This window comes from Cetorhinus maximus, chromosome 1 (assembly GCF_964194155.1).
Source record: "Cetorhinus maximus chromosome 1, sCetMax3.hap1.1, whole genome shotgun sequence".
Lineage (NCBI taxonomy): Eukaryota > Metazoa > Chordata > Chondrichthyes > Lamniformes > Cetorhinidae > Cetorhinus > Cetorhinus maximus.
Window position 1 is genome coordinate 21,641,499 of NC_135879.1, and position 72,089 is coordinate 21,713,587.

A 72,089-nucleotide genomic window follows, 5' to 3' on the forward strand; every position below is an offset into this window, starting at 1 on the left:
GGTGAGTTTGGTGGCAGGAGAGCATTTAATCAGGTGGGAAGTGGTGGCTAGGGATACCTGCTACCTTTCTGCATCCATCCCAATTAAGTCCATAGCAGGAGGACCCGTGGACAGCCTTCCAACCCCGACACCAATTAAGACCTTTAAGTGAGCAATTAATGCCCATTTAAAGGCTTCATCCCATCACTGATGGTTTAACTGGGGTTGATTGATGGCTCTTGGCAGGGTTGGGCCCCGCATTGAAAGGGACTCACGGCGGGCATCAGAAGGGAGCCCACCCTCCTGCCCTTGCTGCAGACTCGCTTTCCCGCAAAACCCCCCTCCAGCTATCACTCACCTGTGGCCTGGAATCCAACGATGACACTAGGCCTTGGGTGGGCATTATACTGGCAGCAGCCTCTGTCTCCCCGGTGGTGCTGCTATTCAATAGAGCTGTTGGCCTCTGATTGGCCCAGCAGCACTCGATGGGCTGGACTTCCTAAAAGAGGTGATGTGGGGCTATTCCCAGCTCTCCTGCCAGTGGCCAAGACTCCTTATTGCCTTCACAAGATCCTGTCCTAGAAAGCACCATAAGCACTGGAAGTCAGGAAGCATTTTGCCAGCGGTTCAGTCTTTAGCTCGTGCAACAAGGTTCACTGTAGTTCTTCTTGCAGGCCTTGAGATGAATTGCTTTTCAAAATGAAGTGCGTGATCATGTTCCTTAGCAGAAATAGAACACAGTTGCTGTCAGAATTATAGGCGCTAACAGAATTTAATATCACCGCTGTGCTCAGTGTCCCACATTGGGTCCCAGCTTGATTACACCTCAATTTTAACTTCTCATCATGTTTTTCAATCCAGATGACACAAAACACGGAAATGTAATAAACGGTGAAGAGCATAGTACAGGGATATGGACTGATAGGACCATCTCTTTGTATCACTCTGCGCTCATACTACCCTTTCATCATCCAAACCTACTTACCTCTGTGTTTTTCTTTGTTGGTTCATGGGATGTACGCATCACTGGCTAGGCCAACATTTATTGTCCATCCCTAATTGCCTTGGAGAAGGTGGTGGTGCTGCCTTCTTGAACTGTTGCAGTCCCTATGGTGTACAAACACCCAGTGCTGTTAGGAAGGCAGTTCCAGGATTTTGACCCAGTGACAGTGAAGGAACAGTGATATATTTCCAAGTCAGGATGCAGTGTGACTTGAACGGAAACTTGCAATTGGTGGTGTTGCCATGCATCTGCTGCCCTTGTCCTTCTAGATGTAGAGGTCACGGGTTTGGAAGTTGCTGTTGAAGGGGCCTTGGTGAGGTGCTGCACAGCATCTTGTAAATGGTACACACTGCTGCCACTGTGTGTTGGTGTTGGAGGAAGTGAATGTTGAAGGTGGTGGATAGGGTGCCAATCAAACGGGTTGCTTCATCCTGGATGGTATTGAGCTTCTGGAGTGTAGTTGGAGCTGCACTCATCCAGGCAAGTGGAGAGTATTCCATCACACTCCTGACTTATGCCTTATAGATGGTGGACAGGCTTTGGGGAGTCAGGAGGTGAGTTACTCTCCATAGAATTCCTAGCCTCTGACCTGCTCTTGGGGTCATAGTATTTATGACTGGTCCAGTAAAGTTTCTGGTTAATGGTAACTCTGAGGGGATGTTGATAGGGGGGATTCAGCGATGGTAATGCCATTGATTATCAAGGGGAAATGGTTAGACTTTCTTTCGTTGGAGGTGGTCATTGCCTGGCACTTGTGTGGCTTGAACGTTATTCACCACTTAGCAGCCCAAACCTGAACATTGTCCAGGTCTTGCTGCATATGGACATAGACTGCTTCAGTATCTGAGGAGTCATGAATGGAGTTGAACATTAAGCAATCATCTGTACACATTCCCACTTCTAACCTTATGATGTAGGGAAGGTCATTGATGAAGCGACTGAAGACGGTTGGGCTGAAGACACTACCATGAGGAACTCCTGCAGTGAAGTCCCGGGATTGAGATGATTGACCTCCAACAACCACAGCCACCTTCCTTTGTGCTAGGTATGACTCCAACCAGTGGAAAGTTTTCTCCCTGAATCCCATTTTCTCGGGCTCCTTCCTTGATGCCACATTTGGTTAAATGCTGCCTTGATGTCAAGGGCAGTCGCTCTCACCTCACCTCATGAGTTCAGCTCTATTGTTCACATTTGAACAAAGGCTGCAATGTTATCATGAGCTGAGTGGTCCTGGCGGAACCCAAAGTGAGCCTCAGTGAGCAGGTTATTGCTGAGTGAGTGCCGCTTGATAGCACTGTTGATGACACTTTGCTGATGATCGAGGTCAGACTGTCACAAAAGTTTAATAATTCTCATAATATTATTGTGATTTATTGTAAAGGTAGGCTAAGAGCAGGGTTTGGATAGTTTCTGTGTGTGTGTGTTATGTGTTTGTTTGTGTGTGTGTGTGAGATTTTATTGAAGTGCAGACAGCTAGTCTGGAGGCTTTGAGTATTAAAAGAAGCTAGGTTTGAAATGCTAAATACATAAACATGGCTGAAGTTTTGGAATGTGAAGTGAGGAGAATTTGCATTTTCAAATAAATCAGAGTAGTTTGAATTTCAAAGAGATAGTAGAATGTTACACTGAGCCAGAGAAACTAGGCCAAGCAGTGTGTTTATTTTTCCCAACGGCTACTGATAATAATAGCACCATGAGAAAGTTTATATTATGAGAAAGGTAAAGTCCCAAAGACACATGGGGCAGGTTTTTCCGGTCAGCGAGTGGGGGCGGGGCCCGCTCGCTGAAGCGTAAAATGATGTGGGTATACGTCCCAATGTCACCCCGCGTCATTTAGATTTTCAGTTTGGTGGGTGCGCAGCTGACTCGACTATGCACCCACCAAATGTCAACGGCCTATTAAGGCCATTAAAAAACTAATTAACCTCATTGATGGACCTGAAGGTTGGCGGGCAGGCTGGGAGCCCAGGCGGGCCTCGGAAAAAGCTTGAAACCTCATCCACAGGCGGGATGAGGTTTCATGAGGGTCTTTAAATTTTCACGAAAGGTTTCAATAAAAGTTATGGACATGTCCCAACTCGTGTGACAGTGTCACATGAAGGGACATGGCAGGGAAAATTTTTAAACCTCTTAAAAGAGCACAGTTCTGGCTGAGGGAATCGCCCCCTCCCCCATTCCGCCCACACAGGGAGCACATTGCGCTTCTTGGCGGACGTCACGCTGGGCGGGCTTTAATTGGCCCACCCACATAAAATGGCAGTGCGCCCCCAATAGGGGGCGCCAATTGGAGGCCCGTCTGCCCACATCCGCTCCTGCTCTCCCCCCGCCCCCAACCCCGACTGGGGGAAAATGTTGGCCATGGGAACAATGGAATTTACATTAAAAGGGAGAAACATGTACAAAGGAGAAGAGGCTATGTGTCAGGAAGGCATTGTAAGATCTAACACAAGTGTGAAAAGCCTCCACTATTTGCACATTAAGCTCTTGTCTACAGAAAACGAAGCTGGGAAAAGCTATTTTGAATTCTGCTGTCCAGGATATTGTGGTAACTTGCTGGCATCTGTTCAAAATCTTTTTTTTTTAGCCTTTGCCTTAATGGGGGTGTAACTGGAAGCCAGATTAATTAGGGGTTTTAGGAGTTAGTATAGCAGTGATTTTAGACCTCTGTGTGTGATTGAAATCTTTTCTTTTGCTAATAAATGTTTAATTTAGTTTTCTAAAAAAAAAGCTCTGAAGTCTGGGTGGACTTACTACCACTGAATTCAGGGCACGCATCTTGAAATAAATACAAATTGCAAAGCTAATGATAGCGGGATCAAGTTTCCTTCATGAATTCGACCCGCCTGGCACACGTTACCTACCACGTCATAACATAGACTGATGGGGCAGTAATTGGCTGGGTTGGACTTGCCCTGCTTTTTGTAGACAGGGCATACCTGGGCAATTTTCCACATTGCCGGGTAGATGTCAATGTTGTAGCTGTACTGGAACAGTTTGGCTAGGGGTGCAGCTAGTTCCAGAGCACAAGTCTTCAGAATTGCCAGAATAACGTCAGGGCTCATAGCCTTTCCAGTATCCAGTGCCTTCAGATGTTTCTTGATATCACATGGCGTGATTCAATTTGGCTGAAGACTGGCATCTGTGGTGCTGGGGACCTCCAGAGGAGGCTGAGTTGGATCATCCACTTGGCAATTTTGGCTAAAGGCGGCTGCAAATGCTTCAGCCTTGTCTTTTGCAGTGATGTGCTAGATTCCCCCATCATTGAGGATGGGGATATTTATGGAGCCTCTTCCTACAGTTACCACCATTCCTCCACCACCCTTCACAACTGGGTGTGGCAGGACTGCAGAACTTAGACCTGATCCTTTGGTTGTGGGTTCGCTTAGCTCTGTTTATCGCTGGATGTTTCCATTGTTTAACATGCAAATAATCTTGTGTTATAGCTTCACCAGGTTGACACCTCATTTTTAGGTATGCCTGGTGCTGATCTTGGCAAGCCCTCCTGCACACCTCCACCTGATGTGGCAGGTGGTATGTGCCAGACAGATCAAATCCACAAGGGAAACTTAGCCATGGTATTGCAACAGTTTTTTAATTTGTATTTATTACGAGAAGATTTGTGCACTGAATTCAGAAGTAATGAGTCCCCTATCACCTTTAGAGATTTTAAAAATTAAATTAAACTATTTATTAACAAAAGAAAATAATTCAACACATACCTAAGGTACTTGATATTATAACAAATCCCAAAATTCCTAATTAACCTGACTCCTAACTACACGCCCCCTTTAAGGCAACAGTCCAAAATAAATTTTAAATTTAAATAGGCAATCCAGCAAGGTTACCACAACACCCACTCAACAGTGGAATTCCAAAGGCTTTTTCCAACTTTGGTTACTGGACACAGCAGACTTCTGCAAAAGCAGCTATAGGCTCTTCCCAAGTCTGGTTCACATGGTGTACCTTTCAAGATTTTACATGGTCACACCCCACATCGCCTTCCATCCTTCTTAATATATGTTTCTCTCTAATGTATAAAATCCCATTGTTCTACATGTCTTTGGAAATTTACTATTACCAAAATATAAAAATCTTTCATGCCATCATTATGGTCTTTTTCCTTTTGCCCTATTTATCTTATTAGCTGTAAACATCCTACCATCCTTTTGAAAATCAAAATCATTAGCATTTCAAATACCCTTTTTACACCTAACGCTTTTGATAATTTCCACCTTGTAGTCTGACTCTAATTCAATTAAATCAGCCAACCACATAAGCCTACCTTACAATATCCTACAACACTATGATGAAAAATGATAGTTTTGTGACATCTTCATTAAACAAAAGTTGACTTCCCTGACTTAATGGTAATGGTAGAGTGGGGGATATGCCGGGCCATGCAGTTACAGATTGTGGTTGTAAACACTTTTGCTGCTGCTGATGGCTTACATTGCCTCTTGGATGCCCAGTTTTAAGTTGCTAGGTCTGTTCAAAATCCATCCCATTTAGCATGGTGGTGATGGTACACAACACGATGGAGGGTATCCTCAATGTGAAAACAGAACTTTGTCTCCACAAGGGTTGTGTAGTTGTCATTCCTACCAATACTGTCATGGGCAGATGCATCAGGAACAGATAGATTTTTGAGGACAAGGTCAAGTAGGTTTTTTCCTCTTTGTTCCCTCGCCACCTGCCACAGACCCAGTCTAGCAGCAATGTCCTTTAGGACTCAATTAGTAGTGGTACTACTGAGCCACTCTTGGTGATGGACATTGAAGTCCCCCACCCAGAATACATTCTGTGCCCTTGCCGCCCTCAGTGCTTCTTCCAAGTGGTGTTGAACAAAGAAGAGTAACGATTCATCAGCTGAGGGGGAGATGGTAGGTGGTAATCAGCACAAGACTTACTTGTCCATGTTTGACGTAATGCCGTGGGATTCCCAGAATCAATGTTGAGGATGCCCAGAGCAACTCCCTCCTGTCTGTACACTACTGTGCCACCACAAATGGTGGATCTGTCCAGTTGTTGGGACAGGGACAGTGATGATGATGGTTTCTGTAAGGTATGATTCTGTGAGCATGACTATATCAGACTGTCGCTTAATACGTCTCTGGGACAGCTCTCTCAATTTTGGCACAGGTCCCCAGATGTTAATAAGGAGGACTTTGCAGGGTTGACAGGGCTGAGTGTGCATTTGTTGTTTCTGGTGCTTAAATTGATACCGGGTCGTCTGTCCAGTTTCATTGCATTTAGACTCGTAGCAGTTTGATACAACTGAGTGGCATGCTCAGCCATTTAAGGACCAGCCACATTGCTGTGGGTCTGGAGTGACATATAGGCAAGACCAGGTAAGGTCAGTAGATTTCCTCCCCAAAAGAACATTAGTGATGGGTTTTTAACAACAATCGTTTTATTACTGAGATTGGCTTTTAATTCCAGATTTATTAATTGAATTCAAATTCAACCAGCCATGGTGGGATTTGAACACATACCCTTAGAGCATTAGCCTGGGCCTCTGGATTTCTAGCCCAGTGACATTACCACTGCACCACCACCTCCCTCTAATTCACTAACGACTGTGCTGTCAAAGCCCCAGATTTTTCATTTTTCAGGGAAATCCTAGAGCCGTTGGCTCTCCATTCACCACAACATTTCTGTAGCCACTGATTTGATTAATGGCACCCTTAGCTTCATCTGTGATGCCGCAGTCTCCATTAAAACCAATATTGTCTCTTGCCATGGTTTCTTCATTCACCACCAGATCCTGCTGGATTACATAAAGCACTATTGGGTCCTGCTCTTGTCTGCTAAAACTGCTGCATATTCCAGAATCATCCTGGAATACAAAGCCAACTCCTGTCCTAATCCTGAATCTTTCTCTTAATTTCTCTCCTATCTCCCTTCATGCCCTCCCTGAGCTTATATGTTTCATGAGATTCATTTCCTGCTCCCTCGACCCTATTCCCACCAAACTGCTGGCCACAGTGCTTCCCTTCCCTGGTCCCAATGTTAGCTGTTACTGTTAATGGTTCTCTATTTTCAGGTACTGTCCCTCCCTCCTTCAAAGTTGCCATCGTCACCCCACTCCTCAACAAACAACACTTGACCCTTCTGTCCTTGCAAATTACTGCCCCCTCTTCAACCTCCATTTCCCCCCCAAAGTCCTTCAATGTGTTGTCACCTCCCAAATCCGTTCCCATCTTTCCCAGAATTCCACGTTTGAATCCCTCCAATCAGGTTTCCACCCCTGCCATTGTACTGAAATGGATTTTAACAAAGTCACAAATGACAAATGAATCTGAAGAAGAGTCATACGGACTTGAAACGTTAACTCTGTTTCTCTCTCCACAGGTGCTGTCAAACCTGCTGAGATTTTCCCAGCATTTTCTATTTTATTATCACAAATGACACTCTCTGTAACAAAGGTAACCTATCGCTCCTCATCATTCACTACCTGCCTGCTGCTTTTGATACTGTTGACCACACCATCCTCCTCCAAAAGCTCTCCACCATCCTGTGGCTGGGTGGGACTGCTTTTGCCTGGCTCCATTCTTATCTACCTAATCATACCCAGAGTATGACCTGCGATGGTTTCTCTTTCTGCTTCTGCACCGTTAGCTCCTTCTCTCCCAAGAATCTATCCTTGGCCCTCTTCTACTTCTCATCCAAATACTGCCACTCGCCAACATCATATGAAAATAAAGCATTAGTTTACACATGTACGTATGCTGACCACACTCAGCTCTACCTCACCACCACCTCTCTTGACTCTTGCACTACTACTGAATTATCGGAATGCTTAAACAACAGCCAGAAAATAACATTCAAAGCAAGGAAGCTTTGCCAACCCTTTATACAACACTGGTTAGAGTCCCAGCTAAAGTACTGCTGTGCATCCAATTCTGGGCACCACGCTTTAAGAAGGATATCAAGACCTTAGAGAGGGTGAAAAGAAGATTTATCAGAGTAGGATAGGGGAGGAAAGACTTTGGATACATGGAGTGACTGAGAGAAACTGTGGTTGTTCTCCTTCGAGTAGAGAAAGTTAAGGGGAGATTTGATAGAGGTGTTCAACAACATGAAGACTTTTGATGAAATAAATAGGGAGAAACTGTTTCCAGTAGCAGAAGGATCAGTAACCAGAGGACACAGGTTTAAGACAATTGGCAAAAGAACCAGAAATGAGGAAAGCCTTTTAGTCAGAGTAGGCTGGATTTTACACTGGCCCACCAGCAGGTTTGCAGGCAGAAGGGCATGTAAAATCAAATGGGTTGTTTCCCACTGTCTACCTGCCCTCCTGCCCCTGACCTTTCTGATATTTTATGGGGGAGGGGTGGGAGGGTGGCAGTGGATGAGTAATTGGGTGGCCCACCCTCCTTCGGCCTATTGTGGCTCTTAAGTGGCCAATTAATGGTGGCCTAAGGGTCTCATCCTGTCACTGCCAGTATTTTGCACACGGTGGGGAAGGTCCAGGCCATGTGGGAGGCCTGATAACTTTAGCTATGTGGGCTCGGGTTGGGCCAGGGAGGAGCCATCCTTTGCAGGCCCCTCAGGCCTTTCAGAGACACCGCCTTCCCCAAGGTCATCACTCTCTTTAAGCCTCCCCTGGCCTCTTGAACTGAGCCCCCACCTCCCTCACCCACCTTGCTGAGACACCTGACCCCGAATTTGCCTGGGCCCCTTGGCATGGAGGGGCTGCCTGTAGTCCCAGCAGCAGCCACTGCTCCCAGCTGGGACTACAGATGCTAACCATCCGATTGGCCAGCAGCTCTCAAAGGCAGGACTCCCTCCCGAGAAAGGGGCGGAGGTCTCACCTTAAAGCAATTAAATCTGCTCGCAGCATTAAATTGCTATGCGGCAGCTGTCAGGATCGTGGGCAGGCTCTCCCTCAACGTCTTAACTGGGGGGTGCGGGAACCACAGCATCCTATAAAATCCCAGCCCAGTGAATTGTTATCATCAAATTGCATTAACTGGAAGGACATTGGAAGCAGAATTAATAATAACTTTCAAAAAGAAATGTAATGAATACTTGCAGTAGAATTATTTGCAGGACTATGGGGAAAGCTAGGGGATTGGGACTAATTGAATAACACTTTCAAAGTGCTGACACTGGTGTGATGGGCTGAATGGGCTCATGCTGTGCTGCATCATTCTATGTTTCAACAATAATCCTCACAGCCTCCATACCTCTCTCTCTCTTTCTTTCAGATGCTCCTTAAAATCTACATCTTTAATGAAACTTTTGGTTACCTGTCCTAATATTTCCTTACGTGATTCGGTGTCAAATTTTGATTGAAAATCATTCCTTGAAGCGTTTGGGGTCATTTTGCTATGTTTAAAGCTGCAATATAAATGCAAGTTGTTGTTAGGCAACTGTGCTACTCAATATACACATTTGTTGCTTATTTATAATATAACTGGAAATCATGGACATGCTTTGAAAATCAGCCTGCCAAACAGAAGTGATCAGCTGAACAACACTATTCATACTTCCAACCTTGAAATACAAAGTCATTTTGGTGAATATGGACTTGTGCATTTGACTCAATTCACCCCTTAATAAAATTTGTGAACATTCAGTTCGCATTTGGTTCCAAGCACCTTTACCTAAATTAATTTCTAATCAAAGTTCCCATACTGAGACAATGTCACATGTCAATCTGAAACCTCGAGAAGCAATTGATATGAGTTTGGAAAATTTGGGTTGCTATTATTCTTAAAGCAATGGGTAAAATTCAGAACAAAATATCATTTTTTTTTTATCAACAGCAGTGCAGATCATCTAAAAATAAAAAGATGAACCAATACTTAATGCTGGCAGCTTCAGTTTAGTTACAAACTGCTGCTGACGTATTATCACTTGATCGACTGAGTCACCATAGCTTGACGTTCCTGCATTCACTAATCACAACCAAAATGAAGATGTGAGTAAGGAAGAAGGGAATGTTAGGAGATAATGCCAATCAATGATTCATCTATGTTAAGTTCTGCTTTGTGCATTCCTCGCCATCAAGTAAAGAGTAGAAAAGGCAATCCAAAAGGGAAATAAAAAGTTATATCAAAAATGAATTTTATTCTAGGTCAGTCCTTGTGTATGTTTAATGTGCATTGCTGCCAGATTTGACCTGGCATTTCATGAGCTTTTCTGTTTTGATTGTTAATGTGCCTGTTTTGTTGCATGTTTTTGTAATTTAGGGGTAGCAGTAGTGGACTTGCATATAAATTGGTGAGCTGCACCAGTATCTGTAGTCATGGACAGCATGTATTTTCTGTCTTACTGCCCTTAATCAGTATGTTTTGTATGAAAAGCATTGTGTCTGTTCTTACCATCGGAGTGTGTATTCCAATTAAGTTATTCAGCAGCAAGCTTTCATGAGTTTTTTTTAAAAAAGCTTATTTATTCTCACACACTTACCCCAAATTAACACAACGCCATACATCCGGTGTCACACTCAAACACACACACACACACACACACAGACAGATTGGATACTGATAAAGATATTGAACCTATAAAGATTGCAATTAATTCAGTCTTTGATTTATGATTTCCGATCTCTCAAGTGGCAGGCTTGTGCTTTCTTGAAGAATGGATTTGATGATTTAAAGTTGAAGTGAGGATCTTGTGAAGCAAAGGGTTCGCAGCAGGTTGTGAGGTTTCTTGTAGTCAAATATCTAGGCGGTTGGTTGTCAGATGAACTTTGAAACTGGAACAGGTTAAGTACTTTGGCTGCTTAGTGATTTGCATCAAGTTTCAGAACCTCAGACTGGCTTACGACAGATGATTCTTAAAAGGCCAAGATGGCACAGCCTTTCTCTGCAGCTGTTGTCATGTCAGCGTTCTTCTGCAGTCTGCCCTGGCCTCTCTGAGTCTTTAGATAAAACTTGTTATTTCAAGCCAGTTTCAATCGCATGACTAATACTGACACTCGTCCAACCAGGATAGCTTGGAAATCCAAAGCCATCACTACACAATAGGAGATAGATGGTGGTCTTTAACCTTGTGGACAACTAGTCTCGACATTTTTATTTTGTAAAATCACAAACCTGAAGACATAGATTCTAGGAGTCCATTGACTCTGTAGTTTGGGTAAGCATCGATCAGTGGCAGTTGTGAATTCTACAGAGAACATTTCTCTTGGCATGCCCATTCCGTGGGTGGCCCCAACCCATGGTTATTCAATTTGGAACTTTCTAGAAGCTTGATAGTCTGTGCTGAATAAGCTAAAGTCACCTGAGCCCTTGGTAGCCATCTCAATGGCTCATCGGTGTCCATTTTAAACAAATAAAAGAATGTGCCAGAAGCTTCCATGACACTGTAATCTTGTTGCTCTAATTATTGTGCACTCAAGTCTTTAAGAAAGGGTCACTTCTGTCAATTGTTCGGGCCTATACGATAGCACAAAACTGTCACTGTGATAAAGATCAGATGCACCTGTGCTTCCCTATGTGTGGAGAGCATCTCATCATGATCTTCACTGATTTGAGTCACCATGGAACAACGGGCATCTACAAGGTTCCAATGTTCCTTAGTTTTGGTCGTCTCCAAGCAGTTCTTGGGTTATGGATCCCAAAGCCTCCATAGCAGTGAGGTCATTCATGACAGAAAATCCTACTTTGTTTTTGAGCTGTTTAATTGAGCTCTTCATTGCAAATGACACTGATGTTGCTATGTTTTTCATGGCAAACTAGACCTCCATGACCTAATTCATATAAAGGATCATAGTATATATTTAAATGATAAACTCCTCTAAACCACTCAGAAGACTTTCCAATATTTTGTGCAATCCGTTATAGGATGTGTTAAAAATAATGCTGCTGTACTGGCTTCCAGTTCACAGCAGACTCCCGATCACATTTTAAGTCAATATATTAACTCAGCATTCAGTGCCTTTGTACTGTAGCAACTGGCCTCACCCCTGGCAACCTGTAGAAAAATCACAACCCTATGGCATCATTGACATTATAATATTTAAATTTCTGGATCCATGAGCCTTGCGTGAGACCAAACCTGACAACACATTCATGGCAGGAGTCAGGAAGTGGCCAGAAGAGGGCAAGATAATTTAGAAAAATCACTTACCTGTGGAATCCTTGTGAGCCACGAGAAGCAGGCGTGCTTCGGGACACCACAAGGAGTCCTTGGGCCTCCCTGCACTTGCCTCTCCCTCTAAGCACTGTCACCTGCTTCCAATGCTAATTTCATGCCAGGGAACGATCCTTTAAACCCTCTGCATCCTTATATCTCTAACCATTGGGGAGGTGATGGTGTAATGCTATTGTCGCTGGACTAGTAATCCAGAGATCTAGGGTAATACTCTGGGGACCTGGGTTTGAATTCTGTCAAGGTAGATGGTGGAAATTGAATTCAATATTTAAAAAAAAAAATCTGGAATTAGAAGTCTAATGATGACCATTGTTGATTGTTGTAAAAACCCATATGGTTCACTAATGTCATTTAGGGAAGGAAATCTGCTGTCCAGATTTCAGACTCCAGACCCACAGTAATGTGGTTAACTGTTAAAAGCCCCCTGAACTAGGGATGGAAATAAATGTTGGCCTGGCCAGTGACACCCACATCCCATGAATAAAAAAATAACCCTTTTTTTTTTCTACCCACCCTGCTGACACTGATGTCACTCTAACAAGTTTTGAGCAGGAGATGAGTATCCTCCAATTACTTGAATAAGGTCTGGGATTTAAAATGGCCTACACCCCATACTGAGTCCCCAATTAAATTCATCCCTTAGAATCTTAGCAATTACAGCACATATGGGGGTTCTTCAAACCATCATGCCTGTGCTGGACACGGCTTCTTCAACCAAGCCTATCCATCCATTTTGATTTTCCTGCTTTTTCTTTGTACCTGCTTATCTTCCTTCTCAATATTTACTTGATTCCCTTTTAAATGGTGTTCCTGCTTGTTTCAATCATTCTAATGATGATAGACCTGAGTCAGTATATCCTTTTAACAACTTGTGGAAATGTTCTTCTGCGTTTTACCCTTTTCAGGTTTTGAAAACCTCTATTAGTAAACACTTCTTTAAGCTTTTCTGAAGAACTATGACTGCTCACGGCTCACAATAAGGTACTTGGTATGTTCAATGCCGCGATGTATAAGAGGCCATTTTATATCCTTCTCTACCTCTTCACCTACATTTATAGATTTACACCCCAGGTTCATTCTGTTCCTCCAGTATGTGACGTATTTTGCTGCTTAGGCTGTATCCCTTTACATTGTTCCACCACCCTCCCTCCGCACCCCCCCCAATATTCTATTTCAACATCACAGTTTGGGACTCTATGGTCATTCGTTCACAGAAAAGCTATGTTAACATGTGTCTTTTTGAATAAAAGGTTTGCCCAAAATTGTTTATCTTGCCAGGATGTTGGTGCTGTGCTGAGCTGTGGGTCAGTAGGCAGCTGAATGTACTTACAATATAAGGTGTGAAGATGTTCCTCCAAGGTCAAAGCAATGGACAATTCAGCACCGTGTCTAGTTAGTCAGATGGGGATGTCGCATCTGGATTAAACATCAGTGGGGCTATGAGAGAGGCTTTTTAAAAATCCAAACATAGATAACAAATGGGAGTTTGACAGCGGAAGGCTGCATACAAACATGAACATACGAATTAGGAGCAGGAGTAGGCCACTCGGCACCTCGAGCATGCTCCACCATTCAATAAGATCATGGCTGATCTAATTGTAACCTCAACTTCACATTCCTGCCTACTCCAATAACCTTTAACCTCCTTGCTTATCAAGAGTCTATCTACTTCTGCCTTAAAGATATTTAAAGACTCTACTTCAACTGCCTTTTGAGGAAGAGAATTCCAAGTCTCACAACCCTCTCAGAGAAATAATTTTTCCTTTTGTAAATGGGTCACCCCTTAATTTTAGATAGTGACCCCCAGTTCTAGGTTCTCCCACAAGAAGAAACATCTTTTCCACATCCATCCTGTTAAGTCCCCTCAGGTTTTTATACATTTCAATCAAGCCTCGTCTTACTCTTCTAAACACCAGCAGATGCAAGCCTAGCCTGTCCAGCCTTCCCTCATAAGAGAATGTGCCCATTCCAGGTATTAATCTACTAAACCTTCCCTGAACTGCTTCCAATACATTTCCATCTTTCCTTAAATAAAGAGAACACTGCTGTACACAGTACTCCAGATGTGGCCTCACCAATGACCTGTATAACTGAAGCATAACCTTCCTACTCTTGAATTCAATTCCCCTTGCAATAAATGATAACATTCTATTAGCTTTGCTAATTACTTGCTGCACCTGCATACTAACCCTTTGCAATTCATGCACTAGGATGCCCTTATCCCCCTGCATCTCAGAACTCTGGAATCTCTCATCATTTAAACAATATGCTTCTTTTTTATTCGCCCTGACAAAATAGACAACCTCACATTTCTTCACATTATACTCCATTTTCCAGCATCTCGATTACAATGAAAGTTCATCTTCTGAAAGCCCTTGTGTGGCTGGTGACAATGTATGGCATTGAAAGCTGGTCCATGAAGAAGAGTGATGAAGTCTTGAATAAGAGCATTTGAAATGAAAGGACTCAGACAGATATTCCGTATGTCATAGACGGCCAAGTGGACAAACGAGTGGGTGCTTGAGAAAGCTGGTGTTAAGAGGAACTTGTTTGAGGCAGTGATATCGAGGAAGCTCACATATTTTGGACACATGAAGTGAACAAGAGGGGAATGTTTGGAAAAAGAGGTAATGCAAGGGAAAACATCTGGAAAACGTGAACAAGGAAGACCCAGGATAGCATGGATGGATACTATCAGAATGTGGACTGGCCTCTCTATGGGACAAATAGTGAGGGCAGTGGAGAATAGAAATCAGTGGAGAAAGATTGTTCATAGTGCGGCCAACCCTCGGAACAAGGATGGATGAAAGACAAAATATTTATACACATCAACCAGTTTTTATGTCAGCACAGTCTGTGATTTCTCCTGGAGATTCAGTTAGTTGAGCACCAACTGTCCATTATAAAACCATGCTGACTTTTCCTGAATTGTGCAAGCCTTTTAAAAAAAAATTTCCCTCATTCCATCATGCGTCATGAACCTACCCACAATGGCTGCAAAACTAGCCTCTTTAGAATTTTCCTGAATAATGGTGTCCTTTTGCTATCCTTCAGTCTCTTGGTACAATTTCAATTTCCAAAAATGTTTGAATAATATGTATAGTGTCTCTGATATCTCCTTATTCTGAAATGTGTAGCCTCTGGGCCTTGTGCCAATAACTGCTGTTCCACATCTTACTCAAATAATCGATCTTTCACCTTTCTCTGTAAAAACTGAGGTGAATCCTTCATTAAACATCTCTGTTGTTCCCAGGTTCTCAGGTACAAGATGGCTCCCTTCATCTCTAAGTGGTCCTATCCTTCTTTGATCATCCTATATGTTATTTCATTTTATGTTGATCATCTTCTTAAATATCATTTTTTGCTTTGATACTTTTTAAAGCTCTCTTATGTTTCTCCAAACTATGACCATGGACTGAGCCCTAGTTAGTGATAATGTTCTTGCCCCTAAGTGTAAGATGTAGGGTTCAACCTCTGTTCTAGACAGTCCTGTCAGTGGTTAGAGCTTGGACAAAGGACATATGGCACAGAAGCAGCAGTAGACTATAAGGCCCCTTGAACCTGCTCCAGCATTCAATACGGTCATGGCTGATCTTCTGCCTTAACTCTAATTTATTAGAGTTTTATGAGAAAGTAACAAGCCAGGTGGATAAAGAGGAACCTGTAGATGTGGTGTATTTGGGTTTCCAGAAGGCATTTGATAACGTGACACATCACAGGAAAGATTACATGGTGGAGGGAATAGGTGATCTTATTAAAACATATAAGATCCTGAGGAGATTTGATAATGTAGATATCGGGAGGATATTTCCACTTGTGGGAGAGATTAGAACCAGGGGACACAATTTAAGAATAAGAGGTCTACCTTTCAGATGGAGATGAGGAGTATTTTTTTCTCTCAAAGGGTCATTCGGATATGGAATTCTCATCCCCAAAAAGCAGTAGAGGCTGGGTCATGGAATGTATTCAAGGCAGAGTTATATTTTTGATAGACAAGAGAGTCAAGGGTTATGGGGGGCAGATGAGAAAGTGGTGTTGAGACCACAACCAAATCAGTCATTATCTTGTTGAATGGCAGAGCAGGCTCGAAGGGCTGATTGGCTAGTCCTGCTCCCACATCTCATGTTCTTATGTTCCTAATTTCGTTTTCCTGCCCACTCCCCATATTCCTTGATTCCCCAAGTGACCAAAACATCTCAGTCTTAAATATATTCATTGATGGAGCATCCACAACCTTCAGGAGTAGAGAGTTCCAAAAAGTCACAACATTTTGAGTGAAAAAAAAATCTCCTCATCTCAGTCCTAAATGATCAGCCCCTTATCCTGAGACTGTGCCTCCATATTCTAGATTTCCTAGCCAGGGGAAGCACCTCTCAGTGTCTACCCCTGGCAAGCCCCTTCAGAATCTTGTATGTTTCAATAGATCACCTCTTATTCTTCTAAACTCCAGAGAATATAGGCCCAATTTAGTCAGCCTTTCATCATAGGACAACCCTCTCAGCATGGCCTGTCAGACTGTTAATCAGACTACAAAGTCTCCCATTAGCTCACACTATTTAATAAAAAAGAGAGAACAATATGCTTAGGTGCGAATGTAAAGTGCAATATTTAAATACCAATGATTAAATTAAGAACAATTGGAAGTAGTGCCAAAAAGCTTTAGCTACTCTATATGATAAATTAAGAAGTAATAGCTTAACTCCAATGGTTTGGTGAGTAAATGCACTTGCAATGTAGTTCTGAGTCAAACAGAACAAAAGGTTTTAGGCTGGATGCTTGGTCTGTGTTGACTTAGTTTGATTTCAATAAGGATGCTAATGAGGAAACCACAATTGACATCTGACACCAAAGGCTAGGAAATGGATAATAATTGAGATGCAGCTCCTGCTTCTGATTGCTGTTTGGCTGCTCTTGTTGGAAAATGCATTTGAATGGGTGTCAGATGATGATAAGATCCTGCTTGCCACTAATGCACTTTTGAAATATAATGCATCCCAGCATGACTCACTGTCTTCAGGAGAATAGTCAAATAAACTGAGAAGAAATCAAATACTTTGATTTGATGAGAATTATAAGGCAGATTCAAGTAAGAATAAGGACCTGCCCAGCTGCTCACAGTTCCAGTTTATACTAAACTGTAAGAGATTGCGGCTGGTTATTTTCACGTAGGTTCAAAGTCACCTAAAGGTTACTCATTATCAACATAGTGAACAACACAGTAAAGTTCAGTTGAATGTTCCATGCCAGGATACTGGACTATTAACCAACAATAAATGATGCTGTATGGTATTATAGCTATCTGAACAACCATTCTAAATTGCTGCCTTGAATTCTATTCCAGAGAAGTATGTACACTTCAACAGTTGTGGTATTGCTGTCAGAATACTGTTGACCATAGCATGAAGGTGATTGCTATTGTTTACAATTTCTCCACAGTACCAAAGTAGATACAGCAACCTGGTACACAAAATAAAGCCATGTAACAATCCTTGAAAAGTCAGTTAGAAAAATACTACAAGAACTCAAGGGCACATCAGTTTGGTTGTGTTTATTCCAGGGACGAAGTGGCCGACTAAGCCCAATACAGTGGGCAGTATGTGCACCACCTGCCAAATTGGCAAAGGAGGTTGTGCTACTGGCAGCAGCACATGCCAGCAACATTCTGTTTTAAGTTAGAGACTTGTTCTTCTTGCAGGATCTGATTTCCATTTTCAAATGACCCAGCACTTAATTTCTTGAATGCTGACCTTGCATAGCGCAACACAGTGCTAACCAGAAAATCCCTTCACTGGTGCTAATAAAGGGATCATGCAGTAATTACAGGCTTGCTGCTGGTTTATTATTCCAGGCTGCTGCTTAACTTCTCGTCATTTTTTTGGCATGTTATATCACTCTGGAAAGTTCACTTTGTCTGCACAGAGAGAGGCTTTACTATGCTTACACTGTTGTTACTCTTGGCCTGAAAAATAGTCGGGCTGAAGACGTGGGTGATCTGCTCGGGCTCCTTCTGGGGCTGGGGGATGATGAGGAAGAGCAAGAAATATATCAGAGAGCAGAAGAAGTGGCTAGAAGAGGGAGAAGGAAGAGGATAGCATTGAACATATCCACAGAGGGTCCTCAGGAAGCACTTCTCTTACTAAGGAGCGGTGTCTGAGGCGCCTTTATGTTATTAAGGAGGTTGTTATAGAGCGATGTCACCTGCAGCAGCCACAACTCAAGCATCAAACCAGGGCACGCACAGCACTTCCTGTGCTTTCAAAGTCACCAGTACCCTCGATTTTTATGCCAAAGCCTCCTTTCAGTTTGCAACAGGTGATATCAACAACTGTGGCGACGGGGCCATAAAATTCCTCCCATTAGCTTTGTCCATAAATGGTAGCAGCAGGACCATTACCAGCACTTGCCATCCGATAAAATGGGAGCACTTATGATCTGATATTGTATTCAATGTGGAGCCTGGATAGTTGTGAAGTGCTGAAGGCGAGGTGTGGCCTGCACAAAATGTATTAATTTTACTGGTGACAATTAGAACACAAAATTGCTGAGGGAAATTATATATAGTTTGCAGAGTTGCTGCTTAAGGTGTCAATTGAAATGTTCATTTGCTAAAAAGATGTTTTTTTGTGTCCAAAGTATTGTTTGTCACCCGCAAACAAAAACAAATTGGATGATGATATATGCACACATGTTAACAGTTGCTTACACTGAAACATGAATTAGATATATAAATAGATATGTGACATTCTGCACTAAGGAACAATGGAGCGCACAGCCCCTTAAGTTATGCCATTATTCTACAACATGCAATCAAAGAATTGTTAGTGAATGACTGGACTGAAGTTCAAAGCTTTTTACTTTATTTTCAATAGGAAAGGAGGAGGCGGGAGAGAAATTAGCTTTTGTTGCCAAAAGGTCAAAGTAACAATTCCCTTAAACATTGCTGCATTATCCTTTTGTTCTGGCTGCTTGTTAAACATAAAAACAACATTATTATAAAATAGGCTTTGGAAGGCAAAGATTTGTACTTCTTCTGATAATATGTGCACTGTTCCAAATGTGCCATAAAGTATAGTCCTGGAGCATGGCTCAATAGCTTTATAACCAGTATTGTTACTTGTCTGAAAGCTGTTAAATGAGACTGGGATGAATTCCTCTTATGTTTGATTATGTCTAAGTCAATTGAAGAATAATGACACCAAAGTATAAGCAGAATAACAATCAACATTTGCTGATCTGAAACATCTGAATGTTTTATATTCAGTTATAAATAATAGAAACCTTGTCATTCTTTCTGGATAATCTAGAAAGTTCTGCACATGAATACCCTCCAAAACCTTTGTCCTCACCCAATTCTGGTCACTAACACACCCCTGACTTTAATCGCTTCATTATGGGCAGTTGAGCTATCAGCTGCCTAGGCGTTGGGCTCTGGACTTTCCTAATTAAAACTCTCCCTCTCTTCCTCCTCTCTCCTCCTTTATGACGCTCTTTAAATCCTGTTGTGCCAATGTATGCATGCCAATGCAGACAATGACATGTACCTTTAAGAAGCTGCATAGTGACGTTGTTTACAAAATTGTGAGGGGTATAGACAGAGTAAATGCGAGTAGGCTCTTTCCAATTAGATTAGGAGAAATAAACACGAGAGGACATGGCTTTAGGGTGAAAGGGGAAAGGTTTAGGGGGAACATTAGGGGGAACTTCTTCACTCAGAGAGTGGTGAGAGTGTGGAACGAGCTAACATCTGACGTGGTAAATGTGGGCTCACTCTTAAGTTTTAAGAATAAATTAGATAGATACATGGATGGGAGAGGTCTGGAGGGTTATGGACTAGGTGCAGGTCAATGGGACTAGTGGAATAATATTTCGGCACAGACTAGAAGGGCCGAATGGCCTGTTTTCTGTGTTGTAGTGTTCTATGGTTCTATGGTTCTATGATCACTATGAAATCACTGTGTGTAAAGCTGGAACATAAAAGGTACAGCCTCCATGTTAGATGTTCACTACTGCCTGTGATCTCTACTGCAGATGTTCACTATTGCCTGTGACTCTGTATCAGTAAGGCTTCATGTATACCTTACGAGTCAGGTATATAGTCAAGTAATCAGCCAATATAACTGTTAGGACTCAGGCTAGATCAAGGCCTGTGCAGAGTTGTATATGGTTGTTGCTAGTAATAAACTTCATGTAATTGTGTTCAACCAGAACCCTCGTCAGTCTAAATATCTTGCTTAGCATAGAGACAGATTCCCTGAGGTCCACATTGAGGCCCTCAGCATACAAGGTGGCAACAGAATGTAAGAGACCACGACATGGTGGCTGCTTCTAAAGATCCCACAGCAGCGGTGGAAATTCCTGCAGATATTGGAGCACAAGGCAGAAGACTACTTCGACAGCAACATCAGCTGCAGTGGTTCCACTTCTCAGCTCCAATCCAGACTCCGTGAGGGAAAGGCAATCTGTAAGTACAGCATTTTAAAGGGAAGTCACAGGGCACCTCGGTCCAGATGCTTTCAGTTTAAAAACAAAACAAAAAAAAATCCAGTTCTTCAACCACAAGAACTTGGAATCCCAAATTAGGCACGGCGACTAGTCCCAGAAGACATCCGAATTCAGAAGCAAGTGAAGACCTCACTCCAAGCTCAGTGATTTAGGCAGAAGGCTTCGTTTCATCTGAACGTCGGGATCAGCTATTTACAACTCACTCATCCTAACAGTGAAGGCTAGGGCGTGGAGTTTGTTTTAAAAAGAAGCTCACCCCAGGCTGAGAGGGCCGGGAGTGGCAAGTTCCAATGTCTCTGGGCAGAGTTCAGCAGGATTGTCAGTTGGTTCCGCCATTTTGTTTTGTCAGTTTTGGCGCCAAAACCAGCTTTCCTGCCCTGGCAACCGAAGCGTGGTAGCAACTCAGCAGAATAAAACGGTACAATTTCAATACTGCAACAGGAACAGCAGGCAAGGCAAAATCTCTGCAATCTAGGGCAGAATTTTGCCCTTGGCGGGGGTGTTTGGTGGGAACGGGCGGAGGGCGTTCGTAAAGCCGACTGCTGCCCACGATCGGGACTGGACCGCGATTTCACGCTGGCGGGCCAATGAATCGCGAGCTGCCTGTGTAGTGGGGGTGGGGGTGGGGTGTAGGAGGGCAAGCGGGCTGAGCACGAATTTCACGCACGCGCGCAAGCGAGCGCTCCATAATCTCCCTGAGGCACAGAACTGCCTCAGGGAGATGGAGCGTTTTTAAAAAAAGGAAAATTGAAAAAAAAATGAAGGTGTCATAAAACGTGTCCCCTCATGGAGGGACATGTTATTCATTAAATTTTAAAACTTTTGTTTTATTTTTATTCGCTTTTGGAAACCTCATCCCACCCGTGGATGAGGCTTCCTAAAAAAAGCAAAGACCGCTTGGCCCTTCTGCCTGCCCGCCAGCCGTTAGGTTGGGTGGGCAGTGAAAAATTTGCCTTAATCGATTATTTAATGGCCTTAACAGGCCTTTTAATTGTCGGCAAACCGAACTGTCGCGAGACTGCGCGTTAATGTCGACACTCTCGGCTGACGTCAGCACCCGTCATTTCGCACTCGAGGGGGTCAGGCACGCGCCTGCCCACCGAGTGAAAATTTCTGCCCCTAAAGATCTGCAGTTTAAAACTCTTTCTGCTTTTTTCAAGCCAGACTCAAAGAAGCCAAGCATCTAAGGTGCTACTTTCGAACTGTACAGCAAAAGGAGAGCCAAGCTTTTTCCTTTGGCAGCACGCTGTTATAAGCCAACAGGGATACATTGTTGTGGCATTTGCTTTTCAACAGCACAGGGACAACAGGCAGGCAGCAAGTGCAAATTCTCATACAAAAGACACAGCACTCAGCACCCAGTGCAGCCAATGAAAAAGAGTATTACAGTGGCAAATGGGGATTTGACTATGAACTGGTAAGCAGGAGATCTTCTTGCAGAATTTCAACTCTTTAGACAGAAGGTGCACTTACATTTTGTAGACCAGCAGGTACAGGAACAGGAGAAAAAAGCCGCCAAATTAGCAGTTGCGCTTGGCAACGAGGGGCTAATGCACGTAAGCCTATCTGATGAAGACCAAAAGGGCCCCGGCAAAATCTTCAAGCTCAGCGAAGATCCGAGTCAACTTTAGAATTCGCAGGCTGGAGTTCTGGTCGTACCAACAGCAGCCAAGTGAAAGTATCGATAAATTTATGAACAGGTGCCGGTGCAAAGGAGCCGAATGTGACTTCAATGCCGATGACTTGCGGAGAGATTGATGGAGCTTGTCATTGTGTCAACGCCCATCAAGTCTTTCAGCAAAGTGTGGCTAGACAAAGCCAAAGGTTACTCAATAGATACACTACTGGACAAAGGTGGAAAACTTGAGGCATCAGTGGCTGGTGAACAGCACTTTCATGCACTTGATCACAAATCTACCATTGCTACGGTAACCAGAACGTTAAAGACATCTAAAACCTGCAAACAGTGTGGTCTTACACACTGACCAGGCAACCTCCAGCATATTTCAACATGTGCAAACTATGCTCCACCAAAGGGCATTGGGCAAAAATGTGGCGCAAACGCAACAAATCAGACATACCCAAAGTACAAAACTAATAACAAAGAAGGATTCCACAGAAATCTGATACAAATGACAGTTCCAGGGCTTGTCCCACAAAACGTAAGCATACCAATGTAAGGCAAAGACACTCCCAGTGCACCACAGTGTACAGATGGAAGTCGAACTCTACATATTGCCAACCTCACTCATCATGTGTTTGGAGTCAGACGAGCTGAATCATTTGCCACTATAAACGTTAAGTATCTGCAAGACGATGGACAGCATACCATACGTGCAAAAATCGTAAACGGTGCAAGTGCCAACATCTTACCACTGCATGTTCCCAACACCATATACATGGGAAAATGGCACAGTGTAGTCCAGTCAACATCTGACAGGCTTACCACCTACAACGGGTCTGACATTTCATGCATTTGCACCATCACAATACAATGCCAATACAGAAGATCTAGGTGGACACTGGAGATTTTTAATGTTATGGAAACTAGTGGCCTAGTAATCATTGGTCTGCCAGTATGCGGAGACATGCAAGTGGTTACTATCCACAGCGTGGCAGAGGCCACTATCATCACACAGGAAAGCACTAAAGGAGGTATTGACTCCATAGGAGACACACAGGTAACCTCTGACACCTTTAGTCGGTTACCCAATCCAGCCAACAACACAGATGTGCCTCTAGACCTTCATGTAGACAATATCGAATACGAGGTCGAAGGCATTCTCCATATTGACTTAGTCCATTTTGGGCAAGGTCAAGCCGAAATGATACAACAGGCCACCTAAGAAGATCCACAACGACAACAGCTGAAGCAAATTATTATCGCAGATTGGCCCAATCACATCAGGGATGTTCACAAAAGTACCTGATCGTTTGGGCACTATGAACTGGACATCTCCAGAGATGTTATGTTCCAAGGCAAGCAAGTCTTCATACTTCAAGCAATGCGTCAAACCATGTTAAGTCACCTACATGTTGGACACATGGCTACAGATTGAACGAAACGTCTTGCCAGAGAATTGGTTTATTGGCCAGGTATTAATAAGGACATTGATAGGTTGACAGACGTGCCATACCTGCCAGATGCAGCAACCACAGCAGAGCAGAGAACCATTATTACCACATGAAATTCCCTCTGTCCCAAGGTCGAAAATAGCCACTGATTAATCCCATCTCGACGATGAAGATTACATCTTGATAACTGACGATTTTACCAAATTCCCTTTTGTTCACCAGATCAAGGATATGAACAGCTTTACGGTTGCTGGCACACTCACCGCAATTTTCAGCATGTTCAGGGTGTCTGAAACCATTGTCTCAGACAACAATCCTCAATATACAGGACAATCCTTCCAGGACATGTGCAAAAAATGGGGTGTAAAAGATATCGCATCTTCCCGGCACTACCCTCAGTCCAGCAGATCAGCAGAATGGACCATCAAAATGATTAAAGCAACGCCTATAAAGCATAAGACAACCAGGCAAGGTTTCAGAACCACTATGCTTAATTTTCATGCCACACCACAGGAAGACAGTCTATGCTCACCCACCAATTTGATGTTTGGGGGGCAAACCCATACCACTCTCCTACCCCATCCACTCCTAATCTGGACAGAAGCTTATGATATTCTATTAGAATGGAGAGAGAGGATGTTCCAGCAGCATGACCAGCGAGCAAAACAGTTAACACAGTTAAATATAGGTCAAAGCGCACACATACTGGATCACCACACAAAGATGTGGCTACAAGGAAAGGTACTGTGAAAGTGCACACAGCCACGGTCATACGGGGCTGAGGTGCCAAACGGACAGATCATCAGAAGGAACCATCGACACATTTGTATCGCACATGCCGAACCGCAGAGGGATTGGACTGACGATGGCACAGACACAGAGGACATTATCTCAGTCGCAGAGGACCACACAAGTACCAACACTGGAAGACAAGATGGTCCTGCAGTGAACAACCAAGAAACACAAGCTGAGAATACACAACCACAGAACGTAACACAACACCCTGAAAACTACATCAGAATAAGATATGGTCACATCATCCGCCCACCTAAACAATATCTTCATGCGTAAAGACTCTATACCGTGACTCAATCTTGTTATGCCTGACATTCACTCTTATGTCTGTTCTCACAAAGATTTTCTTTTATCAAAATGGAAAAAGGGAGATGTTGTGATATTGTATATATGTCAATGCAAACAATGACATGTACCTTTAAGAAGCCCATAGTGACATCGCCGTGTGTAAGGCTGGAGGATAAAAGTACAGCCTCCATGTTAGATGTTCACTTTTGCCTGTGATCTCTGCTGCAGATATTTACTACTGCCTGTGACTCTGTATCATTGAGGCTTTATGTGTAACTTATGAATCAGGCATATGGTCGAGTAATTAGCCTGTATAACTGTTAGGACCCAGGCTAGATCAAGGCCTGTGCAGAGCTGTATATAGTTGTTGCTAGTAATAAACTTCATGTAATTGCGTTCAACCAGAACCCTCATCATTCTCAATATTTTGCTTAGCATAGAGAGCATAGAAACAGATTCCCTGAGGCCTACATCAAAACCCTCAACATATATGTAGGGAGTCAAGACCAAGTGTAATATTCAGGTGAAGTGGAGTTAGAGGGTGGATGAAAACTAGAACGTGGCATGCAGGTGTAATTAAAAACCCATCTTAAAGTTGCACATTCAACGCATATTTTTTAATAAAATACTTTGGATTTGTAGGATTTGTAGTTAAATAGTAAACATTACTACAATTTTGGAAGATGTTTGGAACAAAGGGATGTATCTGTGGTACAGGCTAAGGAGCTAGGGCATGGAAAACCTAAGCGTTTTAGTGTCACCACTGGTGGGCAGGTTTGATTACAGTCTGACAAGTTTACTTAATAATGACAACTGACATTTATTTAACTCTTTTAACAAGCAAACATATTCTAAGGCATTTTACAGAGAATTAAGGTAAAAAGTTGCTGAGCCAAAGAAGGTGATACTAGACCAAGTAACCAAAAGCTTGGTCAAGATGGTAGGTTTTAATGATGATCCTAAAGGAGGAGAGGAGCTAGAGAGCTGTGAGGTTAGGAAAGGGGTTCAAGAGTTTGGGATGTAGATGACGGAAAGCACAGCTGCCACAGTGGAGCAAGGTGTAGGGGTGTACCTGAGGCCGGAGTTAGAGGAAGAGAGTGGGGGCAGTGGGGGTCAGCTATTGTGGGTTCATTAGCACTGGAATGGTTTACAAAAATAGGCAGGCTCTAAGTTGCACATCCATGGTCCATGGAGCAAACTGTACACGTTAAAGTGCAGCTGCCTCAGGCTGATCTGAGTTTTGCTGGTAGGATGTCCAAAACATGATCAAGCTACCGGAGATCTTTGGAGAGTTGGGGTACCCTTTTGGATATGGTCCCAGGACACCTTTGGAAGAGGTAAAGTGCTCTCTGGGATTGTTAAAATTAGACATAGATGTGTATAAAAAGTGCATAAACTCACTGGAACTGTCAAGCCCATTCAAGCTATCATGAGAGCTATCAAAAAGGAACTGTCAAGAGAGCTGTCAAAAGGAGCTTTCAAAAGGAACTGTCAGCACAGCTGTGAAAAAGAGCTACCAAACTTTCAAGACATTTAAAGCTTCTGCCCTTTAAATGTTTGAAATAAACTGCCTGCAGTGTTAAGAAAAAAATCAGTGTTTGCTATTTCACTCATCTGCTGACATGAGTCTCAGGGTTCTCATTACAGGATTAGTGCTGCATGACTGATTTCACAAACTTTCATTATCACAGTGGGGTGCCTTTGCTTGACAACTGCAAATGGTTATAAACTCTTTGAAGTGGGACGACAAATTCCAATGCTTGTTTTTATACAGGATTAAAGGAAGTTAAATGTAGTGAATGGGTTTTCATCATTGAGAGTGTTTATTTTTTGAAATAGTGAAATCATCAATAGACATTTAAGAAATTTACATAATCTTGGGATGGGTTCAGAGTCCATGATGGGTACTGGGTGAGTTGGCATACTGGGTGTAAGGGCAAAGGGTGCTGTGTGGGTGACATGGGTTGGCATGAGTTGGCACTAGGTTGGCATAGGGGATGTAAAGGGCCATTGGGGGTGGACATAGAGGCAGAGGTTGTCATGGCAGATATAAGGATCCATGGGGTGGCTAGAGGAGCATAGGTTGGCATGGAAGTTATGAGGGGCCATGGGGATGGTTGAGAGGCATGAGGCGGCATGGATTGTATGGATAGGGCATGTGGAGGGGTGTGAAGGGTGAGGGCTGGAGGGCTTTTTTTTTGCTTTATCATTTCTTTTCATTGCTTCAACAAAGTGCTAGTTCACCGAGGCCAGCCTGCCTTTGCACCTGGCAGCCTTCGCACTATTACCCCAGTTGCCCGCCACGAGTCCTATAAAACCTAGACCCCAGGAATGAAAATTAAAGTTCCAGGGCACTTTTTTCCAGGCTGGGTTTGCTGAATTGTCCTGACTCTGCCCTTCCGACCCAGCAAAGAATATTCAGGCCTAGGAATCAATGTAGGTCAAAGAGGAAAGGAACTTGATACATTAGAGGACATAGGTAACAGAATTTTGGATAAGCTTAATTTTACAGAGGGTAGGTGATGGGAGGCTTTCCAGAAAACTGCTGAAATCGTCAATTCTGGACATGATGAAAGAATGGATGGTGGTTTTGTCAACAGCTGAGTTAGGGGTGAGTGGGGCAAGATGTTAGAAGTGAAAGTTGGCAGCCTTTGTGTTAGCGGAGATTTGGGATTGATAGCTCATTTCAGAGTTGAATCGGATCAGCCTGAGGCAATAGCCAAAAGAGAAGGATGGTTTTGGTGGTGAGGATTCAAAGTTTGTGGTGAAGGGCAAGCCAGAGGTGATGTCTTTGGTTTTTCTAAAGTTTAGCTGGAGGAAGCTGTGTCTCATCCCAGACCAGATGTCAGACAAGCAATCTAACAACATAGAGGCAGTGGAAATATTGACCCCATGTCAGCAGATAATGTTACTACAGGGGCAGCATGCAGATGAGGAAAAATAAACTGAAATTTCTATTATAAAATGAATGTAGGGATTTATAAAGAAAAAAGTTGAAGCATGTGAAGACGTAGGATTTTTAATATAATAGTCGATCTCTCTTGGTATTATACGCAGAAAGCCAAAATTTAGTGTTTAATTTAGGTGAAACTGGTTAGAGGCCAGGGATAATTGGACCAGAGTGTGTAGACATAATTCAGTTTCCATTTTTGAAGTCACATTCAGTTTCTACTCTTATATGATCCTTTGGTTTTACTTTATTCCTAGTTCATTTTTTGTGGTATTACAAATGTGGAATGAAGGCCCAGTATAGTCTACAGGTGAAAGTGGGTTAGAGAACAGGGAAATAATTGGACCAGGATGTGTAGAAGTAATTGAGGACCCAATTTAAAGCCAAATGCATGAACTGATTTATTTGTTCATGTAATAGCTGAACAGAACCTTCTGGCAACAATTGAACCACAAAGTTAGGCTAATGTTTATAGTGGAGGTTAGTCAGATTGGTGGTTTCATTAGCGGGATCATGGGAGAGTTACAGTATTTGTAAAAACACAGACAACATAAGTTTCTAAACAAAAGTGACAAATGCTGCAAAATGCTCAATAAGTCAGACAGCTTCTGTGGAAAGGGAAAAGGGGGGTTGAATTTTAATTTCCAAGAATGTGTGGGTTGGGAACGGATGATGGAGTAAAAGGTTTTGTTTATTTAAAGTGAGAGTGCAACCCAGCTCCAATGCATCCACTTACAGGTTTCACAGAAGTGTGTCTAGACACCATTGAGAAACCTACTTGCTGAAGGAGGGGATTTCATAATTAGATTTGGTGGGTACTTAATGGCGTAACTAATGTCCTTAGGAGATTTTAATGAGGTATTTTGAAACTGATTCTAACTTGGCTCCAAATTTTACTTCAGTAGCACAGGTTTCCTGGAGCTCAGACAACTGACAGGGAATCTGAGGCGAGTTTGAGCAGCAATTCAGGTGGGTATTTAAACTTGTCATTGTCTCACCTGAATAAAAGCTCACTTACTGCAGTTTCCTCTGGCAAATTGGCAGAGAGTGCTTGTGTAGATACCTTTGGCAATTTCAAACTGACAAGATCAGGATGGCAGTTACCTTGGATGAGCCTGAAAGCAGACCTGAAGAGGAGGACCATCAATATCCATGGCAGTGATGATGTACTGTAGTGAGATCAACACGTTCACAGGTGGGAGGTGCACAGGAGAGAGCTATACAGCAGAGAGGCTGAGGTTGCAGGAGTCATTAACCATATTGCAACGTTGATAAACAGAGGCTCAATTTACTTAACATTTCAGAAGAGCAGTGCGTTAACAGGCTGAGGTTGTTCCGTTAGGTGGTGGCAAATATTGCCAGCCTCCTATAGGAAGATCTGCTCCTAATTGGATCTAGTAGCCATGTATTAGCAGTAGCTGCGAAAGCGACTACCGTCTTGACTTTCAAGGATGCTGTCAGTGACACATTCAGGAAATTCCAGTCAAATGAATTACAATTTCTTTAACATATTCTTCCAACCGCTTCCACCTAGTGCACCCTGTGTGCCTTTACCATATATATTAAGCTGAATAGAACTTAGACGCCAATGCAGGCTCTCAGTTGTCCTGGCCCTAGTGTTTGCTCATGTGCGTGAATCCCAACGAACTCTAAGTGAACCCAGTAAAGTGTGAATGTCGGCACAGCTGCACGGCTGTGGGTGCTGTAATGGTGCACCCTCAGAAGGAAAAAAGGTCCCCTGAGGACTCATTTTCACAGATGTCCTACAATGCTATATACGTGAAGGCCCTGGAAGACAAAAAAAAAAGAGTATGATTTATTCGTGACAGTCAGAATCTTGACAACTGCCATAGTTAATCTTCTCATAGTTCAGTCATTGATGAAATGAAGTCAGTTTATTAGAGGTAAAGGCAAAATACTGCGGATGCTGGAAATCTGAAACAAAAACACTCCGAACGCTCTGATGAGGATTCACACAGACTCAAAACGTTAACTCTGTCTTTCTCTCCACAGATGCTGTCAGACCTGCCGAGTTTTTCCAGCATTTTTTTGTTTTTGATTCAGCTTATTACAGATATCTGTAACCCTACCATTAGGTACCTGCGAGCTTCCTGTCCCTCCATCTCTGACTGAGAGTGATGCTGATGAACCATTTATCCCCAGCAGGGCTATTTATAACAACCTGTCCAAGCTTTCCCTCTTCCTTGTGTTTTATGCTCTCATCTTTCACAAAGGGTGATTTAACTGTGAATGAATGAAGGCGAGGTATTCACCTGATGGGTGCAGCACATTCAGTGAGGGTTGTCACAAAAGTATGATCATTCTCATAATATTATGGTGATTTATTGTAAAAGTAGGTTAATAGTGGGGTTTGGATAAGAACACCAGAACATAAGAAATAGGTGCAGGAGTAGGCCATTCGGCCCCTCAAGCCTGCCCTGCCATTCAATAAGATCATGGCTGATCTGCCCCAGGCCTCAACTCCTTTTTCGTGCCAGCTCCTCATATCCCTCAACTCCCCGATATTTCAAAAATCTATCTACCTCCTCTTTAAATACTTTCAGTGATCTAGCCTCCACAATTCTCTGGGGTAGAGAATTCCAGACATTCACTACCCTCTGAGAGAAAAATTCAGTTGCATCACAGTTTTAAGTGAGTGTCCCCTTATTCTGTAACTATGTGCCCTAGTTTGAGATTCCCCCACTAGTGGAAACATCTTCTCAACATCTACCCTGTCAAGCCCCCTCAACACCTTGTACATTTCAATAAGATCACCCCTCATTCTTCTAATGAATAAAGGCCTAAACTGTTTAGCCATTCTTGATAAGTCAACCCCTTCAACCCAGGAATCAGCCTCGTGAATCTTTTTTGAGCTGCCTCCAATGCCAGTATATCCTTTTTTAAGTAAGGGGACCAAAACTGTACACAGTACTCCAGGTGTGGCCTCACCAACACCCTGTATTGTTGTAACAAGACTTCGATATTTTTAAACTCCAACCCCCTAGCAATACAGACCAAACATCTAATTGCCTTCTTAATTACTTGCTGCACCTGCATGCCAATTTTTTGTGTTTCATGCACAAAAACACCCTCTGAGCTGTGCTTTTTTGGAATCTCTCTCCATTTAAATAATAGTCTGCCATTTGATTCTTCCTACCAAAGTGCATGACCTCACACTTTCCTACATTAAACTCCATCTGCCAAGTTTTCGCCGACTCACTCAACCTGTCTATATCCCCTTGCAGATTCCTTATGTCCTCATCACAACATGCCTTCCCACCTATTTTTGTATCGTCAGCAAATTTGGATACATTACACTCTGCCCCCCCTCCAAGTCATTAATATAGATAGTAAATGATTGAGGCCCAGGGACTGATCCTTGTGGCGCTCCATTAATTACACCTTTCCAACCTGAAAAAGACCCATTAATCCCGACTCTGTCTTCTGTGTGTTAACCAATCCTCAGTCCATGCTAATACATTACCCCCAATACCGTGAGCTCCTATCTTGTGCAATAACCTTTTATGTGGCACCTTATCGAATGCCTTCTGGAAATCCAAATACATTACATCTACTGGTTTCCCTTTATCAACTCTGCTTGTTATATTTTCAAAGAACTCTAGCAAATTTGTCAAACATGATTTCCCTTTCACAAAACCATGTTGACTCTGTTTGATTGTGTTAAGCTTTCCTAAATATCCTGCTATTCCTTCCTTAATAATGGACCCTAGCATTTTCCAAACGACAGATATTAGGCTGACTGACCCATAGTTTCCAGCTTTTTGTCTACCTCCCTTCTTGAACAGGGGCATCACATTAGTAGTTTTCCAATCCGCTGGGACCTTCCCGGAAACCAGTGAGTTCTGCAATACTTAACCAATGCCTCCACTACCTCTACAGCCACTTCATTTAAAACCCTTGGATGCAGGCCATCAGGTCCTGGCAACTTGTCTGCCTTTAGTTCCATTAGGTTGTCAAATACTTTGTCCCTTGTGATAGAGGCTGTTACAAGATCTCTTTTCCCATTAGTTCCTTGCTTATCCGATATCTTTGGGATGTTTATAGTGTCCTCCACCATAAAGACCAATGCAAAATATTGGTTTTAATTATCTGCCATTTCCCTGTTCCCCATTATCAATTCTCCAGTCACATCCTCCAAGGATCCCACATTCACTTTAGCCACTCTCTTTCTTTTTATATACCTGTAGGAGCTCTTGCTGTTTGTTTTTATATTTCGTTCCAATTTACTTTCATAATCAATTTTCTCCCTCTTTATTAGCTTTTTAGTCATGCACAGCTGGTTCCTAAAGAAAATTACCAATCCTCTGGCCTACCACTAGTTTATCTGCTTTGTATGCCTTAGTTTTTGTTTGGATACTCTCCTTGACCACCCTTGTTAACCACAGGTGGTTCATCCTTCTCATCGAGTCCTTCTTTATGACCAAGATAAATTTTTGCTGAGCGTTATGAAATATCTGCTTAAATGTCTGCCATTGCTCATCCACTGACCTTCCCCTTAACCTATTTTCTTAGCCCACTTTAGACAACTCTTTCTTCATACTTCTGTAATTGCCCTTATTTAAGTTGAGGACACTGGTTTGAGGCCCGAGTTGCTCGCCCTTAAACTGAATTTGAAATTCTACCATGTTGTGATCACTACCCCATTGAGGATCCTTAACTATGATACCTCTTCTTAATCGCATCTCATTACACATTACTAGATCTAAAATAGCCTGTTCCCGGGTAGGTTCTGCAAAGTATTGCTCTAACAAACAATCCCTGATGCATGCTACAAATTTGTCTTCCATGTTACCCCTGCCAATCTGATTTGTCCAGTCAATATGCAGATTAAAATCACCCATGACAATTGTAGCGCCCTTCTTACACGCCTCCATTATTTCCCGATTTATACTTTGTCCTACTGTGAGGCAACTCTTCGGGGGCCTATAGTCGACTCCCAACCGTGACTTCTTCTCCTTGCTATTCCTTATTTCCACCCAAACCGATTCCTCATCACAGTCTATTGCACCTATATCATTACTCATCACCTCACTGATACCTTCCTTTATTAACAAATCTACTCCATCTCCTTTTCCTTTTTGCCTATTTTTCTGGAACGTCGAATACCCTTGAATATTGAGTTCCCAGTCTTGGTCACCCTGCAACCATACCTCTGCAATAGCTGTCAAGTCATATTCATTTGTTTCTAATCATGCCATCAACTCACCTATCTTGTTAGAAATGCTGCATGCATTCAGATAAAGAGCCTTAAGCTTTGACTTTTTGCCATTATTGCTCATCCTGATTCTGATTTCTACTGCACTCTTCTGCTTATATCTTCTGCCCCTTCCTGTCACACTTTGATTATCATTTGCCTCTTCACTACCCTGCACCTCTGCTGTCTCATTTCTTTTTGATTTTTTAAACTTCCCTTCATTTGAACCTTCCCCCCGACCCCACCACTAATTAGTTTAAAGTCCTACCTACAATTCTAGTTAAATGATTCGCCAGGACACTGGTCCCAGCATGGTTCAAATGAAGCTCATCCCAATGGAACAGCACTCTCATTCCCCAGTACTGGTGCCAGTGCCCCATGAATTGGAACCCATTTCTCCCACGCCAATCTTTGAGCCACGCATTTGCCTCTCTAATCTTACTTACCCTATGCCAATTTGCACATGGCTCAGGTAGTAATTCGGAGATTATTACCTTTGTGGTTCTGCTTTTTAATTTAGCCCCGAGCTGCTTGTAATCCCTCAGCAGAACCTCTTTCCTAGTCCTACCTATGTAATTGGTACCTACGTGGACCATGACAACTGGATCCTTCTCCTGCCACTCCAAGTTCCTCTCCAGCTCAGGAACAGGACCTAAGGAAGGTCCTTAACCTTGGCACCAGGTAGGTAACACAACCTTACGGACTCTCTGTCCTTGCTGCAGAGAACAGTATCTATTCCCTTAACTATGCTGTCCTCTACTACCACTACATTTCTCTTTTCTCCCCCCACTTGGGAGAGAATGGCACTCTGTACCACGGTGCAGTGGTCAGTTCGCTTATCGTCCCTGCAGTCTGTGCCCTCGGCCACACCAGGAACAAGAACCTCACACCATTTGGGCAAGGGCACTGGCTGAGGCTCCTCCAAAGCAAAATTTTGGATCCCCATACCTGCCTCACTCGCAGTCACACCCTCCTGTCCCTGAACACTGTCCAAATCTGATGTTATTAATCTCAGGGGTGTAGCTGTCTCCTGAAGCACAGTGTCCAGGTAACTCTCCCCATCCCTGGTGTGTCGCAGTGTCTGCAGCTCAGACTCCAGCTCATCAACTCTGAGCTGAAGTTCCTCGAGCAGCCAACACTTGCTGCAGATGTGGTCACCATGGATCGCACCACCATGGTCCACCAGCTCCCACATGCTAAGCTGCGACACATCACCTGCCCAGCCATCTCTATTCTAATTAATTTGGATGTTAAATATTTCAAAAGTGAATTTCTTAACTGTACTCTTCAGCTTTAATAACATCTCCTGATTTAAACCGCTTGGCATTCAAAAGAGAGACGGAAAATATATCCACCAATCACCTACCTGTTTTTCTTTGACATCACAATTCAGCTCTAATAGGTAGAAGCAGGTCCTTCTCTCGCACTCTTCTCTAGGTGCTGCCGACTACCTGTCTCAGGGTCCTCTCGCACTCTCCTTGTCTCTCTGTGTGTGCATATGTGTGTGTGTGTGATTTTATTGAATGGGAGACAGCTGGACTGGAGGCTTTGACTCATAAAAAGAAGCTAGGTTTGAAATGCAAAGTACATAAACATGGCTGAAGTTTTAGAAGGTGAAGTGAGGAGAATTTGCATTTTCAGATACATCAGGGTAGTTTGAATTTCAAAGAGATGGTGGGATGTTACACCTAGCTAGAGAAGCCAGGCCAAGCAGTGTGTTTATTTTTCCCAAAGGTTCCTGACAATATTAGCACCATGAAATGATTTGTATTATGAGAAAAGTAAAGTTCCAAAGACATATGGGAACAATGGAATTTACATTAAAAAGGAGAAACATGTATAAAGGATTGAGGCTATGTGTCAGAGGAAGGTATTGCAAGATCTACCAGAAGTGTGAAAAGCCTCCAGTATTTGTGCATTAAGCTGCTGTCCACAGAAACGTAAACTGGGAAAAACCACTTTGAATTCTACTGTCCAGGGTATTGTGTTGACTTGCCAGATTAATTAGGGGTTTTAGGAGTTATTATAGTAGTAATTTATAGGCCTATGTATGTGCTTGGAATCTTTTCTTTTGCTAATAAATGTTTAATTTAGTTTTGTAAAAAATGTCTAGAGTCTTGGTGGACTTGTTACTGCTGAATTGAGTGCCCATATCTCGAAATAAAATACAAATTGCAAAATCATTGTGATCACGTGATCAAGTTTCCCTCGTGGGTTCGATCTGCCTGGCATACATCATCTGCTTCCTCATAATGGGGGCATAGACATCACATTACATAAGAACTGGAGTAAGTGTCAATGGTGGAAGGCAAAATGGGGAAGTGGTAATGTGCATTGAAAGTGAAAGCTGAAAGTTGAGTGGGTTGTGGGGTGTAATTTGATATAGAACACATAGGATGGGGTAAACTTCACTGGGTTAAAGTACAGGACGTAATTGAATCAGCTAATATATTCACTTTTCCTGACTTGGTTAGGTCATTAACCTACTTTCAACATTGCATCCATGACCTCGACACAACCCTCCTGCTTACCTTCTTAGCTATATCCAAACACTTTTCTTGGTGAAAGCAGCATAAGTTTCCTTCACATTGCTGGGGAAAAGAATGCCCCACCTCCTTCTGACTGCACTCATCAGTAGTTTCATCATGCGAGGCATCATTAAAACCTAAGTGCCGCCCTTGGTCTATGCCATCAATGCAGAATGGTTTCAATTTCCAAGGGCAGAATATAAACCCCCCCCTCCCCTACAGCCTCCCACAGGCAAAAAGCTTGGAGATGGGGTAGGCATTTATTCAGGTCAGAGGGTGCGTGGTGGGAACTGCGTTGCCTTGTGGACAGCCCTCCCAACCGGACGCTAATTGAAGCCCTTAAGTGGGCAATTAATGCCCACTTAAGGACCTCATCCCACCTCTGCAAATATTCAACCAGTGGCAAGCAGGGCAGTCCCTGAAAAGAAAATTCTCTTGGGTGGGTTTGTGGGCTTTCAGGGAGTCCTTCTTTCAAAGGCACTCAGTTGCCTGATTGAGAGACTCGGCGTTGGGAAGTTGGGCAGTGGGGGTAGCAGGGGAGGGGAGGTGATGGTGGTGGTGGTGGATGGGCCTGTTGAGAGCCACCCCCCCACACTTTCTTTCAACACCTCTCTACCCAGCCAGCAAACTCCTCCTCGCAAGCCCATCGCTCACTTATCCGTGGCCTGGGTCTCTCGTGGATCCTAGGATTCTGGTGGGTTCATTACCGACAACAGCCACCACTCCTGGTGGAGCTGACAGACAATGAATAGCTGCCAGCCTCTGATTGGCTGGTGGTCCTCAGGGGTGGGTAGGGGGGGGTGTGATTTCTGTAGCTATGGGTCCTAAACCCTAACTTGACCAGTTAAGTGCATGATGGGTATTTAATTCCGGCAGGCATTCCCTAAATGGAGGTGGTGGGTCTCCAGCCGGTTCTCCAGCAGGCAGGTGAGATCCCCATTGGCAACATTAAAATCCACCTCATTTGTGCATTGTCCTTATAAATACAGCTGGAACCACAATTTATCATAACACCTGCTGCATAGCTTGAAGAGGCAAAATCCAGAAGTTGAAATTCATTGGTACAATTGCATGAAGATCATAGGTTCAGATCCACTCACTTGGCACAAGAGAGATGGAATGGGTGATTCCATGCTGCCTCTTCAAGCTGGTGAATATATTTCTTAAATAAATATCTGGAAGTACTACATAAAAAGACTTTATATAGTTTCTACTTTACAATTAAAGGTCAAATGGTTTTAGGCATCAAAAGATTGCTTCGTTATTACCTTCTGGATGCTCACCTAAGAAATCAAGATGACCTTGGCATTGGCTTAGATGGTTTGAAAAGCAGCTAGCCCCATAGTTGCTCATGATTGGTCAGTCAGCATGACAAATTTGAATTAGTCCACAATAAATGTGAACATATGAAGCTATCATGAAAAATAGTTGACAACAATATGTGACATTTGTCATTATATTATGTAAGGCAGCTTGTGTATTTTTAAGAAGTAGTGCCGGTCTTTACTCTGCTGCAGCACACCAGGGGTTAAAGCGAATTCTGCTGAAACACTCTAACTATACCATTGCCTTAGTCAAAATGCTGTGTTGCATTGATTGTAAATTGGGAACCGATTGTGGTGTAGACTTGCATGCAAAGGGGCAGGGGGTGAAATGTTAAGGTCTGAATTTTTCCCTCGTTGGGCGCACGCGATCGGCGGGCCTGGGAGCGACCGAGAAATGGGCCCCCAATCGTGATTTTACACTGGCTGGCCAATTAACGGCCAGCCAGTGTGAGACGCACGCTGAAAAGCTCAGCGCTGCTGGGATGGGTGTGGGGAGAGGGCGGGCGACAATGTCACCGCCGGCACAGATGAGTGCTTCCACTGAGCTTCCAGAAGGCAGACACTGCCTGAGGGAGCTGCAGACTTGCGAATAATGAAATAAAGCACCAAAAAGCTGCAAAAAGAATGTCCATGCAGCACAATCAAGCACCTGAAAGCATACCTCATAAAACTGCTGACCCCAGATATTTCTTTTTATTTTATTCCCTAAGGGAGATTTCATCCTGCCCGTGGATGAGGTTTCATCAAGAATGTAAAGGCCGCCTGGCTGATTGGCCCGTTTGACAACTGCAAAGTTGGACGAGCCGCGAAAAATTGCTGACAATTGTGCCGTTAATGGGCACAATTGCCCACTTAATTTTTGGCTGGCGCTCTTCCGACCGCTGCACGCACCTGACAAGTGAAACATCGCGCGATGAGGCCACGACGGTCGCCCGACATCATCTCGTGCAATTTTACGACCCCGTTGGGGTTGGGCACGACCCCGCCTGCGGAACGTGAAATTCTGCCCCAGGAAACGGAGCCACGAGGCTGAAGAGACTCTGAGGACTGAGTGGGTGTGGAAAACAGTTTCAGGAAAATTGTCACATACCTGGTCAAAGGATATTGAGGACAAAGGAAGGTACGGTCACTGGAGTCCGGCCTGTGGCGCAGTAAGGGATGTGAGTTTGGAGTAGCAAGAATCAATCCGCTTTAAAAGAAGAGCCCACAGGCACATTGGTACTGCAGCCTGGAAAGAGTGACCTTGTCAGTCACTGGAAGACGCGCCAGAGAAATCGTCAGCGGACCGACCACCCAGGGCAAGTTCCAGCATGTGGGGATACTAAGCAATCGGTAAACAATTGATTATTGTAACATTGAGAATTGTTATAATTGGAAGAAGTGCTTTGTAAAATGGATTGTCACATATGGTAGAAACCATACTCATGTCTATCATTCTTACTATATCATTAAAATTAGGGGCTCTGACTCTGACAAACTGGGGATCCTACAATTATGTAGATTGGCTCATTGTGAAAATAAATTGTTGATTCTTACAGGCTATGTTTAAAAATTGTATTGTGTAGTTTATATTACATTCTATGATATAAATCCTTGACATGCCAATTCCATTAGACTAGTTGGGCCCATTGTTGTCATTTAAAACTCCATGACACCAAATCACTTTTATCTATATTATGAGTGCCCTTGCTGCTGCTGCTTGTAGTTACTCCTAATAGGATATCCGCTGTCATTGGATGTCATGCACATTTGTCTTACGCCATCCTCAGGCATCCACTGTAACTCATCTGCAATTGCTCTGTGACTTCCATCGTCCAATTACGCCTAGGTTGATCACCCTTTTTGCTGCTTTACACTTTGCCCTTTGGAAGAGTTCTCTGAAATGCCCCAGTTATATATAAAAAGAAAGCCTAGACAATGTTATAATGTATGTCCTGTTCACCTCTGGCAACATTTTAAACTGTTTCTGGTGTGTTGCTTAATTGTTCGCACATTATTCAATCTGATTGACCCTTGGATAAATGTATTTGATGACTTTCTGATGTGCATGCTCAATTTTTAGCACTGGTCTTTTAAATATATTGCCATAAAAGCTTGGCTTCCATTGTACTCTTGTTGTGAACATTAAAATTCCAACTTATTTTCATCCAATTCAGTGAGGTTCATTTTACTTCAGTCAAGTCCAAATCTAACAAAGTTGATTATATTGTGTGACATCCCAACTGCCTCCTCTCTCACATAGCATGTGAAGGGAAGTAGATACTGAACGGAGACCGTGCCGTTTCATACAGGGAGATGTAAACAATTGCCGGGTGAGATCCAAGTTGATTTTGTACACTTCTTGACAACCAATTCAAGAATATCATTATGAGAGGTCTCTGAGAGTTTCCCTGTCAGTTCTTTAATCTGTTAAAATAAATTAGATGAAAAGAGGGAAAAAAGGAGAACAGCCAATGGAAATGGAAATCAGGGGAGATATATAATGGACAGCTGAACTGGCATTGCCTGTTTTACACTGTCACCCAAAGTCAAAACTTCCCCTGTGAGTTTGTACTGCAGGTGATTGTCAGAAAGGATGAAATATGCAACCAAATTTAATTTGTTGCTATGATTTTTCTTTTCACTTTCATTTTCCATGTTTTTTTACCTTTTCCTGAAGCAGTTAACCCTTCACTGGGAGGTTGTATCACATGCTTGGCATCCTCCAGTATCACACTCAGGATATACATAGGCCTGAGTTTTTCGGTTGTTGGGCACGCGCAATCGGTGGACCCGGGAGTGGATGGGAAATAGGCCACCGGTTGCGATCAGCCCCCGATCGCGATTTCAGGCTGGCTGGCCAATTAGCAGCTAACCAGCGTGAAATGTGCTCTGAAATGCTCAACACTGCCGGGGTGGGGGGGGTGCGGAAAGAGGGCAGGCACCGACATAACCAAGGGTGTGGGTGAGCACTTCGAAAGAGACCCCTGAAGGCGGACAGCTGCCCCAGGGAGCTGCAGACCTCCACAGGCTAAAGGACGTGACAAAAATGCTGCAAAATATGTCCATGCAACACAATCAAGCACCTAAAAGCAGACCTCATAAAAAAAAAACCTGTACCCAGATATCTCTTATTTAATTTCCCCACAGAGATTTCATTCCGCCCTGGATCAAGGTTTGAGCAAAACTGTGAATGCCGCCTGGAAGAATAGCCCATCCGCCAAACGTAAATGTGGATAGGCCATGTAAAATTGCTGTTTATTGCATCATTAATTGACTTAATTGCGCACTTTACTGTCAGCGGGCGCACTCCCGACTGCCGTGCGTGTCCACCGAGTGAAATATTGCACGAGTGCGTCATGATGTTGGGACGCTCAGCTGACATCATCTTGCGCTATTTCATGTCCTTTTGGGTCGGGCATGCGCCCACCCCCAGGACTGTAAAATTCTGGCCATAATCTTAATCTGTGAGCCTGAGGATTTGACAGTGCATTACAGTGAACTTGGTCATGATATGCACAGTTGAAGCAGTAGGTGTGGACATTCTGGCTGATCTTCCTCCCATTCCTCTAAGTCAGGAGGTGGAGGCCAATCAGAGTGTCTCTATTGCTGTCCCACTTGAGATCAATTAATTCAGCACATACAAGGATCAAACATGTAATCTTCTTGATCTGCGTAGGTTAAAATTTCACTATCTAAATTAACTGAGCCATTATCTTTGTGACCCATTGAAGATATTGACAATGAAATAAGACTCAAGGGCTCAACCATTGAAGACAACCAATTGACTGTAAACATTCAATCACTGGTTTTATTTTAATGGGTATCTCCTTTTTCAGTGGACCATTTGGTGAAAGACCATAAAGTTTTGGTTCTGAAACAATTAATTTGAAATTGTCCGTGTTACTGGAAGTCTCAACCATTAGACAGCCATATGAATTCTCAATGAATTCTGTATTACCTTCTGGGGGCCTTGTTGTTGAATAGGGTATAACCCTGGAGGTGGCTTCTATGACAGACCCCTCAGTCATTTATTTTAGTTTTCAGGATGTGAATGGAGAAACCACAGATCTGAAGACAGTTGTAAAGAGTGCTTGATAAGGTCATGATACAAAGTTAACAAGAGTTCTGTGCTTCACTTCCCAAAAAAATCGAAGAGAGCTAATGGTCTTTCATGTAACACCCAGTCACATACCTAATTGATGTCAGCAATGTGTATAGGTAAATTTCAGAGAAAAAAAATTCTGTTCTAATGTGTGATCGCAGTGAGTGGTGTTCCTTGCCCTGAAAGCTGCTCAAATTCTAGTACATTTTATATTCACCCTGCACTTCAGTTTGATGTGGACCTATAATCTTTATAGTGACATTACATGGGCTGCTAAATCATCTCTGACTAATAGCTGTTAGTTAAGGTGCGCCACACAACCATCAATAAACCATAGAGTTTTGAAATAATTTTCAGCCCTTTGTCTTTTACACCACCAACACATGTGGAGGCGAGTTTCTTTTTAGTTCAATGTTCCCATGCAATTTTTTTTTCACTTATTTTGATTCAGCTGCTGGGTAATTTCCTCAGACCTTTTGTGTTGTGATGTGTAATCATTTGCATAAACGGGGCCAATTTTACTGTTGTTCAAATTGTCAGATTTGCCTGCAATTTCTTGCTGGCTGCTTACCATCAAGTAATCTTTGTCCTTTACTGGCCTGCTGTTAGGTGAAGTTTTGAGTGCTTTCTTTAAAAAAAAAATAGAATGAAAATGGTAACCCTGTTGCGCTTCTTCAAATCTGCAAGTCTATCAGATCTAATGGAACTTTACGTCCATAGGAATGACAAGTATTTGAGATGTAAACCCTTTTGCTTCAAGTGGACCAGCAAGCTCACAGCTCCAGTTGCACTGTTTTCTTTCAGATCTTGAAGCAGAATACAAGCCTGCAAGAACCAGAATCCTGAATCTTATTTTTTGGCTACCTGCCCTCAGTATCTGTTATGTATTCTACTGAGAAGAACTCACCATGTGGATCCACTGTTATGAGCCATTATTGAACTAACTTTATTTACACTCCCCCCACTCCCCCCCACCACACACACACACAGAGCAGCAGAGAAGGCTCTACACTGAACTCCCTCCCACTTACAAAAACAATTTATTTATCAAAATGTAAAATGGTATTTGTACATAAATTTTGCAATGTATAATATGATTAAACCAATATCAGCAATACTTCAAAATTTAACAGGTAGTGGTGCTTATTTCTTTTTACTGTCATAACAACTAACGCATCTATGTGATTGATATTACCAGAGTAACTTAAATGTAAAAGAAAATTGTTTTTCCTTAACTCCTGTATGTGTTTAACAAAAATATCATCATTTGACAAGAAGTAATGAAAAGAACACCATTTTCTTCTTCCTTCTTACATATGTTCAATTAACCTATCTGGCTTCTTTCTCCTTCTTTCTAGGTATCTTTCATTTCTGTTAGCTTGACTCTGCTCTCTCAACATCTCTGACTGTGTCAAACGTGAACATTGACTTTGACCACCAACTCCATTAATGGCTGGGACTGTGACATTGATTGATTAGTCTTACTGAAAGACCCTGACTCACTGTGCTCTACCAGTAGATTTTGTGATATCGGCAAACTTTCAGTTTATTTGTAACTTTCAGTTTCTTTTTGACTTTCACTTTGGACTGTATGAGGAATTTGGACTATAAGAGGTTTATTATGCTCTCCTTTCATCAGGCTTCATCGTTCACGCAAATAATCTACATGACACTGGCATTGTCTCTCTCTAATCTTCATTAGATGTGTAAATGCACTTAGACTCTTCACAACAACTCCGATCACATACTTCTCCTTATCATCTTGGTAGTTTTCACCAGGACCTTCTGACAAGCATTGAGCTCTCTAAATTTCTTGCCTTGTGTATTATAAATCACCTTCTCTTTGTCTTATTGTTCTCTTACTTTGTTATTGGCATCAGGCTTAAGCAAACTCAAAATAAAAACAGAAAATGCTGGAAAAACTCAGCAGGTCTGAGAGCATCTGTGGAGAGATTAACAGAGTTAACATTTCAAGTCCATATGACTCTTCTGCAGAGCAACCTGTTGTAGATTGTGAGGTTATTCTGTAAGAATTGTCTAATGTGTATTGAAGAAAAACACAGAAATTGCTGCACAGCTTGTCACCTAGCAAATACTTCTGCAAAGGCAACTTCACAATATGTACACTTCTTTCTCTATCACCTTTCAATGCTGGGTGGTATGGTGGTATGAGAGCTTTCTTACTCAGAGATATTTCAAACTCTTCTGATGTAAACTGTGGACCATTATCTGACATCAACACCTCTGGCAACTCATCAATTGGAAAACAACTTCTCAAAACCTCAATAGCATTGGCACTTGTGATATAGGGCATTTATGCACTTGCTATAGCTGTCAACCAAAACAAGGAACTCTCCCCCTTCCACTTCAAAGAAATTGACTCATTCCAAGAGTTTTCTTGTGTTTGACCATGTTCTTTCCAATCTAGTTAGCTCTTTACTCACTGCTTCTAACTCTGCATGAGGCACTAGCCTAACCTTACAAAATGTCAGTTGTACATTATCCTTTAAGTTCAGCCTTGTGATGCCTAATTTTATCATTTAGTCCTCCTTGCCCAAGGACCACTTTGTGCTTTCTAAGCAAATCTTGAATGACAGGCAAGCTCTTCCTGATCCCTACTGTAAGTGACTCGGTCCAGTTCTGTTGTGTGTTGCTCTGAGAAGGACTCATCATGTGGATTCACTGTAAGCAGCCATCACTGAACTAACTTTACCCCTCTGCTACAGAGAGGACTTTACACTACAGTATCATTGGTCATTCTGGCAGCAATATTCTGACTACTACAGCTTGTAATGTACTAGCTATTACAAGAATTTGGGGGTTGATATTTTTTGCTCAGCCTAGGTAAGGAGCTGAGGCTCATCATACAGCCAATTTGAAAAGTTCAGGACTGAAGACGTTATAAAACAAAGGAGTAGCAGTGATTGATAGCTTAATTTGCCTAAAGAGCTTGTACATTGTAGGAAAAAGGGAGAACTGAAGGGGATAAGGATTTCCACAACTGTATGGCCATGAAGATAATGTTGATTTTTTTCACTCAGTATAGTCAGGCAGGCAGCGGGCAGAATAATAATGTTGCCCACGTGAAAGGCTCAATCAAGTTTAGTGATCGAGCTTCATTTAAATAAAATTAACACGGACAGACAGGCCATTGATGGGGGGGAGGTGGCAGAGGAGTACAGAAAATCTGGTAGTTCTTTCACAGAGCCAAGTCAAGCCTTCGGGCTCAGAAATGTGGGGAACAGGTGATAGAGGAAAGGACGCAGAGAGGCCAGTAATGTGAGTAGGCCTTGGTTAGGGCAGGGGCAGCAGTCAATGGAAATAAAAATCAGGTGGGTTCTGCAATGGGTGAATAATCATTCCACTGGTGAAGGTGAAAATTTATTCCAGATTCCCCATATAGAAAAAAAAGTTTTGTGTCCATGTTGAGGCATTATATAATGCAACCACACCACAACACTTAAGCATTGATGAAGTGAAATACATTGCTCCTGATGTGATATAGCATTCAATACAACTCTTGGAGCTGGTTGGCCATAATACGTATGTTATTTCCAAGTTTTACTACACAGGCATTCACTATTAGTCACTAAGGTTTCATTTTTTTCTTTCACCCTTTTCATTCTATAGCTTGCAATGACTGACACTCTTGTACACTATTAGTTATCAGAACACCTTACTAAAGGCAAGGATGACTCAACTTTGCATCTGTGTGATACATCCAGTCATTAACGCCTTTCACCTACTTCTTCTTCAGGTAGCATCCTCTCTTCTTCAGGTAGCATCCTCTCTTCTTCAGGTAGTATCGTCAATTATTTGAGGGTCACCAAACCATGGCTTATGCTGTAATTTTACCATGGGGTAGGGTAAAGAGGGAGGCCCCAGGTCTACCTCAGTTAGAATGGGGGATGGAGCCCTGCACTGCTGATGTTATCCTGAACCGCATGCTAGCCATCCAGCCAGTTGAGCTATATAACACAGCACTGCTGCCATCACTGCTGATGCCACCACCGCCACCCATGACTTTAAATCCACTAATTCTAATCGTTTGGCTGAGGGAAGTGAAGAAATGAAAGTGCCTCAAAAAGAATTTGGGTGCAGAACTGAGAGTCAAGGTGCAGATTACATACTTGTCCACTTATTATTTTAAAAATTCACCTCATCTCCTGATGGTGCTACTCGTGCTAAGTTACGATCCTCAGGTGCCAGCAAACCCCTAGTACCTTATCCAAGTAGCTATTTTTCATGTGTTAATCTGCACAGTAAATACTGGCAGGTTATTTGATGACAGAGGTATCATAATTGAGCAGAAATACTTGGAAAAACTCAGCAGGTCTGGCAGCATCGGCGGAGAAGAGCACAGTTGACGTTTCGAGTCCTCATGACCCTTCAACAGAACTAAGTAAAAATAGGAAAGGGGTGAAATATAAGCTGGTTTAAGGGGGAGGGGGGAAGGGGGGCAGCTAGTGATAGGAGGAGATAACCAAAAGATGTCACAGACAAAAGAACAGAGTGGTGTTGAAGGTGGTGATAGTATCTAAAGGAATGTGCTAATTAAGAGTAGAGAACCACCTTGTCAAACACCAGGAGAGAAATGGAAAGCAATAAAGGTGAACAAGGCAAAAGAGAGATTCGAAAATCCTGACGGAGAGTAGAACAAAACTTCTTCAAGGTAGGCATTTCTTGAAGAAAAGTGGCAGTCAATTAAACACAGCGATGCTGCCAGATCTGCTGAGATTTTCCATGTATTTCTGTTTCTGTTTTTGTTTTGGATTTCCAACATCCACAGTTTTTTGTTTTTTATCTGTGTTTAATTGGCTGCCACTTCTCTTCAAGAAATGCCAACCTTGAAGAAGTTTTGTTCTACTCTCCATCAGGATTTTCGAATCTCTCTTTTGCCTTGTTCACCTTCATTGCTTTCCATTTCTCTCCTGGTGTTTGACAAGGTGGTTCTCTCTTATTTAGCACATTCCTTTAGATACTATCACCACCTTCAACACAACTTTGTTCTTTTGTCTGTGACATCTTTTGGTTATCTCCTCCTATCACTGGCTGCTTGTCCCTACAAACCCTCCCACTCCACCCCCCCTCCCTTTAAACCAGCTTATATTTCACCCCTTTCCTATTTTTACTTAATTCTGTTGAAGGGTCATGAGGACTCAAAATGTCAACTGTGCTCTTCTCCACCGATGCTGCCAGACCTGCTGAGTTTTTCCAGGTATTTCTGTTTCTGTTTTTGTTTTGGATTTCCAGCATCCGCAGTTTTTTGTTTTTATATCATAATTGAGCGTTGTCCTATCTTCTCCTAATATTCAACATGGATGCCTTCCACCAGAGATCATTAATACCAATTCAGGAGTTAGCCCAGGTCTGACGGTCTTAAACCAACTAAGTTTGTAATGGGGTAAAACAGTTTGTTCTACTTTACTTCGAGAAGTTAATGGATTCAGAGTTTTCTCATTTGGATCTCTCTGGTAATCAAAGAGGGCAGACTGCTTGGTTTCAATGACAGGATCCATCACAGTGATGTTAGCCTCGAACCAGTCAACATTTTTCCACTGTTGCGTCCCACATGCTGAGAGTGCATTATTGTCGATGGTGTCTCGCAGTATGTTCCATTTCGCTTCTGCACTCTGTGTGGGAATGTCAGAGAGTGTCAATTGGATCCACTCGAGGAACTGTTGGTTTTTATCTGGAAAGGCCAACGTTGATACGAGGGTGGCATTTCTGCCTTGAATGAAGAAGCTTCAAGGTTGTACCCAAACCCCACATCTGGGAGTGATCTGTTTCACTCAACATTGTAAAAGAGAGAGACAGTTTAACATATGGCCCACACTACTGATGCATTTACAGGAGCAATTGGGAAAGATATGTAACTTTTAAAGCTGTAAAACAGTATGGAACATTTATTTCATTCAAACATTGGCTATAGCCTGTACATATGCATTTACAAAAACATGTAATTACATTGCATTTTGAGATCCATTAACCATGACCATTCAAGCCAAATGGAACAAAGTGTGCTTCTTCATGAAATATATTGATGTTAGATTCAATTCATAAATGTTTAAGTACTAAAGTGTGACCAAAGGACTGTGCACTGACATTAACAAAAAATCCTATTCAGTAGGTTTGTCACAAAGTAAAACTGGACATTAACTGAGCAAATGTTATTTGGTATAAAATGCAAATATTTGCAATACACCTGTTGCATTATGGGTGCATTTGGTGTCTCATTGATGAGACATTGAGACTTGTATGTTTAAACATGAACCATTTATTAGTAATCCTTAATTATGTACAGATCCCAGTTACTGCCATGCATGGTATTGCTGTCATGCAGGCTCTCTCTAGACTGTTCTCTGAGTCTATTACCATGTCACTCTATACATCATACTGTGGACAGTGCTATTCTCCAGTCCCACGTTAACCCCTGCTCTGCTGAACACCTTTACATTTCAATGGAATGCAGGTACATACAATATCTGCGCTTCTTCTCAAAAGAAAACTTTCCTCCTGTATAGCTATTTATAATACAATTTTTACTTGCTATCCCTTCTCCCGCACCTCAAGTCTCTGACTTTATGAATTCAGATGGTCTGGAGGCTTAACAGTTCTTCCATATCTTGGTCTGTCACAAGAAGAGGAATGGTAGTAGTACTCGATGTTTCTGGTACTTGGTTATCTCCATTTGATTTGCTTTTTGCACCCCTTTGAGTTGTGTTTCTCTTTATTAACAACCCGTCGGCTTTTTTTTCAGACATTGTGTGTTTGTCCTGTTCCTTCTAAAGGGAATGCGCACTCTGTTCATTTCTAGAGTGGGTTCAATTTTTTTTTTCCGTGGTGTCTGCCAAGTTCTTTCTGGACATTGATATTTCACAAACGGAACCTTCATTTTTACTTGTTCCACAAGTTCAGGCAAACATTTGCTTGCTGTTTTATTTTCAAATTGTTTTGCAAGCTTATGGGCAGAATTATACACTCTGCAGGCGGGCGCACGCCCAACCCAATCCAGCGTAAAATCGCACGAGAAGACGGGCGAAGGTCCTGATGCCATCGCGCACTCGCATGATATTTCATTCGGCGGACGTGAACAAGAGTCAGAACCATGCCTGCTGACAATTAAGAGGGCAAATAAGCCCATTAATGCCCCAATTGTCTCTGATTTTTTGTGGCCCATCCAACCTTATGGTTGGCGGACGGGCGAATCGGCCAGGTTGCATTTACATTTTTCATCAAACCTCATCCAAGGGCAGGATGAAATTTCTGTTAGGAAATAAAATAAAAATAAATATCTGTGGACAACTTTTTTAACCAGCTATATTTTGAGGTGCTTGATTGTGATGCGGGGACATTTTTTTTTACAGCTTTTTAATCCTTTTATTTGATCATTTTCTGATCTGCAGCTCCCTGAGGTAGCTGTCTGCCTTCAGGGAGCTTTCTCACTGCGCCCACCCATGCCCGCAGAAACGTCATCATCTGCCCTCTTCTCGCCCCCACCCCGGAGGCGCTGAGCTTTTCATAGCCATTAATTGGCCAGCCAGCATGAAATCGCAGTCGGGGGCCGATTGCGGTCGGGAACACATTTCCTGACCGCTCCCGTGCCCGCCAAACGTGGACAAGCTGGCAAACTGCCAAAATTCAGGCCTATTAATCTTTTTGTTCAATTCAGCAACTACTCTGGTGAGTTCAGTTGTTTTTGTCTCAGCGTTATTCGCAAGATCCTCATACAAACTTAACAACTTCACCCGGGCACTCAGTTCCTTTTGTAGTCTTTCTTCCATGGTCACTGATTGTCCTTAGATTCTCCCAATTCACTCACTAGATTGTCAATCTGTTTCTTAGGATTTTCCTTTTCTGCTTTTAAAGTCTGGATTTTTGGTTCCACACCGCGCACCTGATTGTTCATGTTCTTCAGGTTGGATCGAAGTTCAAGAATTTCATTGCTCTTTTCACGGTGAAGTTCCAACGTTTCATCAAACTCATCTTTGTTACTTGAAATAAAAACAAAAAGCTAAAAGCTACTGCGGATGCTGGAAATCCAAAACAAAAACAGAATTACCTGGAAAAACTCAGCAGGTCTGGCAGCATCGTTGGAGAAGAAATCAGTTAACGTTTCGAGTCCTCATGACCCTTCGGCAGAACTGAGTATAGTTAGGAGAAAGGTGAAATGTAAGCTGGTCTAAGGTGGGGGGGGCGGGGGGAGAGAGAAGTTGAGGGTGGGGTGATTGTGGGGATAAGCAAACAGTGATAGGAGCAGATAATCAAAAGATGTCACAGACAAAAGGATCAAAGAGGTGTTGAAGGTGGTGATATTATCTAAGAAAAGTGCTAATTAAGAATGGAAGGCAGGATACTCAAGGTACAGCTCTAGTGGGGGTGGGGTGGAAAGACTAACAAAGTTTTAGTTTTAGATTTAAAAATAATGGTGGGAAAATAAGAATCTATATAAATTATTCAAAAAGTTGGTTCTCTGCATTGACCAGTTTTTCCTTAGCAGAGTCTGATTTGTGTGTACTGTCCTTCAATCTCGCATTCTCTAATTTTACTTCTGTTAGATCTGAGACTCTTCACACTCTTTTGTGAGAACTTCTACCTTTCAGCCACTCCATTTTTCAACAACTCAATAGTCCTAAGTGCGTCTGATACATCCAGTGCTTTTTCTTCTTCTGGTTCCTTGCGCTTCAGTGTCGGATTTACATTTTCTGATCTTATTTATGTCTTTTCATTCTCTGTCTGTAACAGAACATTGTCCTTGTCCATCATTTTGGTTTCACTGTTGGTCAGGTCTATATCCGGCAAAGTCTTAACTTGTTTCAGTTCTGTAATTGTACTACTTATGGCTTCATTATCCGCTCGCAGCTTCGAAAGTCCAATGGCTTTTCCATTCAATGTCTCCTTGTTTTCATTCAGCTGGTTCTTCAGCTCTTCAGTACTTTTCTTGTAGCTTTCAGATTCCTCCTAGAATATGAAACATTGCTGAGTCTTCTTTGCCAATTGATTCAGTGACGTTAAAAGCATTTTGCTTCTCTTCGTAATTTTCCAGAGGAACAAACTTTATCCTAGAGGATCCTTGTAACATATGAAGATTCTTCAATATGTTTTCCTCCTTTTTGTGAAGCTTGCTTGCTTCATCTTAAGTTTTCCTGTAATTCAGCAGAGTGTCCTCGAGTTTCTTCTGCTGTACCTCCATTCTATTGTTTAAGATAGTATTTATTTCTTCCTGTTGCTGAATGGTTACACATTTCTTTTGCATTTCAACTTGAAGGACACTCAACTGTTCTTTCAACTGTTTATTTTCTTGTTGATCTATTGCTAACTCACTCTGGGCTTCAGTGCATTGTTTTGTGCTACTGATGGTTCCAATGCCATTATTTCTGAAGTAATGTTTAATATCTTTTTTAGCTCCTCATGTTTTTCCATGGCTATATATTGAATGTTCAAGGTGTCTTTGCGTGCCTTTTCTGCTTGCTGTTTTGCCTGGCTGTACATCTGGTTGAGTTTTCCCAAACTCCTGCATTGATCTGCCAGCTGTGGAATTGATGGTCATTATTTCCTCCTGATATCATTGTGTTGTCCCTGAAATTTGTTTGTTCGGGTCTTGAACAGCTTGGTTCATTGAAGACTTCAGAATTTACCTTGCATTTTCAAAAGTATATACTCAGATTGAATCTTGTGCTTCAGTTCTTCCAGTTCAGCTCTGATGCAGCCATTTTCCTGGAGAACAGTTTCATGTACTTTAAGCTTCTTTTGAGTTATCTCAGATAGCTTTCCTTCATTCACAGTCATCTTCTCACTCTGCACTGCCACCTGCTGTAGTTTGGGTACTGTTTCAGCATTTTCAAAGAACTCTATCTTTAACCCGTCGGCTGTTTCTCAGCTATTTCTTTCTTTTGCACTGAATTCTTTGGCTCGTGTATTTCATCGCACTGACATAGTTGGCAACCATCTTGTGGTTTACTTGAATATTGTCTCCCTTGCTCTGGGGTCTTTTTCTCCCTTGCTCTGTGGTCTTTTGTTGCCCTCTCTCTGGGATCTCTTGTTGCCCACGGCACTTTATTGGGAATGTGCTAGGTTTTATTCTATGGTCTATGTTCTCCACAACTTGGAATTTAAAATATCTGTCAAAGCTTTTTAATATCTCACTAAATGTTGTCAAGTATTGATGTATATGTTGGCTGTGGAGTACTTCACCCACAAATGAACCAAACACAAATAAAAACTTATCAACTTGTGATTCCTTATTTAATCCTGTAATTCTCCTGTAAACTAAAAATTCTCTTCTCGAAGACTCCCACTCTTGGGTCTGATTTAGCCATTTCTTTACCCAAAATAGATCTGGCTCTTCTAATTTTCTGTCCATGGCTGTTTTTTTTTGTAGTAGTAGCTGCAGCTTTAAATGTCATTGCCCCTTTAGGCAGTAACTGTTTCTTTCACCAAGGCTTTCTGCAGCTTGTTGGTTTTTCCTCTGTGAGTTTCCTGTGCTTATCCAATTTTAGCAGGTTCCCCAGTGGTCATGTCAGTTTCTTTAAGCTTTCTAAACTTTTAACACTTATTTTCTTTTAAAAAAACACTGCACCATTTTCTTCCTTTGAACTCTGCAGGTTTTCTTCCTTTCTTCTTTGAATGTCCCACACTCTGGGACAATTGGCAGGATCACATTCCGATCGGGGCCTGTTTCTATTAAACTGTTCAGCTGTTCGCCGATTGGCCTTTAAAATACAAATTTAAAGCTGCATCACATCTTTCTCTTTGCTCTGTTTGCTGTGAAGATTCTTCTTTACTCTGCAGTGTTTCGTCTATCTGCCCTTTTAATTTTTATTTACTTGCAGCTGTCTTCCAGCTTCTGCAATCTTTTGTGCCCTGGGGCTGCCACCTATTCTTCAATGTAAGTACAGCTTCTTTTTTGTAGTTTTGCTCACCTGTCTTGTGATCTGGCCAGGTTCCTTCAATCTGCATCACTCCGGGTCTTGCAATGGACCACCACTCATTCTGGTGGATTCCTCAAATTCCAAGTCTGCAGCTAAGCTTCTACAACTGTTTCTTTAATTTTTCTTCTCAGGCCGCATGTCTCTCTGGTTAGGCTTCAGAGTTTTTCATATCTTGGTATTCTCTTCTGGGTTCATCATTTAAATGTAACCTTTCATAACACCGCTGATCACCATGTTTGTGCTATAGGTTCATCTGGCATCTCATTGATGAGACCTTGAGACTTGTATGTTTAAACATGAACCATTTATTAGTAATCCTTAACTACGTACAGATTCCAGTTACTGCCATGCATGGTGCTGCTGCCATGCAGGTTCTTTCGAGACTGTTCTCCGAGTTTATTACCATGTGACTCCATACATCATACCATGGGCGGTTCCTTTCTCCAGTCCCACGTTAACCCTTGCTCTGTCAAGCACCTTAACATTATAATATCATGCAGGCACACGAAACAATGCCTATGCTGTGGTTGTGCACAAGTATTGACAATTAAGATTTTGTTGGATTCATCTTCAAACTGACTTTTACTTGCATATGAATATTTTTGTTTGAATACCATTGATCACAGTGGATATGTCAACCTGACGTATAAGATGACCCAATTTTTTCAGCACCAAACGTCATACCTTTGCATATACTTGGTAGATAATTCGATCCCCTTTTCAGCATATGAAATGCTATACTTGCATTCGTAGTAGGCCTCAACTTTTCACTCCAAAATGGATGTTTTGATTACCCTATTCTGTAAGTTGCCACATGGAATCAATCAGGCAATACAGGTGGTGTTGCAAAAAGATGCATGGGAATTTAAGAAACCCACACATAGAAGACTGTGCATGGCATGGCAAGTGATGAATGGAACTGGGTCCTTCAGCAAAAAGAATGAAGTACAAAGCTGCTTTCAAGCTCAAAGTTATAACATTTGCTAACTCATCAATTAACTTTGCTGTAGTGAGGGAATCCAGTGTTAGTGAAAAACTGGTGCGAGAATAGAAGAAAAAGAAATCCACCCTGACGAAGATACACAAGACCAAATGTGCCATGAGAGCAGGGATCATTCAAGGATCATGTTCATGCTGAATGTAATAGATGCATTGGTTCACAGAGGAAAAACCTTCACAAAGAGCGGAAATATGCATTCTGCCCCGCTTGATGTTTTGGGTGGTTTCATTATCAAATCATAGGATGCAATTAGTGCACAAAGTTTCATCAGATCATTCAAAAAATGTGAAATATCCAGTTCAATTAATGGAGAGGAAGATGATTCTGAGGATTCTGATTTGGATGGAGCAGTGATTCTGAAAGCAAAAGTGTCAAATCTGATGCAGAATGGGACCTAAGAATGGTGCCATAGCCAAAGTGACTCAGAATAAATTTGATGAACTCTTTACGGTGTATGCTAAAGGCAATTGACCCAGCCAGAAGACAGGAAGGAAAATCTATAGATCAACCTAGCTATTCTATAAAGTTATTCTTATTTTTAAATTGGACCAAACCTTTACCCTGACTAGCCTTGAGTCATACCAGATGAATTTCTAGCCTTCAGAAAACCAGCAGGGACCTTGTTATCTTTAAAGAGGCGCTAATGCCCTCTGTGACCGCAGAAAATCAAACTCCAAAGAAATGCAGCAACACCCTTTACATTTCTAAGGCAGAGCTCCGGTCAACAGAGACAGTATGTCTGCAAAGATAAAAAGGGACACTGAGTCCTCTATTAAACACTTCAAGAGTCCAGACTGGGGAAAATACATCATTTGTCCAACATCCAGGAGAATAAGTGGGAGGTATGTCACATGACCTCCCCCAAGCTGCTAGAGCCTGTAATATTGCCGTGCGGAACTGAACCCAGGCAGTCTACCATTTTACCATCTAACAGGTAACAGCAGAAAGAGCTCTATCCACGTAAATTTCCTGGCCCTCATCAACACTGCTACTGGAATATTGGAACTCCTGCATCAGTGCCTATAAGACTCCTTCATTTCTACGTGCCTTCTCACATTGTGGAAGCCCTCGCTTCTGGAGAGTTGGATCACCCTGCAACAGTTTCAGTCTGCTAGCCTCTGATGGAATACGCCACTGGACTTTTGATTCTATATTCTGGACTCACGTGAAACCATAACTCTTATTTTTATTGTGGCGTTGCCCAGTACTCCTTTCTTCCTCTTATCCTTCTTTTAACGTATGAGTGCAAAAGTGGCAGACATTGTGAAACCCCTTCCTGTATTTTGTGTGTGTGTTAAATAAACAAACCCTCTTATTTTACCTTATCTCGAGTTTTCTGATGGGTTACTAATAGAAGATTGGATCACTCAAAACTGAAGGGTTGGAGAAAACACGCCACAACTTATAAAGGGAGAAATCAGAAATCAAAAGCACATTTCTGTTTACGGACAGGTCATGAGAGGAGGAAACATGGCTGTTTAAAATAATCCCCCTCCTGTCCGTAACACAATGAATCTGATGGTTTTAAAATGTTTTAATTGTGGTTAAAGGTATTTTTGTACACTTAATTCATTCAGTAAACCATGTCACATTAATTTAATATGAATTACCGGTGCTCTTTTTCTTTTCTCATATTTCAAAATGACAACTACCCATATCCACACTTGTGGTTCACATTGTATACTCAGTGTATAAGTCAACTCCCATTTTGGAAGCTTCAAAGGTTGCGATCTCTGGTATCTGAATATTAAAACAGGCTAGATTTTAACTCGGGCTGTCCAGTGTAAATGGAGTGGCAATGGCCCCAAAACAACTTACTGCCCTGTTTACACTGTAACTGGCTTTGAGGGGGCATACTGCTGGGTGGCTGTAGCATCCCACCTGGTTTAGGCTGTAGACTCTTTTAACTGTTGTTAATAGGTTTTTGGTAGGGAGCATGTTGAGGGATGTGGAACCAAGGCGGGAGGATGGAGTTAAGATACAATTACCAAACAAATCAGTCATGATCTAATTGAATGGTGGAGCACAGCTTGAAAGGCTTAATAGCCTATTCCTGTTCCTATATCATTGTGTTCTTAACTTGGGGTTCAGAATTGAATTTGTTATCAACAAACCTGTGAGAAGTTTTATTAGGTGATAAGGCAGAAGAGACACCATAAAGCTAGGTTTGGGCCCAGGAGGAGCAGGAATAGGCCTGTTTGCAGAGTTAGCACTGAGTGGGACCCAATAAGTAGTATGTTAATTTCTTGTACAGTCTCGATTTATTTAATCAAATCACTTCACCTTCAAAATCTACACTGCATATTTAAAGCCCGCCTATATTAAATCTGCATTTTCTTTATCTACATTTACTAAAGAATTTTTTCGTTGAATTTTTGTTCTATGAAGTCTTATGTTTAATTCTTCAATTTAATAAACCCTTCCATTAATTCACTCATTTTCAGTGCTAGAGATTTATTAAATCCTGATTCATATTTATTATATATTGACTTTGAGTGCTTGGATTTTGCAAATACTGGTCTTTCCAGATAATGACTTTGTGGACAGTTAATTAAAGAACAGAGGGGATAGTCTCCAAGAAATTGAGAGACAGAGACTGAATTTACTGCCGAGGAAATGTCAGACTTTTTACTGCAATTAGCCAAAGTATTTGTTTCCAATGGTGTAAATTGTTAGAAGTGCAGCTTGTTGTGTTTGCTGAAGTAAAAAAAACATCGGTACTTTTTTCTAGTACTTGTGGATCTTCCATGATTATATCCATGATGCTGCTTTATAACAGTGCAGAAAACTAATAGGAGGAGATAATAGTTTCACGTAAGAGCTGGGGCAAATTGGTGGCATGTTTGGAATGCACACCTAAGGCAGAGACCGGAGGGTTGTTTGACCTTGGGCCTTGTTTCCATAAAACCTTGATGTGGTACTAGATATATTATCCCTCCCTCCTGTCAATCATTCATCATGTGTTGCAATTACGGAGGCTTCAACCAATAAGCTTATTGCGCGGGTAATCCTGTGGGCGGGGCTTCAGACAGAGCGATCGCGTCTAGTGTGCAAGCACCTCTACATGCCTTCTAAATAAAGTTTATCCTTTTCTTCACCAAACCTGCTGCTCCATCAAGTTATTATACTTGTCCTTTGCAAAATCACTTGGCTCACAAGTCTTTGAGATAGGGAGGCAAACAGGGGGAAGGAGTGCTCATGGGCATGGTTAGTGGCCACAGTACTCCTGTGGAGACTAAAGAAGTCCTCCTGCTTCTCCTGACTCCACAATGAAGCAATTAAAAACTCAGAAACTTACTTGTTCTTTGATGGCCTCCAGTAAAAGCTGAACAAGCAGTGCTTTATATCCTGGGTCGCTTTTCTCATTTAACTTTCCTCCGCACAATGTTTGCTGAATTTAGCATTGAGGGCTTAAAATTGGGAAGAACAAAGATCATAAGACTCAGTTAAGCCGAGTCTGGGGCTGAGAAGAAAGTGCGTGAGGGGACGGGGCGGTGCGAAGTGACAGCCGACAGTGGCCCATGAATTTAACATTGAGCCAACATGAGCACGTCTCCTTGTCCAGGCTCCACAGCATGGTAAGTAAACATTTAAAACTAACCTGGAAGGAGGTAGACTCTGGAGATCCCTTTGAGAAGTGTTGCTTTGTCGAAGAACACTGACTGCACCGTACATACTGTGGTAATGAATTTTGGAAAGGGCGTCTCAAAAATATGCAAGCCCCTAATTTACAAAAGCAAAGGGTCTAATGCCAATTACAAGTGTGGGCCCTGGACACCTATACAGGTGTGATTACTAATATGGCAAGAGTGCACTTTATGGGGGGAATATGAGCATCACAATGGACATAGATAGAAAAGGAGTTCAATTTCTAAATTGGGGTAAGGCCAATTTTACTAAGCTGAGGAATGATTTCGCAAAAGTGGACTGGAAACAGCTACTTGAATGTGAATCAGTGTTAGAGCAGTGGGAGGCATTCAATGTGAGACTCAAGGGGTTCAGAGTTAACATGTTCCCACACAGAGAAAGGGTGAGATGGCCAAAACTAGAGCCCCCTGGATGTCTAGGAGCCTACAGGGTAAGTTAAGGCAGAAATGGAAAGCTTATGTCAAACACCGAGAACTCAGTACTACAAAAGACTGAGAGGGGTACAGAAAGTGCAGCGGTGAAATCAAAAAGGAAATTAGGAAAGCAAAAAGTGGGCATGAAAGAATATAGGCAAGAAAAATCAAGGAGAACCCAAAGATGTTTATCAATATTTTAAGAGTAAGTGGACAACTAAGGAAAGAGAAGAGCCCATAAGAGACCAGAAAGGTAATCTATGTGTCGAGGCAGAAGGTGAGAGTATGGTTCTTAATGAATACTTTGTGTCTGTCTTCACAAAAGAGGGGGGCAATGCAGACATTGTAGTTAAGGAGGAGGAGTATAAAATATTGGATTTGGTAAACAATGGGAGAGAGGAAATATAAATCGGATTAGCTTCCTTGTAAGTGGATAAATCACCAGGGCTGGATGAAATGTACCACAGGCTGTTAAAGGGAGCCAGGGAAAAAATAGTTGCTGCTCTGACCACCATCTTCCACTCCTCACCGGTTGCAGGTGTAGTGCCGGATGATTGGAGGACTGCAAACGTGTACCTTTGTTTAAAAATGGTGCAAAGGGTTAATTCCAGGCCATTCATTCGAACCCTGGCAGTGAGCAAATTATTGGAATTAATTCTGAGAGACAGGATAAATTGTCACTCAAAAGGCACAAAGTAATCAGGGACAGTCAGCATGGATATGTTAAGGGAAGATCATGTCTGACTAACATGATTAAGTATTTTGAGGAAGTAACAAGGAGGATTGATGAGGGTAGTGCAGTTGATGCAGTCTACATGGATTTTAGCAAGGCTTGTGGCAACGGTTGACATGGCAGACTGGTCAAAAAAATAAAAGCCCATGGGATCCAGGGAAATGTAGCAAGCTGAATACAAAATTGGCTTAGTGGCAGGAAACAAAAGGTAACGGTTGATGGGCCAACCACAGAGAAGTGTGAGGTGATGCATTTGGGGAGGTCAAGCAAAGCAAAGGAATACGCTATAAATGGGAGGATACTGAGAGCTGTGGAGGAATTGAGCGACCTTGGAGAGCATCTCTACAGGTCCCTGAAGGTAGCAGGACAGGTTGATAAGGTGCATAAGAAGAAATATGGGATGCTTTCCTTTATTAGGCAAAGCATAGACTATAAGAGCAGGAAGGTTATGCTGATGCTATATAAAGCACCAGTTAGGCCACATCTTAAGTACTATATGCAGTCCTGGTCACTTCATTACAGGAAGAATGTAATTGCACTATCGAGGGTAAAGAGGAGATATAAGAGGATGTTGCCAGGATGGAAAATTGCAGTTACGAGAAAAGATTGGATAGGCTGGGGTTGTTCTCCTTGGAACAAAGGAGGCTGAGGGGAGAATCGATTGAGGTGTACAAGGTTATGAGGGGCCTGGATAGACTAGATGGGAAGAACCTATTTCCCTTAGAAGAGAGGTCAGTGACTAGGGGGCATAGATTTCAAGTGATTGGTAAAAGGATTAGAAAGGAGATGAGGAAAGATTTTTCAACCAAAGGGTGGTAGGCGTCTGGAACTCACTGCCTGAAAGGATAGTAGAGGCAGAAGCCATCAACTCATTTAAAAGGCGTCTGGATATGCACCTGAAATCCTGTAACCTCCAGGGCTACAGGCCAAATGCTGGAAAATGGGATTAGGCTGGGTGGCTTGTTTTTCAGCTGGCACAGGCATGATGGGCAGAGTGGCCTCCTTCTGTGCTGTACGTTTTTCCACATGTTCTACATTTTCTAAACATCTGAAAAGGAGGAATGTGCAGGGATGTGGGAAGAGAGTGGGGGAGTGACAGTACACGAATTGTTCCCTAAGGGAGCCAACAGAGACACAATAGGCTGAATGGCCTTCTTCTGTGCTGTAATGATTCTATGATTGTATGATGCTATATCTCATGTAAAGTTGGCCTGGTAGCAATTAATTTCTAGGCTGTAGATTTCAGAGAATGGATTTGAGAAGTGATTTTACATGGAATGAGTTAATGTACCGGGATTTCACATTTTTACATCTCTACATTCAAAGATCCAGAGATGATATATAGACACGTAGGGTAGATTTTAATGAACGTAATACAAATTGTGATTGTATTTGGGACATAACGATACAACATATTTTGTGGGTAAAACTTTTCTAAATTACTATTGGGAGGAAATGTTTAAGAAAGGTCTGCTACACCCACAAAATAAAACACCAGTCAGTGCAATCAGCAGATCTTGTATGAATGCAATTGTGCATGTGCTGGTTAAAAATGGGGTGGGGTTTGGTTGGGGGGTGTGGAATGCTTGAAAAACTCTGTGGGGAAGACACCCTCTCTGTGCATTGTGAAATAAAATTTTAAACCTAATTGTAAAGAATAGACTTATGATTTTTTGGTGCATAGTCTGCCTCAGTCAAAAATCTATCCGGCTACTTTTTAAAGACATAAAGAGAGCCAGCACCCATCTCATCAGCGAGAAATGCATTCCAGGGGCTGGGAAAAAAAGAGCCACCTAACATTCAGTTTATTTCCATTCAGGATGGAGCTAAAACAGAACAAAGACCCAGAAGATGATCAAATGAGCTGGATGGCTTATGTGTAATGCTTCAGTTCCCTCCAGTTCATTGTTCAAGTAGCAATCCTCGTGGCTTCGAGTTGGCTGAATATTCAACATCAGCAGCATAACAAATTAATCCAGTTCCACTCTCACCTGATGTCCAGGCAGGTATTTTTCTTTTAGTGATGTTATGATCCCAGCTGATGTTACTACTGAACAAGTCAGGTCCCTGGGTGGAACCTGACTTGATAGATCCTAACTTTTATTTTTTGTTTAAAAACGTGGAGAACGGTTACTGAACACATTCACAGGAGTCTGCTGGTGAACTTTTAATTAAAAAAAATCTATTAAACAAAAATGAAGAGTTATATGACACTACTCCTTTACCCACAACTATACCTTTACAGATATATATAGATTCATAAGAATAACACAAGTTACAAAATCTATTTTATACTCTAATGTTCACAGTAAGTACACAGGGCATGTACTAATAGGCGAACAATGGTTGGACACACCACAATCCAAGATCAAGTGACAGATGCTACCAAAGCAACTTTTGTGGGTCTCTCATCAACTAGTTACACTGTGAGCCAACTGGTCTCACAGACACTCCATCTTTCATACGAGGGTTTCCAATCTCCAATCTTGAAGAACTTGCCTTGGGATCTTTTCCCAAACAACGCTTTCTCTCAGATGTCTTCAAAAAGGATCCACCTCCAACATTTCAATCTCTCCTTCTGATGTTCCTCTCCCCTGGATTGCCATGTGCATTCAATCTTTGCCTTACATGCACCCTCTCAGATACTCAGCTGTGACAACAGACATCACTGCTTCATAGGCCTGCAGTAAGGAGTCACCAACCTTTGGCAGTCTCCTCGGATCTTCTGGCTTCTTGCAAGCCTACTTTGCTTTAGGTCTGCTTCCTGCAGCTCCGTCTTTTTAACTTGGAGCCTTTTTTTCTGCTCCTTATTTTCAATTCCACTCAACAGGACCTGTTTCAGATTCCTGTCCTTGTTCCTTGGCTTGACTGTCTTCCTGGGACCTCTCTGATCCACTCCCTGATTTTTGGAACTTACGTCTTTCCTTTGGGACTTGCTCCCTGCAGCTTCCACTCTCATGTCCAGCTTCTTCTGGCACCTCCTTAGAATTCTCTTCTGAGTCATCTGACCCCCTTTTAGCTCTGTTTCACTTTTGATTTTGTTTGCCTTGCTGTGCAGGTGCAGGGCTAGCTTTAATATAAAAAAAAAAGAGAAAGAACAAACTGCGCACGTACACAGGGCCACCTACTGGCCTGAAGATGTGAATATGCCCCAACTGCGCATGTGCAGCCATTCTCCGGCCGGCACATACGCAGAAGCCGAAGATTGCAAAACAGTACGATCTGCGCATGTGCAGCCACTGAGGCCTGTCGGGGACTGGAGCTCTCAACTCCAAGGGCCTGACCATCGCTTCTTAAAAGCTAAGTTTTTTTCTTTTTCTTCTGGGGTCTGTAACAGTGATCAGGAACAGAAACTCGCTAATTAATCTAATTTTAATCTCGCTAATTCAGGGGGACCGAGCCCAGATAGCTGCATACTTTACCGTCACCCTGATTGAGATCAATTGGCTCCACACAAAGCAAGAGCTAAACTTCTGGGTGGCCTGGTTCAATTAAGCTATCTTCACTGAGTCATCGAGGAGCTTGTGCATGGTTTTGTAAGGTTCTTGAAATAAAATGGGAAGGAAGGTGCAGCAACAAGTTACCACATAAAAAATGAATTAGAAAATCAGGAATGTTGAAAAAATACTCCTTCGATTTACCACCCTTTGTAGTGATGGTGTACAGATCAAAATACTGATTTTGGCAGATGGAAACCTGTAAGCTCTAGTACTAACTCATTGGCAAATGTGTTCAGCACCATGCTTGACTAAATAATGCATTTACCTCACACTGAAAGCAGATTGATTTGTTAACCATTTTACTGACATATGAGTTTGCTGTAAGGGTATTTCAGGAACATATTTAAGATTTTGTTGTCAACTTGCGGACAGGGTTCATTGGTTTCCACTTCTATTAAAAACAGTAAAACAAAGATTCCCTCTATTTGAAACGTATTATGATGCTTTCAACTTGTTGCATTTCTAAAGTATCGTTGGAGATTGCCTCAGAACACAGTGAAGATTAGAGGTTAATTTGCCTCTTCCTCTCTCCCCTGGTCTTCTCAGTTCAGAATGTCAGCTACAAGTGGTGTTGGCCAGCTTCTAGAGCTCCAGTAATACTGCTCTAAACTGGAAAGGAGGAGACAAACAGGACCGGCCCGGGATAATTTGCCCTCTAATTTCCTTATCTGGAAATGTTTGTGTTTCTTTTTTCTCTCACCGGCTGTGACACAGCTCTATGGGGAGGGGTTTGCAGCTGTATGCCACCATGACATGGTTCCACACGTTTGAGATTCAACATAACGCGTAACTGCCCAACTAAAGAATAACGTTTCAAAATTAAATCATCTTGTGTTCGGAAGTAAGCACTATTTCTACTGCTTAAGCGATGCCACAGAAGAACCATAAACATTTATAGTGTTTACACTAACATTATGAAGAACAGGGAGTTCCAACAGCGTCTGTGCAGTAGGTTTAGGTCTTAATGTGCATGTAACTGCAAATTGGATCCATTGGGATGAAACTGTTATGGATTGAATGATTGTTGAAGAAACACGTTTGGTAGGTTCTGCCACCTGTCAGAGTTACTCAAAGAGACACGGGGTCAGATTTTTGTTATCGAGGTGGGTGGCTCAAATCGAGAGATTTCCCAACTTGACAAACCTGCCTTGATTTAAATGTCTCTGTTATGTTCAATCTTCGCTCTGGAGACGCAGGGTGGGAGACAGTCAGTCCCGGCAACCCTGGCAACAGGTTGTAGGTGGCCACACGGATGGGCAAGTGCTGAGACAGGCTGGTTATAAGGCCCGTCTCAGTTCTCTGGGATTTTAAAAGCAGTTTGGCCCTCCAGCCCTCACCCTTGACACACGTTCACCCGCCCACTCTCAATGCTACATCCATGCTCTCCATGCCAGCTCCATGTCCCCAAGACACCTCCATGTCCCCAGGCACCTCCATGCTACTTCTAAGCCCCATGCCACCTTCATGCCCTCAATGCCACCTCTATGCCCTCCATGCCCTATAATAACAATGGAAACTGTTATAATGCTGAGAGGAAAAAGAAATACACCCATTTAGAAAGAGAGAGAGCTACTTCTGCACCTTAAGCAGATAAAATGCTGGCCATGTGGGTCATCACTCAAAACGGGGGTGGGGGCGGGGGGGAGCTGGGGTGGGGGGGGTTGGGTGGTGGGGGGGATGTTTGTGTAGTATCCGCAGATGCTGTCAGACCTGCTGAGTTTTTCCAGGTATTTTTATTTTTGTTCCAAATTAACACCACTGTCTCCAAAATAAAAGAGAATCCATCAGCCATGACTGCAGACCAACTTCTTCAGCAAGAAACCCAAGTAGCAGCAGCTACTGTGAAAAGTGATCCTTCAGCTATAAACAAGCATCTGGACAACCCGTGAATATTTTTCTTTTCTGATTTTACTTGGTACTTGGCCAAGCTTAAAGAGCTGATACTAGGAAGAGTTTTTTATTTTGCATGCTTTGGCAGGGGGTGGGGGGGGTTGTGTTTGTGCTGGTTTTTTATTAGTGGGTCGTTGGACATATGTGTACATTTTAAACCTTTTTTAAATAATTTATGCGTCTTTACCTGAGGGAGTTTTGGCTATAAAATTAACTCTACTTGTCAACTTAAGGAACCTGAATGGCTTATTTCTTACACCAAGATACGCACAGTTATATATATTGAATTGGCAATATCACCTTTTTAAATTTAAACTCTGCTAAAGCCAACTCAGGGGTCGGACAAAGAAAGGAGTCAGTCCACCCCTCCTAACCTGGTCATAACAATGTGGATCATTACACTGTTTCTTTTGTACTTAAGGTCCTGGATCCCCAGAGGATTGATTTGAAATAAGGCTGGAAGTCACCCTTAAATTTGTACCTCAAGTTTCCTTGGTTTTTTGACCCTTCCCACATTTTGCCCACCAAGCCCTCACGGAGCTCATTTGCATACCAGCACCCAACACCCATGGTGCTATGGACAAAAGAGACACACCAGCTTCTTCTGCCACCTGATCTAGGTGAAAGTGAGGAGTTTGAAAGCTTTGAAGAGCCAAGCTTTGCTTAATGATTACTGACTTCTGGATATCCCTTTTCAACCCTTTTTACTTACTTTGCACCTCAGAACTACACCTCATCTTCACTGAGCCTCTTGCCTTGTTGTACCTGAAGAACTTTGGAACACACTCTCCTTAATCCGATTGACTCAGGAACAGGTACAGCTTTCCCCTTGGGCATATATCTCTATGCTATAATTACTGTTGTGGAGCAAAAGCAGCAATGTTTTGAGAGTAAGGAAACCAGGCAGGATGGCCGGATGGATATTGCTCCCCTCCCCAGTTACCAGAGTACAGGCCCTGTGAAGACACCTTGAGGAACTCCGTGTTAGACTCACCATAGCTGCCATTGGCCATTTCTGAGGCTTTCTGAACAAAGATCTGAAGGTGCACCTCATTTGCAAACATTGCTCCATCTCTTCCCATGAAGGTTACCGTTGGGATGGTCTCCACCTGAACCGATCTGGGACCAATGTTCTAGTGAAAAGGGTAAATAGGGTGGTCAATAGGACTTTAAACTAGAAAGTAGGGGGTGGGGGGGGGGAAGGAAGGGTAAAACTCCAAGAAGTATAACTAATGGGAAAAAAAGCAGCAGGTTAGCGTATGGGGGGGTGGATTCAACTTCATGGAAAATTATGAAAAAACTGAAAAGAAAGGAGAGCCCAGGAGAGGCTATTAAAGTCTCCAGAACACAAAATAGGACAGAGTGTTTGGAAAGGGCTAGGAATCTAACTTCAAGCACATCAGATAAAGGGAGGACAATGAGAAAGGGGACGGGAAATATAGGACTGAAGGTGTTGTATCTGAATGCACACAGTTTACGAAATAAGGTAAATGAGCTTGTGGTGCAGATTGAAATTGGCAGGTATGATGTGGTGGGCATTACGGAGACATGGCTGCAAGTGGATCAGGACTGGGAGCTAAATATCCAAGGATACACATCCTATCGAAAAGGTAGGCAGGTTGGCAGAGGGGGTGGGGTTGCTTTGTTAGTAAGAAATGAAATTAAATCGATAGCAAGAAATGATGTAGGGTCAGATGATATAGAATCTGTGTGGGTAGAGTTGGGGAACAGCAAAGGTAAAAAAATCATAATGGGAGTTAGGTACAGGCCTCTGAACAGTAGTCAGGATGTGGGGCAGAAGATACACCAGGAGATAGAAAAGGCGTGTAAGAAAGGCAAGGTTACAGTGATCATGGGGGATTTCAAAATGCAGGTAGACTGGGAAAATCAGGTTGGTAGTGGATCCCAAGAAAAGGAATTTGTGGAATGTCTACAAGATGGCTTTTTGGAGCAGCTTGTGGTGGAGCCCACTAGGGAACAGGCAATTCTAGATTTAGTGATGTGTAATGAGGCAGATTTGATAAGGGATCTTAAGGTGAAGGAACCCTTAGGAGGAAGTGACCATAATATGATAGAATTTACCCTGCAATTTGAGAGGAAAAAGCTGGAATCAGATGTAACAGTATTACAGTTGAATAAAGGCAACTACAGAGGCATGAGGGAGGAGCTGGCCAGAATTGACTGGGAGATGAGCCTAGTAGGAAAGACAGTGGAACAGCAATGGCAGGAGTTTCTGGGAGTAATTTGGGAGACACAGCAAAAATTCATCCCTAGGAAGAAGAAGCATACCAAAGGGAGGACGAGGCAACAATGGCTGACAAGGGAAGTCAGGGACGGCATAAAAGCTAAAGAGAAAGCATACAATGCGGCGAAGAGCAGTGGGAAACCAGGGGATTGGGAAGCCTACAAAGACCAACAGAGGACAACTAAAAAAGAAATAAGGAGGGAGAAGAATAAATATGAGGGTAAACTAGCCAGTAATATAAAAGAAGATTGCAAGAGTTTTTTTAGATATATAAAGGGTAAGAGAGAGGCAAAAGTGGACATTGGGCCGCTGGAAAATGACGCTGGAGAAGTAGTAGTGGGGAACAAAGAAATGGCGGAGGAACTGAATAGGTATTTTGTGTCAGTCTTCACAGTGGAAGACACGAGTGACATCCCCAAAGTTCAAGAGAGTCGGGGGGCAGAGGTGAGTATGATGGCCATTACCAAGGAGAAGGTGCTAGGAAAACTGAAAGGTCTGAAGGTGGATAACTCACCTGGACCAGATGGATTACACCCCAGAGTTCTGAAGGAGATAGCTGAGTGGAGGCGTTAGTGGTGATCTTTCAGGAATCACTGGAGTCAGGGAGGGTCCCAGAGGACTGGAAAATCGCTAATGTAACCCCCCTGTTTAAGAAGGCAGTGCGGCAAAAGATGGGAAATTACAGGCTGATTAGCCTGACCTCGGTCATTGGTAAGATTTTAGAGTCCATTTTTAAGGATGAGATTTCAGAATACTTGGAAGTGCATGGTAAAAGTGGGCAAAGTCAGCATGGTTTCATCAAGGGGAGGTCATGCCTGACAAATCTGTTAGAATTCTTTGAGGAGGTAATGAGTAGGTTAGACAAAGGAGAGCCAATGGATGTTATCTACTTGGACTTCCAGAAGGCCTTTGACAAGGTGCCGCACAGGAGGCTGCTCAGTAAGATAAGTGCTCATGGTGTTAGAGGCAAGGTACTAGCATGGATAGAAGATTGGCTGTCTGGCAGGAGGCAGAGAGTGGGGATAAGGGGGCCCTTCTCAGGATGGCGGCCGGTGACTAGTGGAGTTCCGCAGGGGTCAGTATTGGGACCACAACTTTTCACTTTATACATCAATGATCTAGATGAAGGAACTGAGGGCATCCTGGCTAAGTTTGCAGATGATACAAAGATAGGTGGAGGGACAGGTAGTATTGAGGAGGTGGGGAGGCTGCAGAAGGATTTGGACAGGTTAGGAGAATGGGCAAAGAAGTGGCAGATGGAATACAACTTGGGAAGTGTGAGGTCACGCACTTTGGTAGGAAGAATAGAGGCATAGACTATTTTCTAAATGGGGAGAGAATTCAGAAATCTGGAGTGCAAAGGGACTTGGGAGTCCTAGTCCAGGATTCTCTTAAGGGTAACTTGCAGGTTGAGTCGGTAGTTAGGAAGCCAAATGCAATGTTGGCATTTATTTCGAAAGGACTAGAATATAAAAGCAGGGATGTGCTGCTGAGGCTTTATAAGGCTCTGGCCAGACCACATTTAGAATATTGTGAGCAATTTTGGGCCCCGTATCTCAGGAAGGATGTTCTGGCCCTGGAGAGGGTCCAGAGGAGGTTCACGAGAATGATCCCAGAAATGAAAGGCTTAACATATGAAGAACATTTGAGGACTCTGGGTCTATACTCGATAGAGTTTAGAAGGATGAGGGGGATCTGATTGAAACTTACAGAATACTGGAAGGCCTAGATAGAGTGGATGTGGGGAAGATGTTTCCATTAGTAGGAGAGACTAGGACCCAAGGGCACAGCCTCAGAGTAAAGGGAAGACCTTTTAGAACAGAGATGAGGAGAAACTTCTTTAGCCAGAGAGTGGTGAATCTATGGAATTTATTGCCACAGAAGGCTGTGGTGGCCAGGTCATTGTGTGTATTTAAGGCCGAGATAGATAGGTTCTTGATTGGTACGGGGATCAAAGGTTACGGGGAGAAGGCGGGAGAATGGGGTTGAGAAACTTATCAGCCATGATTGAATGGCGGAGCAGACTCGATGGGCCAAATGGCCTAATTTCTGCTCCTATGTCTTATGGTGTTATGGTCAATAGTACTTAAGCAGACACTTAAAATAACACTTGGAACTCTGTTATTGTTGGTTTATTTTGGAAGACATTGAATGTCTAGAGGTAGAGATCTTTCTTTAAATGTACTTTTATTTACATAAAGAACTGCACACAAGATTACAGAACATCAGGACCGTGTTACTGCTCCTCTCTAGTTTCTTCTCAATCATGCCTCTCTCTGAATGACATCATTATGACATAACTCCTTACGCACATACCAGTAGCTAATATTAGAGTAAAGTTAGAGTTAACCTTTTACTCTAGAAGAACCACACAGTGTGATAATAATCAGGGTACTTAATAAATTACAGTTCTAAGTAGAGTATTCAGGTTGATTGAAACTTCAAATCTAAATTTTCATTACAATTCATTACTTTTCATACCTCTCTCTAACCCCTGCTAGGTGACAATTAGCATGTCTTTACATTACTTGATTATACCAAGAGTAGAATACAATTCTATATGAGGAAAATGAATAATAAATCTATATCGTATCAATAACTCAACAATCTGAATTACTCACTTAACAATATCATGATAAGTCCTTATTTTTGGTTCCTTATAGCACATTTTTTCCCCAGATCTATGTAATTGCTGTTTGATCATATGATTCTGTTGCCTTGTTTCTGGATCCCTGAAGCACCAACCTGGTCCCACTGTCCTACACAAACTTTAATTAAAAAGATAACATTTTCACAGATGTTTTTCTTCCGTAGGACTAATTAATGTCCTTGCAGTCACAGGTTGGTGCTTACAGTTCCCCCAAGCTTAAGGGATCAATACTTACTGCCATGACTTCAATTAACTTATCCCATTCAGACACATTCGCTATCGGGCGATACCTCACATAAGCATATTAAAACTGTGGTGTTGTAAGGGCTGGTTCAAATGTCCAGTGGTCACCATCTTCGAACTGCTGCATAGCATCAGTTGGCCCTGTTGATTGCCACTCTACAGTGCTTGGACATATTGAGGGTCAAGTGCATTGAGACTTATAGGTAGCTCCCTTTTGCCTTTATCTTTGGCTGTTTCAACATAATTTCTGGAGCATGTGGATTGCCGAATTTTCCTTCCTTTATGTAGTACCTTAAACTTTTAATTTCATTTGGCTTTGTTTTGCCCACTTTTCGCTTTCACCCAGCACACTTTAAAATGTCTGAGCTACCTCCTTTGATTCCAGTGCCCTTGTCAATTTGGTGTCATCTGCAAATTTGACCACATGGGATTCAGTTTTGGTGATTTGAATTAGGCCCCATTGCAAATCCCTGGGATTTTCCACTCAGCACCCTACATCCACTCACCTCAACATAACTCTTCTAACAAGTCCCTGCTGTTCTTTTTAATGTCATCCCCTTTGTTTTCCATTCCCAAGATTCAGTGATATCTGATTGCCACAGGTTTTGGTTGTGAGAATCTCTCATGCAAAGGTAAAGCGATGTCAAACATTGGTTTACCTGAACAAAAACAGAATTACCTGGAAAAACTCAGCAGGTCTGGCAGCATCGGTGGAGAAGAAATCAGTTAACGTTTCGAGCCTCGAAACGTTAACTGATTTCTTCTCCACCGATGCTGCCAGACCTGCTGAGTTTTTCCAGGTAATTCTGTTTTTGTTTTGGATTTCCAGCATCCGCAGTAGCTTTTAGCTTTTTGTTTTTATCATTGGTTTCCCTAATATCAGCTGTCACATAATAATCTTGGATTTGCAGGAAACATTGCACAGATTTGCATCCTCTGATTATGGCATACATATATTTCAACTATAGCAAGTCTGTCTTTCCCTTGTTAATTCCTTTGTTTAACAAAAAGAGCCAATTTTCTGTTAACTTGCTGTAGCCCTATGCCCGCTCAGAAACAAAGGCATTGAAAGAACCACAAGTGCAAGATGCTGCTTTAATTTCATTTCTGCATCAATGAATGTGTATTTTATAGTTTTCCTTTGTGTCATCCTGTATGATTTCTACCACTGCAACCTACGATGATACAATCTGTGTTCCAATTTATGTATGATGTGAGGTGGCTTATAAAGCTGGTGACCTTCTAATTGTTCATAGTGGAGGCAGCTCTCCATGATAGCATAAGGAAAGGGAGTGACTGAAAACAGCCCCTGTGGAGAGCTTACTAGCTTGTTATAGGACACACATATGTGGCCAATGCTTTCTCGACATAGGGACAGGCTTAGGGTCCAACAATTAAAAAGGTCTACGAGAATACTATAGTCAGGCCCCTCCTGTGAGGGATTTAGCCACTTAGCAAAGGGAAATACCTCAGCATGTGCCAAAGAGTTAAAAATAAAAACACTTCATCTATTTTCTCACCTCATTTTATTCTTATCTGACTTTGCAGTGATGGCAGTTCGAGGAAGAAGGGGGAATGAAGCAAAATAAAGTTCTAAGCTTAAACTGTTAAAGCCACATCATCACTAAGAATCAGCTGAGGTCCCCGGCTTGCTACAAAAATAAACCTTCGCTACTTGTTCCACTCATTAAGACTGAATAAACTATGTAAATGAAGGGTTCAAATGACCAACATTTTGGCACTTGTCTCAGCTTTTAAAAATAATGTCACGGTCATAAATCATCTCGGGGTGAAAAATTGCAAAGCAGGCAAAAAGAGTCATTTATGAAAAATGTTTGCAATTTTAACAAGGGGAATGTAAGCACTGTGAACAACTGTGTGGTCTGCAGTGCTTTTCTACAGTGCTTCCCTCCCCCTTCTTGGCTATATTATTCTGACATCATTACGGCCAACTTACCAGCAGCAGCTTCTAAGCAAAGATCCACAATAGCCCTGATTAGTCACAGCAAGAAAAATATTTGATTGGGTAATAAACAGATACTAAAATATGCTTTAAAGTTTGTTTTCCACTGTGTCGTTGAATACCTCAATTAACACACAAAATTAACTGTGGTGATGATGAACTTGCCTTTGCCTGTGGCTTGTGAATAGCATTCTGAATTGTAATTTAAACAATTCAAATGAACACAGCTTTAAATTGAGCAGATTTTCGCATATACAACTTATTAACAACTGACTGCCTGATTAAAGTTTATAACAAAAAAGAATTTGCATTTATATAGCGTCTTTCACAGCCTTAGGACATGAACTACTGGCCCAAAATGGCAACCTTTGTAATCCACATGTGCTTTTCAGGAAGGGGGAGATGTGCTGCTCCCCATTTGTATCACTGGCAGCACGTATCATCCAATTAGATTTCTGGACGCAGCTACTTTCATTCCAGAGATAAAAACAAAAAACTACTGCGGATGCTGGAAATCCAAAACAAAAACAGAATTACCTGGAAAAACTCAGCAGGTCTGGCAGCATCGGCGGAGAAGAAAAGAGTTGACGTTTCGTGTCCTCATGACCCTTCGGCAGAGACCTAAGTTTAAATTCCATCGCATGAGTATGTGGTCAGGACTTCCTTAATTTCCAAGGTATGTAGAAATTAGTCCTGGCAATAGTTGTCGACTTGGATGATGACAGAACTTTACTATCTCTTTTGTCACTGCAGTCAACAGCGCAGAAATTAAGCCATTTCCGTTGAGATCACAGATTTCTACTTACAGCGGGTCTGAGATAATCTATTGAAGTGTTTCTCAAATATTTTTGGTTGAAGGACTATACATTCAACTGGATTATTAATCACTGTCTTCCCCCAACTAAGTTATCACGGAATCACAAAATTGTTACAGCACAGGAGGCCATTTGGCCCATCGTGTCTGCACCGGCTCTCCAAATGAGCAATTTACCTAGTGCCACTCCATTGCCTTCTCCCCATAACTCTGCACATTCTCCCTTTTCAGATAACAGAATCATTCTCTTCTCAATGCCTCAATTGAACCTGCCTCCACCACACTCTCAGGCTCTGCATTCCAGATCTTAACCATTTGTTTTTCCTCATGTCACTTTTGTTTCTTTTGCAAACTACTTTAAATCTGTACCCCCTTGTTCTTTATCCTTTCACACGTGGTAACAGTTTTTCCCTATCTACTCTGTCCAGACCCCTCATGGTGTACCTCTATCAAGTCTCCTCTCAGTCTTCTCTTCCCCAAGGAAAACAGCCCCAACTTCTCCAATCTATCTACATAATTGAAATTCCTCATTCTTGGAACCATTCTCATGACTCTTTGTTGCACTCCTTCCAATGCGTTTACATCTTTCCTAAAGTGTGGCACCCAGAACTGGACACAATACTCCAGCTGGGGCCAAACTAGTGTCTTATACAGGTTCAACATAACCTCCTTGCACTTGTACTCCATGCCCCTATTAATAAAGCCTGTGATACTGTATGCTTTATTAACTGCACGCTCAATCTGTGCTGCACATGTGCTCCTGCCTCCCTGCTCAAACCAAACCCACCTCCAGCCATCGATCATTTGTTTACTTGTGGATCCCTGGAAGGTCTCTACAGATCCCCAGGGGTCCACAGATCAACTTTGAGAACCATTACTCCACTGACCTGCTGCTATCTTAGAAGTGACATCAAAGAACCTTAAGTGGCAGAAGGTGTAGGGGGGACATGAGGAAGAACTTTTTTATGCAGAGGGTAGCGGGTGTCTGGAATTCATTGCCCAAGTTGGTGGTAGAGGCAGAAACTTTAAACTCTTTTAAAAAGTACCTGGATCTGCACCTAAAGTGCTGTAAACTGCGGGGCTATGGGCTGGGTGCAGGAAGGTGGGATTAGAAAGGGCACCTGAGTGTCCTTGGGCTGGCATGGACAAGATGGACCAAATGGCCTCCTTCTGTGCTGTAACTTTTCTATGGTTCTATGTGTTTCC